This window comes from Humulus lupulus, chromosome 3, assembly GCF_963169125.1.
Source record: "Humulus lupulus chromosome 3, drHumLupu1.1, whole genome shotgun sequence".
In the NCBI taxonomy this organism is placed as follows: Eukaryota; Viridiplantae; Streptophyta; class Magnoliopsida; order Rosales; family Cannabaceae; genus Humulus; species Humulus lupulus.
In genome coordinates, this window is record NC_084795.1 from 85,976,688 (window position 1) to 86,048,776 (window position 72,089).

The 72,089-nt window shown below is 44.5% G+C and overlaps 1 protein-coding gene across 1 annotated transcript; it reads left to right on the forward strand.

The window, feature by feature from the left end:
* Window positions 1-29,220: 29,220 nt before the first annotated feature.
* On the forward strand, window positions 29,221-32,413 carry LOC133822918 (uncharacterized). Its single transcript, XM_062255387.1, has 7 exons — window positions 29,221-29,539; window positions 30,199-30,297; window positions 30,667-30,696; window positions 30,801-30,902; window positions 31,286-31,393; window positions 31,635-31,689; window positions 31,919-32,413. Exons 2-7 carry the CDS (start codon window positions 30,206-30,208, stop codon window positions 31,985-31,987), a joined length of 456 nt encoding a protein of 151 aa, XP_062111371.1. The 5' UTR covers window positions 29,221-29,539; window positions 30,199-30,205; the 3' UTR covers window positions 31,988-32,413.
* Window positions 32,414-72,089: the final 39,676 nt, after the last annotated feature.

Sequence of the window (72,089 nt, forward strand, 5' to 3'; positions counted from 1 at the left end):
AAGTTGTTATCCAGATTTCCGGATAGCGTTTAGATTGATACCCTCGGGGAAGCAGAATTACCAATGTCGTTCACGGTAGGTGACCAGAGCTCGCGGATGGACAGAAAGGCTTCGCCTCTCCCGTTTAGTGTCCGGATTACTCTTCCAAGCAAACGCGACACAGAGGCTCATCAACCCTCACGGACTCCCGAAGGGGTATTCTTCGGGGAAGCTCCTTCCAGGAGAAGCTCTTCAAGTAGTCTTCGCGGAAACAGTTCCGTGCCTCGCGCGGAACAAAACCAAACGGTCAAGTCATGGAGGAGGCATATTTGGAATGATATCCACCTGACACAGGATCCCGCCTGACACACCCGACAGGTCAAAGCCGCACACATCCCAGCACGCCTAAGGGTACCTTTTCGCCTACTGTTCCGCTGACAACTTGGAAAAGACGGCTAACTTTGTGTGTTCCCCATACTTTCACGTAAATATACCCACATAGAGTCTTGTAGCCATGCTACTACAGTAATTGTATCCCCTATTTATGGCTGGTGTAATTAAGACTCATGTACGTAGAGAAAAACCCTAATCCAAAACCCTAGCTATAAAGACCCCTTCATTTTACAAGAAGGGGGACGGCCAACAAATCACATAGCAAGAACTCTACTAAAATCTCTCTAGCTTCATCTTCTTCAAGAGAACCCGAGAGAAACATTGTGAGTGTGTGAAGTTCTTGTACACCAGCCATCTTACTGTAAACTTTTCCAAGTATAATAACATCGACTCGTGGACTAGGGCTCGTTAACGCCTGAACCACGTAAAAACACTGTTTGTTTAGTTACATTTCAGCACTTCTACAGTTCTTATCTTTTTATTATTCTGTTTGTATTCGTTTCCGAAAAACTCGGTAAACATTTTGGTGCTTTCATTGAGAGCTGTAGGAAGTTGTTAGTCAGCTCTTTTTCTGTGTACGTTTTTTGAATTCACTTCGTGCTAAAGAGATGGTGACTACGAGAAAATCTGCGGTTGACAAAAATGCTAGGGTCAACCCCGATACTGTGATGGAAGATGCGGTGCAAACCGAACCCCTGGACTACCAAGGTGAAGACCTGACATCCCGCCAGGATCGGGTCAGTACCGAAGATACGACATACCTAGAAGACGAAGAAGAGTATGTCCAAGACGGTTATTACAAGGACGGCTGCTACTATGAGAAGGACCCAGAACTGGTCCAAGTAGCCGAAGAACTGGAGGTCACCAAAGCCAAGCTTGCTGAGCAGGAGCACCTCTCCGAAAAAATGCAGCGCATGATGGAGCGCCTCCAAAGCAAGTTCGGAGACCTAGGCGACTCGGACGAGGACGCCTCTGTTTTAGGTGGTGCTGATGCCGCTATGCCGGATCCAGCCGCTGCTGGACCATCCAAAGCCGCCCCTAACAAGGGCAAAGAAAAAGTTGGAGAGCCTGTACGCGCTGACGCCCCTGCACCTCCTAAAGGCATGAATCACCAGGCCGACTGCCCCCCCCCCCCCCCGCGCGCAGAAGGTCTCTGGCGCTCCTAAGCCCAGACGTCCTTCAGCCCCAAGGGGGCACTCCGTGCCTAAAGGGCCCGGTGCTAAGGCACCCAGGCCTAGGGGAAGGAACAACCGCCCCAGTGATTCCGTCAACCAGGACGGTCGGGCTGCGAACTCGCACTCCGAAGATAGTTGGTCCACGGTGGACCTAAGAAGAAGGTTGGAGGCCAAGTATGAAAAGGCCAAAGGAGAAAAGGCCCGGCCTCGCGGAGATGACCTCGGAAATCATATTAATGACAAGCTCCGGGGACGTGACCTCCCGGAGAGTGATACGAAGAGGCTCGAGGAACAGATTGCTGCCTTGACCAAGCTGGTCCGGAAGCAAAGTGGGGCCCTGTCAGACTCTGAGGAGGAAGACCCGGAACCATGTATTCGGAGGATCGCGGAAACGTCCCTCCCGGATAACTTCAAAATGCCTCACATAGAATTATATGATGGGAGGACGGACCCGCGTACCCACCTAGCTAAATACAACAAAATGATGCAAGTGGCGCGTGTCAGTGAAGATGCCAAATGCATGTGCTTCTCACTCACCCTTACCAAGTCCGCGGAGGACTGGTGGAAAAGATTAGCTCCCGGATCAATCCACAGTTGGAAGGAGCTACAGTCCGCATTCAGGAGGCAGTTCATTGCTGCCCGCGACCACGACATGGAGGTTGGTTCCTTAACCAACATCAAGCAGCAACCCAATGAGAACCTCAAAGCTTTCATTCAGAGAATGATGGAAGCTGCTGCAAAGACCAAGGTCAGCGATGACATGAAGCTGATCGCCCTTCAATCGGGCCTTACTGTCGGCTCCCTGCTATGGGGGGAAATGCAAAGGAGACGGGCAGAAACGCTGTCCGAATTCATGTCAAAAGCTCAGGGAATCATCAACCTTGAGGATGCCTACCAGCAGGCCTTTGGAGTTCCCCTGGCTCCAACGCCTTCCGTGACTGCGCCGAGCTTTGCTTCGCAAGCTCCCGCACCAGCCCTCACGCTTCCAGGAGCCCAATTCACTCCAAGTGTGTATGGGCCTTCTGCGTCTGCTCAGACGCCGAGTCAAACCCATTTCTCTGGGTACGGAGCTGTACAAACCGGATGTAGTATCGCTCCTGGCATGCCGCAGCCGCAAGCGGAAGGCCCAGAACGAAATTTGAGCCAATCGCGGAGCAAACGAAGCGGAAGAAACTCCAACCGGGGAGACCATTCAAAGAAACCCCGGAAGGACTATGAGCCCAAGTTCACGGAATATACCAGTTTGATAGACTCGCGAGAGAATGTCTATCGGGCGACCTGTAATATGGTCAACTACAGGAAGCCCCCGAAAGTGTCTCACGGGGTGTGAGTTCCACGGAGACGTGGGGCACACCACGAACGAGTGCCTTCAGCTGAAGGATGAGATCAGTCCCTGGCAAGAGCGGGACACCTCGGTCAGTGGGTGAGGATACCCATTATCTATCCCGGACAGGGGGTAGTTCACGGAGCTGCATATTCCCCGGGACAGAGGGGGACCGCTAGCGCTCCTGGAGCCGGTCACCCCCAAGCTCCCGGGTCTCAGTTCCCAGCGCTTCCTGCTCCACCCGCTCCGGCACCCATTGCCTTGTTGGCTCCAGGACCGGGCAACCCATATCCGCCAGGCCTTGCTCCGCCACCCGTTGACGGACACGTAGCCACCATTTCCGGAGGACCGCACCTTGCCGGAAGCACCCGCAAATCCCAGAAGAGGTACTTGAGGGAGTTAGAACACACTGGGGAGATGTGCGCCTTGGTTCAATCACCCGCTCAACGTCCCCGAATGATGGACCTTCCCATCACCTTCACGGAGGACGATGCTCGACATGTGCACTTCCCCCACAACGATCCCCTCGTGGTGGAAGCCCAAATTGCCAATAAGAAGGTCTCACGGATCCTGGTCGACAACGGAAGCTCCGTAAACATCCTCTTCAAAGCGGCCTTCCACGCGATCGAATTAACCGAGACAGACTTGACCCCATGCCCCATCCAGCTTCAAAGGTTCAATGGGGATGCACTCATGCCATTAGGCAAAATTCAACTTCCAGTCACTCTCAGGGGAGAAAGCGACGCTTGTGCCTTCAAGCACAGCACATTCGTGGTGGTCGACTGCCCCACGGCGTATAATGCCATCCTAGGCCGACCGGTCCTAATAGATTGTGGGGCCATAACCTCGATACGCCACTTATGCTTGAAGTTTCCATGCGACGATGGGCGTATCGGCACCCTCCGAGGAGACCAGCGAAGTGCACGAAGCTGTTATAACGTCTCCGTCCGATCCGTCTACACGGTCCAGGAGACGGTTGCTGCCATTCCTTTGGCGGAAGAATTACCAGAAACTGGAGGTGCTCAAGAGGCATACTTTGACGAACTCGACCCAAGAGTGGGAATCGAGAAAGCGATAGAGCCGATGGAGGAAGTCGAAGAAGTGATCCTCAACCCGGGAGATCCCACCAAAGTCATTCAGGTGGGGAAAAACCTGCCGTCGGCCATTCAAGATAAGATCGTGGCCACTGTGAAGAATAATTAGGATATCCTGGCATGGTGCCACGCTGATATGACGGGGATTAATCCTAATTTTGCGTGCCACGCACTCAACATAGACCCATCTGCAACTCCGGTTCGCCAAAAGAGGAGGCCGTTAGACCCAGTGAGGGCCGAAGCCGTCAAAGCTGAAGTGGACAAGTTGATGTCCATAGGCTTTCTCCAGGAGTCACACTATCCCGTGTGGTTGGCCAACCCAGTTCTGGTCCCGAAACCCGATGGGTCCTGGAGAATGTGCATTGACTTCACGGACCTAAACAAAGCCTGCCCGAAAGATTGTTTCCCTCTTCCGCGAATCGATCAGATGGTAGACGCTACTTCCGGGTACGAACTCTTATCCGTCATGGATGCGTACTCCGGATACAACCAGATCAAGATGCATGTCGCGGACCAGGAACACACCAGCTTCCTCACGGACAAGGGTGTCTACTGTTACGTGGTCATGCCTTTCGGTTTGAAGAATGCTGGGGCGACGTACCAGCGTCTGGTAAACAGGATGTTCAAGGACCAACTGGGGAGGAACATGGAGGTGTACGTGGACGACATGTTGGTAAAGTCCAAGACCTCCGGGGACCACAGTGACGACCTTGAGGAAGCTTTCGCCGTGATCCGAAAGTACGGGATGAAACTGAATCCAAAGAAATGTACTTTCGGGGTCTCGTCTGGGAAGTTCCTCGGTTTCATTGTCAGCTCCCGCGGAGTGGAAGCCAACCCTGAGAAAATTAAGGCGTTCATAGATATGTCTTCCCCCCGGAAGCATAAGGATGTCCAGAGCGTTACCGGAAGGATAGCTGCTCTCAGCCGCTTCGTATCCAAGGCCACTGACAAGTGTATCCCCTTCTTCAATGTGTTGCGAGGAAACAAGAAGTTCGAGTGGACCCCCGAATGCGAAGCAGCCTTCCAACACCTAAAGGAACATTTAACCCAAGCTCCCATTCTGTCCAAACCTGTCGAAGGAGAGGCGTTGTTCTTATACTTAGCTGTGACAGAGCACGCAGTGAGTGCCGCTCTCGTCCGGGAAGATGGCCGTATCCAGCTCCTTGTGTATTACGTAAGCAAGAGGTTACTGGACGCCGAGTCTAGATATTCAATGATCGAAAAACTCTCCCTCTGCTTGCTAATTGCTTCGCGGAAGCTAAGGCCATATTTCCAGGCGCACACCATCAAAGTACTCACCAACCACCCTCTCCGACAAGTCTTGCAGAAACCCGAGTCTTCTGGCCGATTGCTTAAGTGGGCCATGGAACTGAGCCAGTTCGACATCCACTACCAACCACGTGTTTCCGTAAAAGGACAAGCTCTCGCGGACTTTATTGTGGAATGCTCGGGAATGAATGACCTCCTGGAAGATCCTGTCCCGGAACTTCCCACATGGAAGGTCTATGTAGACGGAGCCTCAAATGAAAAAGGAGCTGGAGCAGGGGTCATCCTAATATCTCCCCAAGGGCATCAGCTCCAGAGCGCCATCCGTTTTGCGTTCCCAGCATCCAACAACGAGGCAGAACATGAAGCCATGTTGGCTGGATTACGACTGGCCAGAGAAGTCGGAGCCCAAAAAATCGAAGTATACAGCGACTCCCTACTTGTGGTAAACCAAATATCTGGGGAATACCAGACGAAAGGCGAAAAAATGGCTGCCTACGTGTCTCTCTCCCGCGGCCTCCTGCAGCATTTCAAAGGCTACCAAATCCGCCAGGTCCCCCGGGACCAGAACTCACTCGCGGACACGCTGGCCAAGCTCGCAACGGACCCGGAGATTGAACAGTATGGCCTAGTCCCCATCGGGCACTTAGAAGCCCCCAGTACTGAGACACGAAAGATAAACGCCATCATCGACCATTCCCACTCCTGGATAGGACCCATCCTCAGATTTCTCACCACCGGAGAGCTCCCCACTGATAAAGCTGACACAAGGAAGCTCCAGTATCAAGCTCCCCGATACGTGGTTATGGATGGAAAGCTTTACCGCAGGGGGTTGTCCATACCCTTCCTTAGGTGTGTTGCCGGAACCGAAGTCAGCGCCATCATCCACGAGGTTCACGGAGGCTTCTGTGGCGATCATACCTCCGGGCTGAGCCTCTCCAAAAAGATCCTTCGACAAGGATACTTCTGGCCCACCATGAAGAAGGATTGTGTGGATTATGTCAGAAAATGTGAGCAGTGCCAAAGGTACGCCAAGGTTCCGCGAGCGCCGCCTACAGAAATTACCTTAATGACCAGCCCCTGGCCATTCGCCGTTTGGGGCATTGACCTAGTAGGTTCCCTTCCAACTGGGAAGGGTGGAGTGAAGTATGCCATAGTCGCGGTAGACTACTTCACCAAATGGGCTGAAGCTGAACCTATGAACACGGTCACATCTAAAAAAGCACTGGACTTTGTCATCAGGAATATAGTGTGTCGTTTTGGGCTTCCACGAAAAATGGTGTCCGACAACGGGAAGCAATTTGATAGTGAACACTTCACGAACTTCTGTGCTTCGCATGGAATTATCAAAAGCTTTTCCGCAGTCGCCAGACCCCAGGCTAATGGGCAAGTGGAGGCTGTAAACAAAATATTAAAGACCACGTTGAAGAAAAAACTCCAAGCCTGCAAGGCTCACTGGCCGGAAGAACTTCCGCGAGTACTTTGGGCCTATCGCACAACAGAAAGAACTTCAACCGGACACACACCTTATTCCATGACCTTCAGTTGCGAGGCCGTCATCCCAGTAGAAACTGTGATCCCCTCTCACAGGCAGGACACCTACGACCCTACCCGGAACCACGCCCTTCTCCAGGAGTCCCTGGACATGATCGAAGAGCTCCTGGAGCAGTCGCAGGTCCAACTAAAAATGTACCAAGGCAAGATAGCCCGACACTTTAACACAAGAGTCAAGAGCCGTACATTTGAAGTTGGGGATCTTGTCCTACGGAGAGTATTTCCTGCTACGCAGGATCCGGGAGTGGGAGTCCTCGGACCCAACTGGGAAGGCCCCTATGAAGTCCAAGAAAAAGTGGGCCATGGGACGTATCACTTAAAGAGACTCGACGGATCTAAAGTCCCGCGCGCCTGGAACGCGGAGCACCTCCGCCGTTACTACCAGTAGGCCCCGGACCATCTAGTCGGAAGTCCTTGGTGAAATTAGCAAAAGTGAAAAATGTGGAAATAATCCTCCCTGTTGCAAAACACGTGCCTAGCAGGCTAATTTAATGAAACACGGAGAGATTCACTCCACTTTTACTGCACTTTTTATCCCTCTGTTCAAAGCTGCGTTTTAACAAGTGACCACGCGGTCCGGAGACGTCCGGACCCCACGCTCACTTGGGGGGGTATACATGGCTAAGGCATAGCCATACGCCCCTTGAACAAAACATACACAGAACACCACTTATGTGCTAGCATTGTGTTTGAAATTTTTAAATTGTTTGAAATGTTTAAATTGTTAAGCTTAGGTTTATTTGTTGCCATGAACATGCTTGCATTATGTATCATATGTGCATTATGTGCTTATATGAAAATTGCCATTGAACTGCCTGCCAGTATGTATCATGAAAATCATCTCCTGTGTAGCCCAGCGATGGACAGGACTAGGGGTTGAGGCACGTTCATAGAGCTACGCCGAAACACCCCCAACTCCCTGACAAGTCCTTTGCAGAATACTCCGCGATCGCTGTAGAGCTTTGCTTCGCAAGCTCCAGCTCCGGGTCCCGCAAGGCGAAAGATGGCAAGATCCGCGACTGTTGTAAGCCTTGCTTCGCAGGCTCCAGCTCCGGATCTCACAAAATAATGCATGGCGAGCTCCTCGACCATTGCAAGTTTCAGCTCCAGGAGCAGACATGGTCGATCCCCCACTCACAGCAGGCCTTGCTTCGCAAAGCCCCTGCTCCGGGATCACACCTGGTGGGCGTGGCGATTTCCCCGACAGCAACGAGCCTTGCCTCGCAGGGCTCCATGCCAGGTCCCTGAAATCAGCCACCATGATGTTCGCAACAACAGTTAGTTTTGCTTCGCAAAGATCTAACCTTAAGTCTAGCGACGCTCACCAAAAGAACTCACGTTCCAAGCCGTGGAACGGCTCACCTTAAGCAATCCCAGCAAACAGTATAACTACAAGTCCCGGGATTGGCTATTTGCCTTAGGAAAGCTAAAGTACGGTGAAAGGAGCCTGGCCGTTGGAACCAGGAAACCTTCGTAACCTAGAAACTACGTGGGAAAAGACATCAGCCGTTAGAGCTTCAAGTGGGAAGTGCATAGGTTCTGGCCGTTGGAACCAAAACCTCATGCGCCCCTACAACAGTTTCTACCGTATAAAAGTCTACCCTAAACGCAAAGAAAAATAAAGAACTCGGCAGAAAAGAAAGGAGAATGCTATCATTATGGCAAATATGTCTGCGATGAGAAAAAAGTACAAGGAGCTTCGCCCCAAAGAAAAACTCAAATGAAAAGTAATTAAAGGTAAAACCCCTTCAAGCATTGGGGGTGGCTGCAGCTTCCACGACCGCGGCCTCGGGGACATCGGCTTCAACTGAGGCTGGTGGAGTCGGCTCATTGGAAGGCGGAACTTCATCACGAGAAGGTTCAGAGGTCCCCGCCTCTCCGGAATCTCCTGCCTCAGGGGCTCCAGCACGTTCGTCAATGTTGTAAGTTTGGACGTACACTTCTGGGCCTTGATCCCACACCTGTAGCTTCTCCCTCATGGCGTCGGCATCCTCCCCCAGATAGCCTAGTACCTCCGGGTTCACTTTCCAGAGTTGATGCATGAGGACCACATGCGATATATTTATCGTCCTGTTCAGTATCACCTCGGCATCCTCCTTCTCCTTCAAGCGCTCTGCCTCGGAGGCTGCCAGCTGTGCCTCCGCGACAGCTAATTAAGCCCTTAGTTGGTCCATCTCGGCCTTGGAGGCATCCCGCTCTCCCTTAAGAGAATCAATCTCCTTGCGCTGCTCCCTATTTTGGCTCAGCACGGATTGCTTCTCGGTCACATGCCCCCTGGCAGTGAATTGCAAGGCCCCGATCTCCTTATCCTTCTCGGCGAGCCCCAACTCCAGCATAGACACGAGATCCTTGCTCCTCTTATGAAATTGCTCCTCCTCGTGCAGCTTACTCTGAAGAGTGGAATATTCCTCTTGCTGCTTACGGAGGAGATCATTTTTTGATTGCAAGCGGGCTTCCAAGGTGTCCTTCTCCACCCTGGCTTGGGACAGCTCTTCCCGGAGCTTGGAATTTTCGGCCTTCATCTCATCCGACCGCTGTCTGAACTCATTCTCTGCCTTGGCCCGGTACTCTTGATATTTGGCAAGATATTTCTTGTCCGCCTCTCCCTCAGCCGTGCGCCGGACCTAATCAATCTTCTCCGAAGCCTCCAAGGCCTGTTGGGTCAGATTCTGCTTCTCCGCCTCCAAGGCCTGGCGAGCCAGCTGGCTCTCCTCCAGCTGAACCAGAACTGCACCAACCTCCCAGAACGAGCGTTCCGCGATCATAGAGGCCTGCAAGGAAAGACAACAGAATGAGTTAAGCCGGACCAAGAGACAGATGATCCCAAAACACAACAATTGACGGCTTACCCCGGACAATTGCTGCTTCACGGCATGTGTCAGCAACAGCGGATCCTTACTGCTACTGATGGCCCATTTCTCAGAATTGAGCTCGCACAAGCTCAGGGCCATGTCCTCCATCATCTCCGCTCCGAACGGTGCCAATGCACGTCCAAGCCTAGGCACCAGCCTCTTCTCCAAGGCTGGGCCATCCAAAACCGCTCCAGCCGGGTGAAGAGACCTCACCCCCTCGGCCAACTCAGCTCTCTTCACGACAGACAAGTTGTCTGCCCTTCCCTGGGTAATGGCCTTCTCAGCCTCCAACCGTCTCTTCAAAAAATTATCGGCCCGTCTTACACCCTCCAGGAGGGCAGCGGGGAAACGGGTTGGTTTCTGCGGGAAGTGGAACTTCAGGCCAGGCAGAGGAAGGTTTGTTGGCTGAGAAGAAGGAGACCCCGAAAGGGTGGACCCCTTTTGGGCTGGAGGAGGAGGCAGACGGGGCATTAAGGCCCCGGTTTGTTGCTTTTGCTGCTGCGGCAGCGGCAGCGGAAGTAATTGCCCTTGTTGCTGCCGCTGGTTTGGATGTTGTTGTTGCTGCCGCTGTGGCGTTGGTGATCGTCTCTGTTGTTCTTGTTGCTACTGTTGTTGTAGTTGTGGTTGCTGTCGTTGCTGTTGTTGTTGCCTTCGACCAGGAGAAGAGTGTCTAAGGCGTTTCTTGTTAGCACCCTCAGCATCTTCTCCAGGACGCTTGCTCACCCCAGTTGTCTTCACGGGGAACACAAGCCCTTCCCCGTCGCTGCTGCTACTCGAGACCATCATAGTCTCAGAAGGCCCGTCAGCAGGAGATTTCTCTACCTCCGGAGACGCTTGCGCCTCGCCACTTGTCTTCTTGGGGGTGGCAGCTTTACCCCCCCTACCAGCCTTGGTCTTCCGTCCTTTCCCCGTGGACGGGTCTTGGCTGGTGGCAGCCTTCTTAATGAGCAAAGTAACTCTCCCCAACATCTTGGCTTCTGGATACTCTGCAAGAAACACACAAAGCAAGGTTAACGAACCAACAAGCAATGAGAAAAAAGATAAGCGGAAGACAAGACAATCAACAACATAAAAGCACAAGCAAGTCGGCCAGCAGAGAACAAGAAACAAGAAAAAGAAAAGTTTGAAAGGGACGACCATGCACGAGAAACGTGGATGGCCTTCCCCGAGCAAAACAAAACACCGCTTCCTGCTCCAGGAAGCTCTCGTACTCCTTGAAGACCGGGAATGACATGCTGAGGGAAGAAGGGTCAACCATGATGACACCTTCTGGCAGACTACCGTCACTCAGACACCCGAGAAGTTCATCTACCCTATCGCAATATCTGTCGAAGGGTATCCTACGCGGATCTAGCCTAAGGAAACGGGGATCAAACCCCATCTGAGTGGTCCGGGAAACCTCAGACAGGCTGGGGGTGTGGATCAATCGAAAACTAGTCTTACCTCTCCCGGAGGTACTAGCCCCCGGAGCCCCTTCATTAGGGTAAGCCGCGGCGTGGCAAGCCTCGATCTCCTCTTCCTCCGGCTGGGGGTCGGGGAACCTCTCCGCCCAACTAGGAGATAAAGTATTTTCGTCCCGGGCTGCTTGGGTGATCACCTTGGACAGCTCCAGGGCAATCTGCTCCCGGATGTCAGCTGACACCTGACTTTGCCCCCTGCCACTCACTGGCTCGATGTTTTGGAAAGAGGCGAGTAGCCCATACTCCCTCAACAATTCGGAGGTCACAAGTCCCTCCACTTTCAACTCTTCCTCAGAAAGCCCTTCGTAGAACTTGGACCTCCTTATCATCTCCGCGCAACGAGGTGTCCGCGGAACGACCTCTGCAAAATTCAAATACGAGCATTAGAGATCCTCCCAAAAGGCAAATCAAACGCAAAGAAACAAAGTTGAAAAGGAGAGGAAGGAGCACTTACCAGGGATTTTGAAGTCCAAAGATAGGGCTGGCACCCTCTTCAGCGGGAAGCCAGTCGTCAGGAACCAGTACTCCCGGAGGTCTGGAACCCTCGCGGTATGACAGGTGGGGCACATCACGTCCGGGTGCCTTTCCAGCCTGTAAAACCCCACCTTGTCTGAATGACCCCTCATAGGCTGAGACTTCAACCCGTAGAAGTACAGCACCTCCTCCGGGGTAGGAGCTTCCAGTTTCCGGGACTTGCAAAAGATGAACCACCCCGCTAGGAGCTTGTAGCTGGGAGGAATCAACTGGAAGGGGGCAATCCCCGCCTTCACACAGAAATTGGCAAAGTAACTTCTTAGGGGCAAGTGCGCCCCACACACTATGTGTGCCCAGCTCCAGGCACCAAAGCCCTCGTGACTCTGGCTAGCCGACTCGCCCAGCACCGACAGACGGTGCCACATCAGACCTGGGATGTTCTTCAGGCCTGCCTCGGAGGAATACAGCTCCAGCATGCCATAATTCCTGAAAAGGTTCGGCTTCTGGTCCATCTCCCAGATCGAACTATTGGAAGTCGGTGGGCTAGCCACGACCACTTTTGCCTTTCCTTTCCCCTTTGCGCCAGCGACAGGGGAACCCTTCTCCTGGGCAGAATCAGCCTCCACCACAGCGAGGAGTTGTTCCTTTGAGATGTTCGTCACTGAACAGAAGAAACAAAGAAGAAAACACTCTAAGCAGTCAGCACCCTTGTCATACCCTAGTGGTATCAAAGGCGTCGGGGAGACCCTCCCCGAAAACTGCTTGGAGAGGCTCCCACCGAGCTTGCCGAGGGGTTGGCACCATGCCACCCGAAGGGCAGCAAGGAACCAGACTCAGACTCCGAGCCTAAGCCCACCAAAAGAAGTGTTTTTCCAGAGAAAGACACCCTAAAGGCGTTCATGCTTATGCCCTAAAACAGCAAAACAAGGAACGACTTTCCAAACGCAAATCATCAAAGCATGCAAAAGAGGCTACTTATCGACTCACATCAATCACATGCCTACCAAAGCCCTATTCACGCATGCACATAGGCGATAATGGCAGAAACCTCTACTCTAACAACTACCAACAACCTAAGGTTTGGGAGGAAAGAGCAAAGTAGAAATACTTACTGATATTCGGGTAGTTGGAGGTTGAAGGAGTAACTGGATCACTGCACAGCACGATCGCGAAAAGTAAAAGCTGCAAAGACAAACGGCGATTCAAACCAGGAACTTCGGCGAATAAACCCACTGCCAAATCAAAAGAAAAGTTTCCAGATCCTTACCAAAAGAAGTGGCAAGTTCGAAGGAACGGAAGCTGGGAAGCCTCAGAGTTCGAAGGTTTGGAAATCTGAAAATCCGAAAGATAGAGAATTTGAAAGCGTAAAGAGGAAGAAAGGTCATTTCCCTCGTTTTTATAGCAGGGAAGAAGTCGTTTCGAATTCCTCAAACGGACGGTCCCGATCTTCCCATTCCGTGTGCATCGGATCCAACGGCTGGAGATGAAGCGACGATCCTATTTATGACTCCTCGAATGGGAATAAAGTATTTATTTCCCATCATTATACCACCTCGGGCCCGGAGTACCATTAAAAACCGTCAAATCATTACTCGGATGACTGACACACGCATACTCAACCAGTCGCCTCACGCACACGTCTTGGTCGCAGAACCATCCCCAGCATGACGCGTGGTCCTTGCCGCACTTGAGTACTTGAGTTCAAACAGAAGAAATTCCCTTTCTTTTTTATACTAACGTTCAGGCAGGAAAAAGGAACCCTTCCGGGAACACAGAAGGTGGCCCCTCACCTAATCTAAGAAACCGAAGTACCCGGAGGACTGTGCAAGCTCCCGGACCTCTCAAAGCTCTGTGACCTTGGGGGGTAAATTTTATCCAGATTTCCGGATAGCGTTTAGATTGATACCCTCGGGGAAGCAGAATTACCAATGTCGTTCACGGTAGGTGACCAGAGCTCGCGGATGGACAGAAAGGCTTCGCCTCTCCCGTTTAGTGTCCGGATTACTCTTCCAAGCAAACGCGACACAGAGGCTCATCAACCCTCACGGACTCCCGAAGGGGTATTCTTCGGGGAAGCTCCTTCCAGGAGAAGCTCTTCAAGTAGTCTTCGCGGAAACAGTTCCGTGCCTCGCGCGGAACAAAACCAAACGGTCAAGTCATGGAGGAGGCATATTTGGAATGATATCCACCTGACACAGGATCCCGCCTGACACGCCCGACAGGTCAAAGCCGCACACATCCCAGCACGCCTAAGGGTACCTTTTCGCCTACTGTTCCGCTGACAACTTGGAAAAGACGGCTAACTTTGTGTGTTCCCCATACTTTCACGTAAATATACCCACATATTGTCTTGTAGCCATGCTACTACAGTAATTGTATCCCCTATTTATGGCTGGTGTAATTAAGACTCATGTACGTAGAGAAAAACCCTAATCCAAAACCCTAGCTATAAAGACCCCTTCATTTTACAAGAAGGGGGACGGCCAACAAATCACATAGCAAGAACTCTACTAAAATCTCTCTAGCTTCATCTTCTTCAAGAGAACCCGAGAGAAACATTGTGAGTGTGTGAAGTTCTTGTACACCAACCATCTTACTGTAAACTTTTCCAAGTATAATAACATCGACTCGTGGACTAGGGCTCGTTAACGCCTGAACCACGTAAAAACACTGTTTGTTTAGTTACATTTCAGCACTTCTACAGTTCTTATCTTTTTATTATTCTGTTTGTATTCGTTTCCGAAAAACTCGGTAAACACAAGTATTTCTCAACACAAGTGAACTTGGATCATGGTTTGAGAATTACTAGAATAAAGAAGAAGAAATGGAGAGTTTTTGTCTAACAAAAAACTCTAAGAACTATTATGAATTGTCTCTGTATTGTTATGTGTTTCTATTTCTATCTATGTATCTCTTTTCTTTTCTTCTTCTATATCATATATATAGAGAGAATCATATTACATTATTATTCCTAATAGTAATAGTAATATAAATATATCATAATAATGATGATATGGTAAGATTTTAGGTAAATATATAACTTACCAAATTTGAAAAACTATTTTCAAATTTGATACAATATCTGTATAGTGAAACACGCATGGCATAGTCCTTGAACTGTGTTACGCATGTACTGTTATTCCTTTTCAGGGATTTTGTATTTCTTTTTTTATTTAATTATTTAACTAAATCAATCTCCCACAAAATAAGGCATTTATATTTTTAAGGAAAATATGACAACCATATTTCAAATTTTAAATTCTAAATTCAACATTTAAAATTCAAATTGATGATCATCATTATCATCATCTTTTAAAATTAAATAAATCAAAAAACTATTTTTGACTTACCAATTTTATTTTCTCCCACTCAAATAAAATAATTAATTTAAAAAATTTATTTATTTATTTATATATATATATGAAATTCAAAAATTTATATATTTAAATTAATAAATATATTTTCGAAATTAATAATTAACTCTAAATTAATTATTCAACCTCAATTATCATATAATTGCATACTTGACCCAAAAAATAAAATTATTCTCAAATTCTCAAATTACAGTTATACTCTTGTATCAACTCTTACATTGATATGGTGTTGATAGAGCCACCCTGAGAACCTATGGACCTATAATATCAAGCTCCAATAAATATTACATTATTAATCAAAGCTCTTTGATTAAATAATCATATTTATTAATCTCATGATTACTCCACTAAAAATATAAGATTGAATTCTTGATAATTATAGGCATATATTTACTGAGTACTTTATAAAGAATAAAGTGTCCATTGATATAACCATTATATAAAGCGTTAATCCTCTATTAATGGTTCATAATTAAAAGGGGAATAAAATTATCATTTTACCCTTTTAGCTATATCTTGTTCCTAGAGTACCATTGACTTTACTAGTAAAGGTTGTGTCACAACAAGTTTGCAACGTGAGAGCTCATAATCTTTTCAGTTCCAAAAGTCAACCCAATATGGAACCATTATTCAATCTATAAGAAGGTATATATTCCATATCTGTTAAACTATGTCCCTAGCCATATACATCATTGAGTCCCCAAAATAATTGTTCTTAGCCTGATTATTCTAACAAACCTTAACTCATGAATCAAAGGATCAGATGACATATATAGGAGTTCATTGTAACCTCGGGATAAAGACCATCGTGTATATAATCATCGTTTGATGTGTTTGATTAATACTAACAAAAAATGTTTACACAAGTATTAACAAATCACATCTGGTCCAGTTCTACATACTCTCAACATGCAAAGTACATCCACTAAAGTGTATGTACACCCTAATTATCCACGGGCTATTAGCGAGCGGAGAGAGAGCATAATTATATCAGCCACGTGGATTCCATGTACCTGGAGCTGCTGTTACAAGATCCTACCTCTTTAGCTCGAGGTAACCAAAGGATTAATGAGATTACTAAGGAGTCGGGTTAGAAGTATGGACCCCACGGGCTAAGGCTACGTCAAGCTCGGGGTACGAGCTTGAGTTGGCACCTCTGACCTTTTATAAAGTCAACCATGCAATGTAAATGTGCATATATCAGACATCGCGTGTCTGATCCATCCTTGAATTCTCGAACACGCAGCATAAATGTGCGTGTTCAGGCACCCACGACTGGGTTGGGCCGTGCGGTCCATTATCCCCCTTTCCTATTGATTAGACCACACTTCATTGTCAGGTTTTAGGAATTAATCATGAATGTCACAGAACTGACATGATGGGTAAGAAGGTCACAGGATGACCTCCCTTGCCAACCCCCAAGTGCCCTCTCCCTATAAATATGGAGACCCTGGGAGTTACAAGGGGTTGGATTCTAATTTGTAAGGAAATACCCTGTAAACAATATTAGAGAGATATCAATAATATTGGCTGGTGGACTAGAAGGATTTTAACCTTTGAACCACCTAAAAAAAAAAGCATTCGTGTTATCATTTTACTTTGAGATCATTCATCTATTACGGTTCATTATTTAGCACTAATCCCACTCTTTATTCTATTAATTATCTGTTGCCGAAGAACCGCGTCAACAGTTTGGTGCTTTCATTGAGAGGCTGTTAGATTGGTGCTATCGCAAATACCCAACCATGGTAGTCACTCGCTCAAGACATGGTAACGAGGCGGACCAACGTGATGGGCAGGAGGCCCATCATGCCACCATGTCCGATGAACGGAACCTTGAAGTCCAGCAGCGGCCAGGCAAGCAGCCAATAGGCCAAGATGACATTGGAAGTTCGGCTCCCTGACCGCCCAATCCGAACCCAGATTTCTACATGGCGGCAGAAATGGAAAATGCTCAGTAGAGGAATCAGCTGGCGAAAGCTAACCAGCAGATTCAAGAGGTTTTGGCCCGACTACCCCCTCTTACAATCGATGCTAATGTCGGAAAGACGCTAGGCGAGACTCATAAGTCCCGCCGGGGTAATCGGTCCAGGCCTAGTTAGTCGGTCAAACCCCCAACATCAAATTCTACTCCCACATCGCACCACCAGGAAACCACTTTTGAGGAACTTCCTAGGGTCGAGCAGCAGTACAGCCGATCGGTCAGAACCTCAACTCCCAGCTCACTTCCACCCTCAACCGTACCTAGGAGGGCTCGAGGAAGCTCGCGAAGGAGATCCGGGGAGGGCTCACAATGACAGCCCGCCCCAACCAGTCGTCCTACACCCCGCTCAGACCGCCGAGCACAGGACGTGGAGGATGGTAGAGTGGAGCGGCCGCGACCTAACTTGATCCACCCCGATGGGACTAGGATCACATCCCTGATCAGGCATCCTCCTTCACCAATAAGATACTCGTCTCCTCCCCGGCCAGTCAGAGACATTCCAGCTCATGGGAGCAGTAGGAGAAATCCTCCTTCCGTCGGGCCTTCCCATCGTAGTCGGGCGCCTAGAGAGGCCCTGGATCCTCACCCCTTGTGGCGGGCTCCAAGCTTCTCAAATGGGAGCTATTGGATCGGAAGTCGTCGAAGTGACCTCTCCGGCGGAGACCTGCGCCAACACTTGAGCTCTGCGCAAAGTCCTCAGGCCGCCCCAAGGAGCAACCTCCGAGATCGTCTAAACTCTCAAAGGGGAGACCCAGTGGGAAATAGCAGCCGTGCTCGCCAAAGGGAAGACCTGTCTGAAGTACGCGACAGCGGGAACGCCCCATATAACCTATCTCAAGATAGGAGGGACAATAACTCGCCAAACACGTACAATGGATCCGGAGCTGTTGAACAACCCCGGAACAACCAAGGAAGTCAGAACAAAACCCTTGAGTGTCTGGCTCAGATGGAGGAACTGATGAGGAAGCTCTTATCAGAAAAAGAAAAAGATGAGTATGATTCAGGGGACGAACTTGAGCTCTTCACCCCCAGCATAGCAGCAACGGCATATCCACCTGGTTTCCGTATGCCGCACTTGTCCAAATTCAACAGAGAAGGGGATCCGTCAGATCATCTGGGTATGTTCAATACCTTGATGATGGCCCACAACATTGGTCCCAAGCTGAGGTGTTTAATATTTCCATCCACCTTGACTGGGCCGGGCAGGCAATGGTTCAAGCAGAGTAAGAAGCAGTCAATCAGCTCGTGGAAAACTTTCTCTGCTAACTTCAAGAGAGCATTCCGAGCTTCCCAGGCTGCCCACGTCAAGGTCGATACCTTGGCAAACGTAAGGCAGCAACCCGACGAGCCTCTGAAGGCTTACCTAAGCAGATTCGCGAACGTCGCTGCTCGGGCCAGAGACATAGATGACAGCTCCAAACTCATGGCTTTGAGGACCGGGATCCTCGTCGGAGGAGGACTCTGGGAGGAGATACAGAGGAAGGGAGTCAGCACTGTAAATGAATTCCTAAATAGGGCCCAGGGATGGATAAACCTTAAGGAGGCACGGGCATCAGCCGGGCCCCTGAACAGCCAGCTGGAGTGGGAATGGATGTCGTGGCAGCGACCCAAACCGTTACACAGAATAACCAGTTTGGTGGAGGCAAGAGAAATGGGAGTAGCGAGGGCAACCAGCACAGCCCAAAGAAGAACAAGTCCATAGAAAAATTTAAGCCGGTCTACGTGACTTATACCGAGCTCACTCACTCTAGGGAGAACATCTTCCTAGCAAATTCTGCTCGCCTCCCCTGGAAGAAGCCGGAATCGTTGAAGCACCAGAAGGGTAAGCGAGACCCTTCCAAGTTTTGTCGGTTCCACAACGACATTGGCCACAATACCGATGATTGTAGGCACCTGAAGGATGAGATCGAGACTCTCATCAGAGCCAGACCCTTGGCTCAGTATGCACAGAATAGAGTTCCCGCAGGCCATCCAGCTCCGGAAGTCCCGAACAGTCAGCCCGGGTCTCGGGTAGATCAGGACGTCCTTCCTCCCGTGATAGGAGGGGAGATCTCCACGATCTCTGGAGGTCCCCATCTGGCTGGCACGAGCAGAGGTGCCCAAAAGAGATACGTCAACGAACTTAAGGCTCATAATGGAGTGGAGTTTGTCCCTGAGCAGCATCTACCAAAGCAGCTACGATTGGAGAGGTAACCAATCATATTTACTGAAGAAGATGCTAGCTACATCCAGTTCCCTCATAACAACCCTCTGGTCATAGTCGTTCAGATCGCTAATCGAAGGGTTAGGAGAGTGCTGGTCGATAATGGAAGCTCGGTAAACCTACTGTTCTGGTCTACGCTGGAGAAGATGGGTTTGTCTGTCACCGAGCTGAAAGCCACCTCCATGATGCTATACGGATTCTCTGGAGAAGGATCGGCGGCAATAGGAATGATCGAGCTGGTGATCACCTTGGGAGAGGGACCTTAGACAGTCTCGAAACTCCTCGAGTTTATGGTCATCGATTGTCCCGCCACGTACAATGCCATTTTGGGTTGACCTACACTAATAGCGTTTGAAGCCATTACCTCCATCCGCCACCTCGCGTTAAAATTCCCCTCTTCCTCGGGGATATGCACGGTCTGTGGCGATCAACTTGCTGCCAGGGAATGCTACATCATTTCTATGAAGGGAAAATTAAAACCCGGGCAGTTGACGATGACCGTCCAGGGCGGAAATGAGGAATCTCAGGAACTTGTGCCTAATCCTGAGATTGAAAAAACTCAGAATGCCGGAGGGAAAAATATCATCTTGAGTGATGATATCGACCCCAGAATAGGTGAGGATAAATTCGAGCTCCAAGCTATCGAAGAGCTCGAGGAGGTAAATATCGATCCGCAAAATCCCTCGCGAATGGTAAAGCTCGGGAAGAATCTATGTGACGAAAGGAAGGCGGAGCTGATTAAGTTCCTGCAAGAGAACCTGGACGTGTTCGCATGGTCTCACGAAGACATGGTGGGGATCAGTCCGAGCGTCATCATGCACACCCTCCACTTGGATAAGAGTGTGCCTGTGAAATCCCAGAAACAGAGGCGCCTAGGAACAACCCGAGCTGAAGCCCTATAAAAGAAAGTAGCCCGGCTCTTAAAGTGCGGCTTTATCCGCGAAGCTAAGTTCCCGATCTAGGTCGCCAATCCTGTGTTGGTCCCGAAGCCCAACAAGAATTGGCGGACCTGCATCGACTTCTCCGATCTGAACAAAGCGTGCCCCAAATATTGCTTCCCCCTGCCGAGGATCGACCAATTGGTAGACGCCACGGCGGGGCATGAGCTCATGTCCTTTATGGATGCGCATTCGGGCTATAATCAGATCGCTATGAACCTAGCAGATCAGGAACACACTAGCTTCATGACCCCAACTAACATTTATTGTTATAAGGTCATGCCCTTCAGGCTGAAGAATGCCGGAGCTCCATACCAGAGGTTGGTAAATAGGATGTTTGCCAACCAGATCGGGAAAAACATGGAAGTGTACGTTGACAACATGCTGGTCAAGTCAAAAACTGCCGGTAACCATGTTTCCGACCTGGAGGAATGCTTTAAGATACTGAGAGAATACGACATGAGGCTTAACCCGCAGAAGTGCACTTTCAGGGTCGCATCTGGAAAATTCCCGGGTTTCATTGTCAATACCAGAGGAATCGAGGCAAACCCCGATAAGGTCAGGTCGTTGCTCGAGCTGCCCTCACCTCGGTCGCGAAAGGACGTCCAAGGCCTGACAGGAATGGTGGCGGCCCTTAATCGGTTTATTTCTAAATCTACCGACAAGTGTCTGCCATTCTACAACCTGCTCCGGGGGAATAAGAAGTTTGAGTGGACTGAGGAGTGCGAACCTGCCTTCATTGACCTGAAAGCACATTTAGCCGAGCCACCCGTATTGTCCAAACCAACGGCAGGAGAGCCTCTTTTCCTTTACCTAGCTGTCACGAAAGATGCAGCTAGTGCCGTATTAGTCCGAGAAGAAGATTGGTCTCAAAAGCCAGTCTATTACATCAGTAAGAGGCTTCTCAGAGCTGAGTCCCGGTATCTGTTGATGGAAAAGATGGCTTTCTGTCTCATTACGGCCTCCCGAAAGCTCAGACCGTATTTCCAGTCCCACTTAATACACGTCATAATCGATTAGCCTTTAAGGCAGGTTTTGCAAAAACCTGAAGCATCGGGACGTCTGCTGAAGTGGGCTATTGAGCTCAGCCAATTCGAGATTTTGTACACACCGCGAACTGCAATAAAAAGCCAGGCCCTGGCTGATTTTGTGGCACAATGCACAGGATTCCGAGAAGATCTTGTGGAAGATTCATCCTAGACCGCCATAGCCCAGGCCTCCTTAGTCCAGGCCTCATGGAAGGTCTTCTTAGATGGCTCGTCTAACGAGAATAGCTCCAGAGCTGGAATCATTTTGATATCCCCAAAAGGACATCGATTCCACTGGGCGTTGAGATTTGGATTCAAAGCGTCCAACAACGAGGCTGAATACGAAGCTTTACTGGCCGGGCTAAGGGTGGCCCAAGAGCTGAAGGCCAGCTCCATTCAGTGTTACAGCGATTTCCAACTCGTGGTAAACCAAGTACTAGGTGAATACCAAGCACGGGGAACCAAGATGGCTGCTTACCTGGCCAAGGTAAAAAGCGAGCTGTCTGCATTGGAGCGTGGCTCAATCGAGCAGATACCGTGGGAGCAGAATGCCAACGCGGACGCCCTCGCAAAGCTCGCTACCTTTGGGGAGGCGGAGGCCTTGGGGTTAGTGCCGGTAGAGTTCTTGGAGAAACCAAGCATAGAGGGAGTCAGGGCAAAGGTCAAGATGATCGATGCCAGACCGACCTGGATGACCCCCATCCTCAAATATCTCACAACAGGAAAGTTACCCGAAGAGCGAAATGACGCAAGGTGGGTGCTTTACCAAGCTCCAAGATACACAGTGGTAGATGGGATATTATACCGGCGTGGACACTCCTTACCTCTCCTACGATGTGTCCTGCCAAGGGAAGCAAAAACCATTTTGCAGGAAGTACACAAGGGCTTTTGTGGAGATCACACTGGGGGGCAAAGCTTGGCCCTGAAGATCTTAAGGCAAGGATATTACTGGCCCACTCTGTCAAAGGAATCGATCTCCTACGTCAAAAAATGTGACAAGTGCCAGCGATTCGCCACAGTTGCCCGAGCTCCCCCAGTCGAGCTGAAGATGATCCCGTCCTCGTGGCCCTTCGCGGTCTGGGGAATTGACTTGGTTGGCGCCCTCCCTACTGGAAAGGGAGGATTCCGTTATGCGGTGGTGGCTATCAACTACTTCACCAAGTGCGCAGAAGCAGAGCCCTTGGCAACAATCACTTCAAAAAAAGTCCTTGACTTCATGGTCAAGAGCATTATTTGCCAATTCAAGCTGACAAAGAAGATCGTATCAGATAATGGAACGCAGTTCGACAGCGACCTCTTCACCGAATTCTATGAGAGGTACAACATTGTAAAAAGTTTCTCTTCCGTGGCCTATCCCCAGGCAAATAGGCAGGTCGAGGTCGTCAATAAGGCGCTAAAGGCAAGCCTTAAGAAAAGACTAGACGAAGCCAAGGGAGTCTGCCCAGAACAGCTCCCCTATGTTCTGTGGGCATACCGGACCTCACATCGAACGCCGATGGGTCATACTCCTTTCTCCCTGGCTTTCGGGAGTGAAGCAGTCCTTCCTGTCGAAGTAAAGGTAGCCTCGCATAGAGTCCAGGCATTTGACTAGGACCACAATCACGAATTGCTCTACGCATCCCTCGACCCGATTGATGAAAGACGAGAAGAATCACAGCTATAACTCACGCACTATCAACAAAATATCACTCGTTATTTCAACTCAAAAGTCAGAAAACGCACCTTTAGCGTTGGCGACCTGGTCCTCAGAAGAGTCTTCTTAGCCAGTAAGGATCCCAAAGACGAAGTATTGGGAGCGAACTAGGAAGGGCCATACCAAATAACCGAGGTCATAAAGGAAGGAACCTACAAGTTAGCTCGGCTTAATGGAGAATCAGTCCCACGAACTTGGAACACTATCCATTTGAAGAAATATTAACAATGATACCTCTGTAAGGCTTAATCAGAAAGGCCGTCTTTTGTTTATAAAGTAATGAGAATTAAATCTTTTTACATTATTGTGTATGTTTGTGGATGTAAAGTTAAGTAACCACGAAAGACCCTTCCCTAGTTACTTGGGGGGCATATGCCCTAGATATAACCAGGTCGTCCAAAAAAAAACTTAGAAGTTAATTCAAATTGATTGATCGATGTTTTTCTTAAAAAGCACGATATATTAATAAAGGATTAACGCGAACTAAGTTGTATCCTGGATATAACCAGATCCTAAAACTTAGAAGTTAATTCAAATTGATTGATCGATGTTTTTCTTAAAAAGCACGAGATATTAATAAAGGATTAACGCGAACTAAGTTGTATCCTGGATATAACCAGGTCCTAAAACTTAGATGTTTTTCAAATTGATTGATCGATGTTAATTCAAATTGATTGATCGTCCGTTCCCACTCCAGCTGGCTGTTCAGGGGCCTGGCTGTTCATGAATGTCGCAGAAGTGACATGATGGGTAAGAAGGTCACGGGATGACCTCCCTTGCCAACCCCCAAGTGCCCTCTCCTTATAAATATGGAGACCCTGGGAGTTGCAAGGGGTTGGATTCTAATTTGTAAGGAAATACCCTGTAAAGAATATCAGAGAGATATCAATAATATTGGCTAGTGGACTAGAAGGATTTTAACCTTTGAACCACCTAAAAAAAAGCATTCGTGTTATCATTTTACTTTGAGATCCTTCATCTATTACGATTCATTATTTAACACTAATCCCACTCTTTATTCTATTAATTATCTGTTGCCGAAGAACCGCGTCAACAGTGTCCTACTACACTAGTAACCCGGATCTAGGTCACATGTATTCATAATACTAGTGGACCGTACTAGCAGTAATTAATCTAAAGATTTTATAACTTTATTTTACTGCGAACTATTTAAGTTTATTATCTTAATCTCGATCCTCCTATACCAATATGAGATAAAGACCACAAAGATAAACTTTGGAATTTTTTTATATTCACTTAATATTATCATATAATATCAGACATAGTCTATATATATAATAATTCAATTCAGTTATTTATTTCATTTAAAACATTTTTCAACTACAATTGCTCTGAGGGCACTATTCCCAACAATCTCCCACTTTCCCTAAAGCAAATTGAGGCATCTCTTTTAATATGTCAATCATATTCTCCTGACCGATTTTGTCTAACAAAGTTATTGTAACAATTTTGTAAGAAACTATTTTGAAGTTATCTTCAAGATTATTACATCAGTTACGTAAAATTTTCTTGTATTTGATGATACTTCATTTCATGTGCTTTACCCTCTCATGATTTCTAGTTCTTCTAGAATAGTTGTATCTCCATTGCTTTTGCAATGAGATGCTAGCTGTTTATTCTAGTATGAAAACATTTCCAGAATGTCAAAGACCTTAACTAAATCAAATAGCATTTTTAACTACTCGTAGGTGTTTTATATCGACTTTTGTGGTGAAATATATAAATCTGAAATGTCTAACACATTTCTAGATTAATGTGTTTCCTCCACAGTTATGGAATTTGATTTAGATATCAATCTTAAAGATTTAATATTAGATCATCCATTGGGATTTTAGGTCTCTGCCTAAATGCACGTACATATAATCTCTATTATATTTAAGATACTCAAAAACTAAGTCCTTATAATTATTCAATGACTCAATCCATAATGGATTGATAACTACTGACCATTCCCACCATTTAACAAATGTCAATTCAAAAATATAACATTCAATACATTAAACAGTATACCATTGAGTTGTAGGAATGCTGTCTCATGTCCTCTTTTCTAGTAAAAGAATAAATGGACATTTATTATTTAGATAATACATCCTCCTTACCGAGAAGGCAAAAAACCATTATTGGATTCTGTAAACTAAAGTATTTAAGCTTCTTATCTATACAAGTTGCTTGAGACAACGCCTAAGGATTGTTCTTTCAATCTCTATAGAATTGAATGTACAGAACATTCTTGGCTTTTCTAAATCCAATATTTAGAAATGTTTAGCAAACCATTTCTTTTCTATTGATGATTTCTCTACATCGTTTCTAATGATTAGAATGTTGTTAATATCAAGAATAAGAATCACAACAGAATTTTTCTGGTCGAGATCTTCAAATGATTTTGTCATGTCATCCATTCCAGTGAAGATTTAATATATGGAAAACAGCAAATTGAACACATTTTTTTTAAAAGAAGAACATCAAAGATCGAATAAGTTAGTGTGTTCGATTAATTGCTTCAATTGATTGTATTCGCTTTCTTGTAGGACAAGGTCTTGTATTTCATGGTCATGATGAGTCCCAAGAGTCTAATAATCAAGGTAACTTTATCGAACTTCTAACTTTTCTTGCTGATCATAACGAGGAAGTTCGAGTTGTTGCTTTAAAAAATGCTCATGAGAATCTTAAATTGACTTCACCAAAGATTCAGAAAGACATTGTAAACGCTTGTGCTATGGAAAAAATTAATGTTATTATTAGAGATATGGGAGATGTTTTTTCTATTTTAGTCGATGAATCTCGTGATGTAACCATAAAGGAACAAATGGTTGTAATGTTTCGTTAAGTGGATAAGAGAGGGTGTGTGATTGAATGATTCATCAGTATTGAACATATTCCTAATACCACTATGATCTCACTTAAGATATCAATTGATAAGTTGTTTTCAAAGCATGGGTTGAGCATATCCAAATTACGAGGCCAAGGGTATGATGGAGCTAGTAACATGAGTGGAGAGTTTAATAGTTTGAGAACTATTATCATGAAGGAGAATGAATGTACTTTTTTTGTCCATTGTTTTTCTCATCAACTACAATTAGCACTCCTGGGTGTGGCAAATAAACATGATTTAATATGTATTTTCCTTGTTATTCATGTTCTACTAATACTTGTTTCATAAGCAATATTATATATATAATGATTTTATATTTTTATGAAAAAATAGGTATTTTTCTTATCGTAATGTCTAATGTGGTGAATTGATAAATGATTTTTAGTCTCTTTTTAGTGTGTCTTTTTAGGAAGTTTTTGTAGTCAATTAGGTTTATTTTGTTCCACTTTATGCATGTTTTTGTTTGTTTTTATGTTTTGAAGGACTCAAGATGCTTTGGAACGAAAAAGAGGTCAAAATCAATAAAAAGACAAAAATCTGGCAAAAATGGTGATTGGAAGCAGGTAGCGCGGCCGCGCTACATAGTGCCACAGCCGCGCTAGGTGATTGGAAATCGAGGATTTCTGCAGATTTATTTAATGAGGGGAAATTTGGTCATTTCACTTGGGGAAATCGTAGGGCTTTGTATTTTAATGCGATTTTCAGCAATAAACCCTAATTATGCAGAATTGGAACTATGAGAAGATGACTGGAGCCAATTGGAGAAACTTAGGATCAATTAGAGTTTTTCTTTTCCTTGCCTTTTCTTTATTTTCTTTTCATCTTTAGTTTATGTTGATTGTTAATTTCATGGATTTAAATAGTATGAATATGAACTAAATCTAGTTTTAGGGTTTTAAATTGAGTCTCTTGAAACTCTTCTATGAATTAATGCGAAGTTATGTTTTTGTTCTTCTCATTTGAGATCTTTTCAATTAATCCTTAATGCTTGTGATTTATTGGCCATTTATTACATGATATATATGAATTTGTTTCAAAATCTGAAAGGTGAGATTCAAACATGCTATAATTGATTAAACATAGAATTCGATATTGAACGAAAGTATCAATATGGTTTATGTAGTTTATAAGTTCGTTTGCTTAAGGCTTCCTATATGTTGAGTTTATCATAGAAATATAGAAAATTCACACATAAGTTGAATTTTATATATCTTAACACTAACATAAAGTACTTTTGCAACTTGCTATCTCATTTAGAAGAAATTTTTATGAGAATATTGCATTAATGAAATAGAGAGTGGAAAGATGACGAGATTAAATTCCCTAATTTTCATAAATTAATTAATTATCTTCATTTTTATTTGTTTAGAGTTTATGGTTTTTAATTATTTTTTATTTCATGATTTTTATGTTTATGTTTTAGTTTTCTCTTGTCATGAAATTTTTGTTAGCCAAATAGAGATTAAGAATTAAATATTGGTACTTAGTAATTCAGTCTTCGTGAGACGATACTCGTACTTGTGCACTATATTCCTTGACACGATTGTGTATACTTGCACATTATATTTTCGCTATCATGAATGTTGTTGGAGCCTCATCTAAGCGTCGTGACATTCTTCTGGAAAAATAAGCTATCAAAGTCATAGAAGCCTTAAAAGGTGGAGAATTTTTTAGTGGAAGAGGTCAAAATCAAGAAAGTGGAATTAAACGTCCATGTGATACACGTTGGGGATCACACTTTGGTAAGCTTTACTAACATGTGTTTCATCAATTATTGATGTGCAAATGATAGATTGAATAGGGAGCAAAAATATGAAGCATCTATTATGTTATAAATGGTGCAAACATATAATTTTGTCTTTAACTTGCATTTGGTGAAGAATATTCTTGGGATCACAAATGAGTTGTCACAAGTCTTACAAAAATGTGATCAAGATATTTGTGAATGCAATGGATTTAGTTAAAATATGCAAGAAACAACAACAAATGATGAGAGACAATAGATGGGATTCTTTAGTGGAAGAAGTTTCTAATTTTTGTATGGAGTTCAATATTGATGTTCTTGAAATGAATCATATGTATTGTCCTCAATGGAAATCACGGCGCAAGGCTCCAAAGCTTACAAATTTTCATTACTTCTGTGTTGATTTTTTCAATACAGTGATAGATTTGCAGCTACAAGAGCTAAATAGTCATTTTAAGATCATCTCCAATGGGAGATGTAAATAGTACGCTATATTTGACACAGAAAGTCAATATATTATATATTTAGCACAATTTTCGGCATTATACTCCAATGCACAATTGTAGAAATTGTTGTAAAATTTAATATTTCATTAATGCTAATTTGATATTTATTGAAAATATACAAAAATTAATCATTTTTCTTTATATTTTATTGTTGATAGTATAAGATAATAATAAAATAATAAGGTAAAAAATATAGCATTTAATGCAAATAGATTAAAATAATACTAAAATAATAAAAATGACATAAAAGTAAATAAAAAAGTATAGCATTTATGGTGATGCAAAATATGCACCATGCTATATTGTGTGCCAAATTTGGCCCAACTTTTAGCATGTGCCAAATTTGGCACAACTTTTGGCACATCATTGGAGCAAGTTTTTTGTAAAATGAGCTATATTTTAGCAATGCATCACCAATTTGACACTCCGTTGGAAATGCTCTAATGAGGCTAATACTGAGTTGCTACTTTGTTTTGCATGCTTATACCCGCTAATTCATTTTCTGCTTTTGACAAGGGAAATTTAATTCGTCTTGCTCAGCTTTATCCATGTGATTTTTCTACAATGGATTTAATGGTACTAGAATATTGACTTCAAACCTATGTTGATGATATGCGTTCTTATGTCAAGTTTTCAGATTTGAAAAGGATGGTTGATCTTTCAAATAAACTAGTTGAGACAAAAAATGATAAGGTATATTCATTGGTTGATTTGCTTATTAAATTGGCATCAATACTTCCAGTTGCAATAGCTTCAGTAGAAAGAGCATTCTCTGCAATGAACGTTATGAAAAATCAAATGTGCAACAAAATTGAGATCAATGGTTAAATGATAGCCTCACTCTGTATCTTGAGAATGATGTATTCAATATTATTAATAATGAGTCTATCATCCATTGTTTTAAAACACATGAAATATCGTCGAAAAAATTGATTTATTATGCTAAAATTTTATGATATTGTGTAATATTTTTAAGTAATAATTGAAATTTCTTGATAGTTGTTAAAATGTAATCTCCATATTTATAATTAATTTTTTGCATATTATATATTTTTTTGAAAAAAAAAAATTTGCTTCCCTCCTTTAACAAATTTTATCGGTTTGCCACGTATAAATTCAGTTAAAATTCGTGCATCTAAAAAATATGTATAATATTTTATATTATGAGGGTTGTTATTTGTTAGATTAAGTTAAGGTGCTTAATACTACGCTAATACTCAATAATTACCTATAATATTTATTAAATTTAAATAAGCTGAACACATATTAAATTGCACCATCCAACAAAAGAATGTCGTGTTGTTGGGCATAACCTTAAAACTCAACAATGATCTAAAAAAACATTTTTTAGAAACTCGGTTCCTTCCACTTTCAGCGGCCACGGCTCAGGGAGGGACGGCAGCCATCCCTTCACCTGCGCCGGCCTCAGCAACCGCAGCAAACCACTCCCCGCGACTAGGACGGAAGTCATTCTCTATCGTCTCTCAATCTCACGGCAGCCGCAGCAACCCTCTCTCTCGGCCTCTCTCCGTGTCTCACTCACGGCCACAGCTATTCTCTCGAGTCTCGGCCTCTCTCTTGTAACGCTGACCTCTTTTATTCTTGGTATATATCTAATTGCGCGTGTGTATATATCTATGTATGTATACATAATACAGCTGCCATGAGTTGTTGGTATTCATGAAATTAAATCAGAGGTGCCACTGCTTAATATTTTAAATATTGCATTGACTATTGATGACATCTTTGTTAAAATATATATGTTTCTTTGACTGTGATGCCCAATTAGCTGTGGTGTTTCATTTGTGTCGTGTGGAAGTGTTCGTAGGATATTTATTTTATCTATATAGTTAATGTAGTTAAGGTGTTTGGGTAAATGATTGAATGAAAAAAAAAACTAATATTATTGTTTTGGCAACTGTTCTGTATATATGGGGAAACTGAATATGAATGTGTATTTTTGATTTGGTTCATGAACTATATGTAATATTACTTATTAATTTTTGCAACGCCTTAATGAAAGAAATATATGTAGAAAGGTGCGCTGCAATATCACACTGAGAATCATTTAAATCTCTAGGACTGTTTTTCTTTTTAGTTTTACGATATATCTGGGTTGTATCTATTTTTCCACGATCACGTTATTTTGGTTAAAGATGAAGTTCGATACTAAGTGTTTGATTAATTGCCCGAAAGAATCCCTTCTCTCTACATTTATCTCGGTATCGTGGAAGACCCTAATTGGAGTCAATCTGTTATTTTAGGATTGAAATGGACAACTATCGCCCAGAAAAAGTACTGAAATACGAGGAATTTGTCGACCACCGCTTGAAACCAGACCTCGTTCGTGCTATAGCTGAACGGTAAGTATTATGGCATTTTTAGACTTTTATCCCCCTTGTAAGCTTTGCTTGTTCACTTTATGAGCAGTAAAACCAATCATTATTCATAAATCCCTTTTTTTCTTTTTTTAATTTCTTTTTGTATGTTCTTAGAAGGGGTTCTTTTTTGCGTCATTATAGAAGATTGATAAGCTGTAAACGCATTAACATGAATTTTTATGCTGGGTTTATGTGATATTATGCTTAGAGTTAGAGCTGTATCAATTCTCATTTTATGAGGAAGTTCTATGGTTGATCCAGCGATATGAAGCGTTTCTTTGCTTGTGGGAACTAAAACGAAAGCTCTATCTCTGACACTCTTTCACTGCCTATAATCTTCTTCTTTTGCAGGGATAAGGTGTTTGAGCAACAAAAAGTTTTGTATCCTTTTCGATTTTCTTTCTTTTGAAAACTACTAAAATAAATGGCTTAATGCATGAACTGCCAGTTTAATACATGAACTACTTGACTTGCGTGAATCTAAGCTCAGATTTACGGAAGAATATAGAAACATTGGAGAAAAATAGCGTAACCAGTCTTAGGACACAGGTTAATCTTGGCTCTGAAGTATACATGCAAGCTGATGTGTAAGTCTTGTGTATTTGTTCTTTTTTTGGTGCTTCCTGTGGACCCGCGCTTCAATATATGAAAACGATTCATAGTTGCATCTTGAATGTTTGTTTAGTGGATTGATGGTGTTTTATTTGTTTATTTTCCATGGATATGTGGCCTAAATTTAACTGCTACCATAAAGTATTTACTTTTGCTTAATAGCGATATGCCATTCAGAACCCGAAGAAAATCATATAGCATCACATTAGATTCATTGGTCAACATGTACAGTTTGAAAAATAATGAAAGCTCTCGGCTTTTAAATTTTCCCTTTTCACCTGGTATCAATGGTGTTTTACTCTCTGTTTTTACTGACAATTTTGGGGTCCTGGGGAATACATTTTCTGCTTGCTTACAGGCCAGACACTACACGCATATTTGTAGATGTTGGACTAGGATTTCATGCAGAGTTCACGTGGTCCGAAGCTTTAAATTATATAACTTTAAGGGAGGAAAGATTATCTAGGTGAGTATTTTCTCTCTGATTATTAGCTTTAAATTACACATCTAACTTGGCTGTTGGGTTTTTTTATTGCATTATAAATCTATAATGGTGGATGCAGCTTGTATGGGATGCTTTTCTCAAACATTGGCCGTTATGCAGATTTTAGTTTCTAGTCTGTGTCTGTTGTATATTCACACCAAGCTTCTCTTTCCTTCTTTTGGGTAAGTTCGTGTTAACTTAATGCCTTATTACACATTTGCAGGCAAATTGAAGAGTACACTCACCATATTGCATCAATTAAAGCCCAGATAAAATTGGTACGTTGATATATATAATGATGAATTGTCAGCTCTTTTCCTTGAATATATGCTCAAGAATCTGAGTACTGCTTAAAACTTTCCATTCATATGTAGCTGCTGCCTGTTTCTTACCTTTATTTTTTCAATTACGGACCTAAAACATTATCCATAGTTTGTACAATTGAGAATGCTCTTTAGATTATTTATTTAGTTCAGTTAAATGTGTATTAATATTTTTCTGCTTCAGGTATGCGAAGGGATAAGGGAGTTGCTCCAACTTCCAGCAGTGAAACCTTTATCGCAGCGTATCTTCTAACGTGTTTTGGTTTTGTACACAAAATTTGTCTCTTTTAAAACTGTCGTTTTAAATCTCAATCAAGTATGAGAGGATATGAATCATTGTTTGATAAGAGATTTTAGATGAATTCCGGACCAATTACAATATCACACTTATAAAGCTCTGGAGAAAGCCTGAAGTCCACTTAGTCCGGTATTGAAAATAATAGAGTGCAATGTAGTACCTTACTGATTGATTAAAACTAATTAATCCGGACATGTGTGCAATAGTGTGATTTATGAAAGAGTTGTCTCTATAGCAAAATGATGGTGTATAAAATAAAAATATCTATATATTCTGTAAGTGAACCAGAGAGAGAGAGAGGGACTTGCACCAAATTGCAGTTTCCTCTGGACAATGGTTCTATGATTCAACATCCTCAATATGTAGTAGATGTTTTATGTCGATTTGATTCTCAAAGGGTATCAATGTGTATTAAATTCTCTTTTAAGTATTTATATTTAATCACGAGTTTTCAACTTCTGTAATAGGTACTTTCTCACCCATTGTTCACTAAAATTTCTGCTAGGGTACGTTATTTAACCAACAAAGTCAGTTATATCATTGTCATTGTTTACTAACATAATTTTTGTAGGAATGTGAAATAAAATATGTAGATTCCTCACAAATTCGGGATTGAGGAATGAGATTGGTAATCTTATGAGGTTTGGACTTGCCATAACCATTCTTATTTCCTCAAATTATAAGTTCACTTTTATTCTCGTATAATTTTTTTAAAAATATTAAAATTAAAAATATATATACATATGATTTTTTTTAACAAAGGACGTCATTGAAAAAAAAATACATAATATTTTTTGAATATTTTTTATACAATATTTTAAGATAATATAATTTTTTGTATATATAATAACATATATAATCTAATAAATCAATATCTTAAATACGTGATATTTGTTTTTTTATCAATTTTCTTTCTCATGTAATTTGAAATTAGTATTGTTTTTTATTTATAATATTTTTTTTTGTTGATGTGGAAAACAATTAACATAAAAAAATTTATACTTTTTAATTTTAACAAATTGTATATATTTGTGAATATATAATTAAGATTTAAATATTTTTATTATTTTCTAAATATATTTTATTTAGTTGATATAAAATAAAAATATATCCTAAATTAAAATTTTATTTATTATAATATTATCTAAAAAGTTGTTGACACCGTTTTTAATCAACTTAATTATGTAGAGTAATTAAACAATTAAACAAGAAAAAAAAAGATTTATAACGTAGTTCAAGAGTTAAATTCTGCCTACGTCCACAAGTCACTTTTTGAAGGTTTGCATTAAAGTTTCAAGAAAGAGCAATTTCACATAGCGTTCCTCAATACCCAATTGTGCGTGGGTACAAATGACCATATCAAGGCTACTTATAGACCTAGTTACAAGAATATCCTCCCACAAGTTTAGGTAAGTTATAACATATATTCAAATTTAAATTCAAATGAATATTTGAATAATAATACAATTAAAATCATTATTTAAATAAAGATCTCAACAAATAGGGATTCCATACACGGTTTCAACTAATCCCAAAGAAATAGAGATTTCTTAACACCTTCTCAGTGTATATATTTACGCGCCTTCAAGCTTAAACACTGCTTCAACGCGTTTTCGAGATCACTCGTAGCCTCGAGCTCACCATTCAAGTTGTCGCCACCTCATTGCTTGATCAGTCTGTTGAACTCATCTCTTGGAAGGGACTGATGCCTTTGAGCCTGCAACTCATGCTCGAGCGCTGATGACGTAGCTCTGGAACTTTGAGAAAATTTGTACAAGTATAATGCTAACACTTGTTAATCCCGAGCTTACACTTTACGAGCCTACATTTTGAGGCTACTTATTTATTCTCGAAAATTTGGTGTAACATTTTGCCCCCTCAAAAGTGTTGGTTTGAATCTTATGAGAAGAAAAATTTTGAACTTCATTTTCGGGAAACGTGCCCACCTACCACACTCGAGTGTGGACTCGTGTCATTGTGGGATTGCATATCGAGAGTACTCAAGTACTCTCTTTCTACATACGTCTTTTCCCATTCTACTTTTTGCTGCCAATCATCAAGATTATATGCGGTCCATCGAATCTCCTTTTAATTCAATTTAAAGGTCCAGATTCACCCCCAAAGGCCACCCTTTTTGCCTATTTAAACCCTTTTTTCTCATCTTTTCCACTTTCAATTTTTAGAAGAGAAAACACGAACCAGAGCTCTCAAGCCTTCGCATGTTCTCCAAGCCAAAAAAGTAAAGCAACCTTGGTTCGTTTGGTTCCATTGCATCATTCCTACTTCCAATCTTCCAATCCACGATCAATTCATTCCCAAGATCGACTTTGTGTAAGTTCTTCGAACCTTGCCTCTTTTTTTTTTATACGGTTCTTTCCATTTCCATGCACGAAGTAAAACTTTCCTGGTTCTTACTAAATTCTTGAAATTTTTATTGTATATAGAAATTTTTTATTCATAGGGGTGCATAATCTTGATGGGTAGAGATCTAGTTAGGAAAAAAATTGGTAAAAATGGCTTCTTTTCTAAGTTATCGGGTAATAGGATATGTTATCCCAAAAATCAGAAGTGAATGACATGGCAGGAATTAATTGCACGTGGCTGACACCTGGCAAAACCTGTGTTCGACTATCGACCAGGAAGATGTTCGGCGTTATGCGATCGGTCTCCTCATACGACCAGTCTGGTCGTGTGCACGTAACACGCGGAGGAAATCTTAGGCAGTTATGATGGAATCCGAAATTCTCTCCCATGATTTCCTGAGTATCCGATTATTTAGGAAATAATATCTGTAACAAATCAATGTAAATCTTCCCTGAGCTTATAAATAGAAGAAGAAGGCTCAGGGAAGGGGATTCGATCTTTTTTCTTTTTTTTTTTCTGACTTCTAAATCACTGGACTTTAGAGTGATCATATCAATCATATTGTATTTTTCCTCAGAGGTTAGTGAAACTCATTGAACCCTAGTTCCTTGATCACTCCTTTGAATCCCACATCAATAGCAATCTAAGTGGACGTAGGTTATTACCAGATCCTGGGGCTGAACCACTATAAAATATCGTGTTTTTATTATTTTTGCTATTATGTTCTTTTCAACGCATTCATCCACGTCAAGCGTATTTTGACTCCGTGTCAGTTGCCCAAAATCAGGGTCAACAGGATATATGTTTCGTGTAGTGTAAGGAATAGGGTTTTGAATTAGGTTTTAATGCACATAACCCGATGATATCATCTTTTTGGGTAACTGCCCACTTTTCCTTGAAAATCGAGATTAGAATTAACTTCCCACTTCGCGTGTGGAGACACTCTTGATGCCTCGAACTTGTATTACCTTAGTTAGGTCATCCGAGTTGCCTTGCTTATTTCGAGCCTCCAGTCTTGAATTCTTGAGATTTTCTAATTTTTATTCACCTTCTTCAATCCCTTTGTCTCGAGCTTTCGAGCTCCAGTCTTCAAAAAAATTTATCTCCATTCTTTCTAAGTGATGGGCCCTCACCTTTTTATTTTTTGTTAGATGTCGAAGTCTTCAGAGAATCGATGGGGGCCCGAGCATTCAGTTCATTACCACCCACCATCTCCTCGAGTTGAATCTCTGTTCACTCGAAATCAGCGGTTGATTCAAGAGCACGAGGAACGCCTCAAACATGAAGACATTCGAGCACACTTCCGACGTCAAGTTACTGAAGTTGAAGAAAGAAAGCGAAGGAGACTATGGTTTGTCGTATATCCATATCCATATCCCGATCTCGAGATCTGTCCAATTCCCTTAGGCCCGTAGTATAAGGTTGCAATAGCTTATCCCCCAGGGCAGCTCTTCTTTGGACTTATGGAAAGCTCTTCGAGCTAGAACCCTTCATCTTCCCCTCCTATTTCCTCAATTCCTACCCCCAGGGTGAATTTTTTGAGGCGGACCTGTACAAGAGTACCATTAGCAATACAAGATAGATTTCAGACATCCTGTCTTGTCACGGTCTTAGGTTGACCGGGGAGCTCATTTGCCAAGCTCCTACATCTGAAGAGAGAACTTGCTATGCTCCGGGCGAGGACATCTCAGAGAGAAAGGTTAAGATCATGGTCTGGAGTCGCGAGCACATGCGAGATGGGACACTTTTGCCTCTAAATGATTATTTAGGAAATTTACTGACTATGTCGGTATAACCCCTTTCTAGCTCCAAACCAACTCTTATAGAGTTTTGGCAGCATTGAAGTCGTTTTACCATAAAGTGAAGTGGGAAGGTCCATCTCCTTACGAGATCTTGTACTTTTTTGCTTGAAGAGAAACCCCACAAGAGCCAAAGGTGGAGACAGGTTCTACTATCTCTCTAATTGGCCTCGAGAGACGAGGTTGTTCGAGGATATTCTCAACCATCCACCCAACTTCAAGACACAATTATTTTAGATGAATGACCTCAAATCATCCAAATTCTTTCATTCCAACGCCCTCGTAAGTTATCTTAAGCTTTTTCAAAAACTTAGTTTTTCTAACGATCTTTTTTGGAGCTCAAATAGCCATGCCTTTTTGTTCTTTTACAGCCAACTATGACCGCCCAAAACCAACTCCAGACATGGAGGACCATAGGGGAAAATGTTGAAGCTCCCATATGGGCAGCGATCCCTTCGTTACCTCATGCACGAGGATAAAGGGCGCCTTTGCAAGCTCCTTAACAAAGGCGATTCCACAAATGACTCTTCGACTCACAAGTATGCTCAATGGGAAGATGTCCCCCTTCCTCGCCCTTCAAATCCTTTAAAGAAAAAGAAAAGGAAGGACCCGAGCATAGAGCTAGTGGAGCCTTCAGAGTCGGGTAGCAAGGCTCAAGATAAAGCATCTCTGGGCTTGCAGGAGGTAATGTAGTGTTGGATATGTCCATGTGGTCTCCAACTCTTAAATATGAGCCCAACGTCTTTGTTCCCTTTTACAATCCCATAACACCTTTTTCACTTTGTTAGGGGTAGATTTTAAGGCCCATAGAAATGATAGCTGGTTAGGTGGATTTCAAAATATGTATAGTTTAAACGAGGTTTGGGAATGGATAGCTGTTCAATATGGAACCAATGACTATAGAAACTTATAAATGTTATCCCCCACCTATCAAGAAGGCACTCCCATAAAATCCTAAGAAGATAGAGGGATTTCTTGGTCCCCAAGCTCAATCTCGAAGGAATCTTCCAATTAGGTTTCCTTACTAACTAATTCTGATCTCTCTAGGATAACCAGTTGCTAACATGCTTTTTCTTTTATTTTTCAGGTGATATGGATTTAGAGCTTGACAACATACTTAGGATGTCGCCTAAGGCCCGAGGTAGCAAGTGAGGCCGCGTGTCCTCGAAGAAGGATGTACCTGTTAGGATTAATGCCCTAAAAGCATGTAAAGACATTTTATTGAATTAAATAAAAAAGAACAATTTTATTATATTTGAATATTATAATTATTGTTTGAATTAATTATATGATAATATCAAGAAAATTCCTTATTCATTCATGAGAATACGATTGTGTATTAGTACGAGAGAATTAAGATCATGTATAATGAATAAAATAGTTAGTAACATATTAAAGTAAGAAATCTTTAATGAATGGTTACTAGTGTGGTTTACTAAGCATACGGGATGCAAGTGATCTAAATTCAGATTACTGATGTGGATAGAAATCTTAGTAAAGGTGTTGTATATAATAGAGATTATATATGATAGGACCGATAAGAATTACTTATCTTTATAAACTTGTCGTTTGACATAAAGATTTGATTCTTATCATAATAGATGATCATTTATAGATCAGTCTAAATCATGAGTATTCATGAACTCCTGTTTGTGTTTATTAGTTCTTTTGATTCACTCATTAAGGTTTCTTAGTATAATGAAGCTAATGACTTTTGTTTTGGAGATTCAATATCATGAATGGGTGGGAACATGAATTACAATAATAGAATCCATACTTTCCTAACAAATTGAATATTGGTTCCCTTAAGGGTTAATTATCGAACTGAATAGTTATTGAGCTCAAATCTATAATTTGATTATAGATTAATTATTCGCTAGTGAATTAATGGTACGTAAGGATCAAGAGTTAATTCGAATGGTAAAACGGTAATCTTAACCAGCTCTAATTAAAGAACAAATAAATGAAGGACAGAACTACATTTATTGATTATGTCAATGGACTACAAGAGAAAACTTTGTAAATATAATTCTATAAATACTTAAAGTGCAATTCCATATTTATAGTGGAGTAATCATGGAATTAATAAATATGATTGTTGGATTAAAGAGTTTAATTAATAATCTGGTTTATTGGAGCTTCGTATTATAGGTCCTTGGTCCCCAGATCACCTCCGTCCTACATTGTCATGGGTAAGGATGTTAAAAGAAAGATTTGTAGAGATAATGACTTAATTGCAAAAGAATTAATTTTCCAAGGCGATGAAATAATTATGTGATAGTTATGGGCAATTGATTAATTATGAATTAATTAATTATTTAACTATACAATTTTTATTTTGAAAAACTATAGGTTAAAATAAATATTAATCTTGTTTGGATTAATATATAAAGAGAGATTAATAATTATCTTAATTAGAATAAGATAATTATTTATTTAAAACTTATATTTTAAGATAAAGTTAATTTTGAAATAACTGACATTTATTATGGGATAAATATATTGTCTTAAATATTAATTAAATAAACAAATGGGAAAATTTGGATAACCCTAATGGTGTGGTCAACACACTCACTGTACAGTGAGTGTGGTGTCATACACAGGGATTTTCTATCCTTGAGATTTGAATTTTTAATTTCACATAATGTGTTTTATTTAATTATTTATATTAAATTTTTCTTTTTTAAATATGATTAAAATTAAATAATTAAATAAGGTTATAACTGATCAGTTTTATTTTAATAAAATAAAGATTAATTAAACTAGCTAATTATCTTTATAAACGTGAAAAGAAGCAATACTTTTCAAGTTATTATTTTTCATAGACTGTCAGACTCTCTCTGAAACAGAAGCGATAGTTTTCCTAAACCTAAAAAGTATTCAATTCATCTTCTCTCTATCAAACTGCTCTAGATGTCATGTATTGAGTACATCTATAGAGTCATAAATCAACCTTTTGAATCCTATGTGCCCACACATGTCCTTGTGTGTTTTGAGGATTGGTCTAGAAGATCAAGGTGTGAGATTTCAAAACTTGGATAGGAAGATCATTGATTTTATACGAAAAGATTGGAGGACACTTGTTAGGCTACAAGAGGTAATCTCTAATTTGATTGTATGTGATTAAACATATATGATCTTGGCTAGTATTAATAATTATTAAAAAGGGCACATTCCCCGCTGCATATCTTTGATTTGGTTTTTTAATACCAACATCACCTCCTTCCAAAGTCACGAAGGTTGTTGAGGACCCTTCTTTGGCGACCTAGAAGGCTACCTCTGGCGAGGCAAAAATCAAAACTCCTCCCCCGAAGAGAAAATCTCCTCCTCCTCCTCTTCCAGCAAAGTCCCTGTTGGGGATAAAGGTAAAAATAATGCTAACCTCGAAGTTTCGAGGCTAACTAGTGCTCCAATTCCAACTTTTGTCCACAAATTCTTTGCCACGCCGCATATGCTAGAGTATCCCTTATCAAACAAGGCTGGTGCCTTTGAAGCCGACCTGTACTCTGACTTGATGTCTCGAACTGGCCAATCATGCAACAACCTTGACACTAACGTGTGGAGATTTCTTAAGGGAGACAACACCACCACCCTCTTCGACAGACCATGGAGCTCAGGGTTTCTGTAAGTCTCCCCACCCCTTTAACTCTTTATTTTCTCACTTTGTTATTCTCTAACCATCATTGTTTTCCCTTTAGACTGTCCTCGGGTTTATGCGTCAATGCTCCATCCTATCCTCGAAGATTGTGACCAATGAGAAGCTAGCCAACGATGCCCATCAAGCCCGAATTTGAGCTGAGGATGACCTGAAAGAGGCCAAGAGAGCTCAGACCAAGGTGGAGGATGCCCTTAAAATGGTCCAAGAAAATCTTGCCTCCTCCGAGGCTGAGGTCAGCTGTATGTAGCCAAAGCTCGATACGAAGATGGCAGACTTCGATGCTGCAAAAGTTGAGCTCGCTAACAATGCTTTGGAGATTGAGCGTCTTAAGGATGATAAGAACGTGACCTATGAAATCCTCGAGGACAAGAAGAAGCACATGCTCAAGGAGTTCATTGCCAAAAATGAGTGGGCCATCGGCATAGCCTTGTACCGAATGTGGTCACTGAACCCAGATGTCGACACCTCATTCCTGATGGACAAGGAAGATGAGTTTATGACTAAGTGGAAGGCTTGGTTTGCTGAAGAGGAGGCAACCACGGGAGCCACTGTCGAGGCTGGCGACAAGGAGGAGAAAGGAGAGGAAGTCGAGTCCACTCCAGCTGCTAAGAAGTAGTTTTCTTTTTATTTTTAACAAGGGTTGAATCCCTTCGTTTTTTGTATCTTATTCTATTAAGGCCCCTGGGGCTGAGACAATCATATTATAGCTCGGGTTCGAGCTACTCTATTATCTCTTGTGAATATTTGTCTATTTTTAACAGTAGTTTTATGCTCAAATATCTATATCGAAATTTTTATTCACATTATCTACTTATAGTTTTTACCATAATATTATGCACCATATTTCATGATTGAAATATTTTGACCATGTTACTAACAACTCACTTTTATGCTTGTTTATTTGCACAAGTACACATTTCAAGTTTAAGTTCGAATTTCTATATAATCATACATAGTTCATTCAATTACTCAATTTCAACCTCGTTATATTCAAGGTCGAATACTACTTATACCATGCATTTTGCATTTAAAAATACTTCTTGGCGTGTAGCTCCGTTAGCCTAGTTATTTCTTGCTTAGAGATACTAACTTTTCCTCATCCTCAAGTATGGTCTCACGATTGCGAGGTTGAAACTATTTTGCAAAAAAATCCAGCTCTGTCTTGATTTATAAATATTATTGGTTAATCTAGAATTCCAACTTTATTATTGTATTGGTTTGTTTATGCTAGTTATTCCAGACTCGTTGATATGTTAGGCTCATGCCTGGTTTTTGTCCAGGCACTTATTTTAAAATTTGTGCTTGGTTAGTAGTGATCCAGACACTTTGATTATTTTTTATTTTTATTTATGATATATTTTTTCAAGCTTATGCTATGATTGTATACCACTTATGCCCTCTTAAATTCCTACAATTGTGAAATCATAAGTTATTGAATTTTGAGAGCGCCCAAAAAAATATAACAATAAAAATAAGTATTGAACAATAAAAAGTTCTTTATTAATAATATTGAAATCTAAAAATAAATACAAGCTTGGTTACAGCTAAATAAACATCAATTCCTAAATTATTGATAATAAGGTCGTAGATGTTCACCGTTCCAAGCTCGTGGAACCAAATCTCCATTTAATCTCGCTAGTTTGTATACTCTAGGTCAAATGATGGATTCAATTTGATAAGGTCCCTCCTAATTAGGCCCGAGCACACCTGCAGAAGGGTCTCGTGTGGCAAAAAATACGTGCCTACGCACCAAATCTCCCAATCGAAAGTGTTTGTCTCGAACCCTTTTATTGAAGTATCTTCTGGCTCTTTGCTATTAGGTAGCGTTTTTAAGTTGGGATTCATCTCGCATTTCTTCAATTAGATCTAGGGATTCTTTGAGCTGGGATTGGTTCAAGTCCTGGTTATATGCTTCACACCTGATAGTAGGAACTTCGACCTCAATTGGCAACATCGCTTCACAGTCATAGGCTTGGGAGAAGGGTGTATGTTCTGTTAAGGTTCGAGCTATTATTCTATAAGCCCATAGGACTTGTGGTAATTCCTCTGGCCATCTGCCTTTAGCCACTTCAAGATTTTTGTTAATGGAGCTCTTTAGAGTCTTAATTATCCCTTTTTTCTCACAGAACTGTGTGAACAGCTCGCTGTCTCACTAGGTTCCATTGTTCGAGAGAATCTTCCTTGGTATCCCATATATGTAAATCATGCTCTTTACCACAAAATCCAAGACTTTTTGCAAGGTGATTGTGGCCAGAGGTTCAGCCTCGGTCCATTTGGTGAAGTAGCCTACAACAACTACCACATATTTGACTCCACCTTTCCCATTGGTAAGGATCCTACGATGTCGATTCCCCATACTGTGAATGGCCATGGGGATCTCATCATGGTGATTTCAATTGTTGGAGCTCAAGAAGTTGAGGTGAATCGTTGATACTCATCGCAGCGTTTGACGTATTCGAATGAGTCTTCATTTAAAGTAGGCCAGAAATATCCCTGCCTAATTACCTTATTAGAAAGATTGTGCCCACCAGTGTGATCTCCACAAAATCCTTCATGAATTTCTGGCATGACATATCCTCTTCTGTACAATCTCCCTTCCATAGTATATCTTGGTATTTTGTACATCAGTTTTTGAGCCTCGTTCCGGTCTACTGAGAGGTTCCCAGTTTTGAGGTATTCGATTATGGATGTTGTGAATATGAGAATCCTACCCTTGTGAATTCCATTCAAGTGAACCCCTACACTACGAGGCACCTTAAAGATTATGAGACACATGCTAGTGGGACGAAGAGGCATGGGCCTTACTTGGCATCGAAGGCGTTAGGCTAGGAAAATCACCCTCGCTATGCGAGGGTCATTGGCAAGCCACCCATGAACACGCCACCCTCGCTATGCGAAGGTCCTCGGATGGCTTTGCATATGTGCGCGTACCGTGTCCATGCAAGGCGTCATGCCTCACCCCCGTATGATCACGCAAGGCTGCCTCACCTCGTCACTCCACCAAAGCAGCCTTGCTATGCGAGGCTCCCTCGCTATGCGAGGATGCAACCTTGCCTCGCCCCGTCACACCTCCAAAGCAGCCTCGCTATGTTCTTCGTGTCCCGCATACGTAGACCATTGCATCCAAACAAGGGTCTCCAAGGGTTGACTCGCTATGTCAGACACTCAAAGGATCCCTAGCATCTCATTATGCGAGGCCTTCACTAGGCCTCCCACATGCACCTTGTCTCACCTCAAACACCCCGTGCCTCGCTGATGCAGCCTTAGTTCCATTCTAGGAGTAGGTGCCACCAACGAGGCACCCCCAAGCCTTGTCTTCTCATGACATGTAAAGTGTGGAGCCTCCTCAATGTGCGTACGAGGAACACTTGGAAATACTAAGTAGGAGTACCAAGTGATCATAGGGTGCTAACACATGAATTGATGGGGACAACTGGGTACCGGATACGCATACTGATATGGGATGTATGACCATGAAGAGGATAAGGGTGTGGCCCTGCCATCCGCGTCTGATGAGTAGTGGTAGTACAAATTTGTACGGAGAGTGGAGGCACTACCTGGGCACCCCCGACCATATGTCAGTGTTGATAGTACGATGTCTTGAACCACTACTCTGGCAATGTCAGGGTAGACACCACTATGTCCTAAGCCACTACCCTTGCCATGCACCTACGTACGACCTGATTCCCTTGGACCTACTTGTATCAGGGGGCCAATAGAGTCCACCTATAAATAGGATCCGACTCCTAAGGCTAAGGGGTTGGAAAATTCTTTGTAAAAATGATTAAGAAATATATGGTCTTGGCTCCTTTGTTGTTTTGTATTTTCTTTCAAGTTCTTTCCATGTTACTTTCAGCTATTTTTCACAATATAATTTGAGTTTTCTAACCTTGTATCGTTGATGAGTTCTTACCTTCAACAGTTTGGCGCTGTCTGTGGGAAGGATAAGTTTCAAGCCACTTTTCTTCCATTTGTTCCGGTAGGAAGAAATGCCAAGACGTTCTAAACGACTGAGAGAGCCACGAGAGGTGGAGGTCCATCTTGATGGAGATCAGCTGAAGGCCTCCATGAAGAACCTTCCTCGGCCCAGAGATGTGGAGGCCCCAAAGGAACCCAAGGTTCACGAAGTTTAGAGGGAGGCCTCATCCCCAGCCGTCCCTCTAGATGAGAATCATCCGAGGTCAATAGCTGCCCCTACAAGAGATGCCGGTGAGTTCTCGCCCCCAAGGCTGCCGCAGGTGCCAAACTCCAGCCGGGAGGATATGGGCCCATCAATGCACAGACTTGACAAGCATCCCCGGGTCCATTCTGTGAGCTCGAGTTCTAGGTCTCAATTTTATGAAGAGAAGATACGTGAACTGCACTGCAAGAACCAAAGGCTTGAAACCACCTTAGAGAACATGCAAGAGGTGTTAAGTGGCATGTTACAAGGGAAGTCAAACATATCTTTCCCTAAGCGAAAAGAGAGAGGTCAAGAGGGGGCAGAAACCATCGTCCTAGTAGATGATGGGAGGACTCGACTCTCCACCAGTAATACCCCCCAAGCGAAGAAACACGAACGTCCCGGAACACTGAAGAAGCCTCCGAGGCTAGAGCAGAAGAATAATGCTGGCCCTCATAACGACGTCGAAGTCACCTCAAGGAGAACACCCTCAGATCTATGAGAGGAACTCAACAAGAAAAGGGCAGATAAAAGGACTACACCTCCTATAGCGCCTCGGGAAGGAAAAGGAAAGGGAGATGCTAACCCATCCATGTTGAGAGACTCCTTGAAAAATAGGAGACAAGACCTAGACACAGAGATGAGGAGCCTACCGAGCAAGATTGTCACCGCATCTGGAGGACAAGCCATTGAGGACAAGTTTGACCATGAATCGCCCTTCGTTAAGGATATCCAAGCCATTCGGCTCCCAGCCAACTTCAAGGAGCCTCATATGACCCCATATGAAGGAAACACATATCCTAAATACCATCTGGACACGTTTAATGACCTTATGAAGTTGTAAATGTGGAAATTTCTCCTTGAGAATTCTATTCACGGATGAAGCTCTATACTACGAGACACCTTCACTAGGCGAGGGCCCTCGGCCACTTACCCATCCGAACTTCACCCTCGCTATGCGAGGGTCCCTAACTGGTCGTCCGCATGCGCCCCGTTCCATCAGGCATCAAGCCTCGCCCACACTCGGAGGAAGAATGTCAGCCTCTCCATGCGAGGAACCCTCGCTATGCGAGGGTGAGGGATGTGTTGAGGTGTCCGTGCTCCTAGCCTCGCGACGCTACACCTAGAAGGAGGAGAGGCAGCCTCGCTATGCGAGGGTGAGGGCTATGTTGAGGTATCCGTGCTCCTAGCCTCGCGACGCTGCACCTGGAAGGAGGAGAGGCAGCCTCGCTATGCGAGGGACCCTCGCTATGCGAGGGTGAGGGCTGTGTTGAGGTACCCGTGCTCCTAGCCTCGTGTCTATGCGATCCGCATAGGCTGGCCCTGACCTTTGGCACCTCGACTTCTCAGGACATGCATAGGTTGAAGCCTCCTTGGCACAGGCATGAGATCACTTAGGGGAATCTTGTTGATATGCCAAACGAACATGGAGCATTGAACGGGAATTGATGAGGACCACCGAGTACAGAACACGTGCGCTGACACGGGGTGCACGGTTATGGAGAGAACAGAGGCACGACCCTATGATCTGCGTCTGAGGAGTAGTGGCGGTACGGACCTGTACGAAGAGTGGTGGTACCACTTGGACACCCCCGACCATATGCCAGAGCCGACAGTACTATGTCCAAGGCCACGACTCTGACACCATCAGGGTAGACACCACTACGCCCTGAGCCACTACTTTATCAGAGTACCTATGTACGTCCCTGTGGTCCGGGACTTGTTTGTATCCAGGGCCAATAGAGCCCCCCTTATAAATAGGCTCCAACCCCTCAGGCTAAGGGGTTGGAAAACTGAATGTAAAAACGAGACTTAAGAAATATATGTTTCTGGTATTCATGGTTGCCTAAGTTTTCTCCTGTTGTTTAGAGTTCTTTCTATCTGACTCATAGCTTCCTATAGTATAGAGATCGAAGTTTTCTAACCATCAATCGTTGACGAGTTCTTACCGTCAACAGTTTGGCGCCGTCTGTGGGAACGTAAGCACCAAGCTACTGTTCTGCCATTACTTCCGGCAAGGAGAAATGACAAGACGTTCGAAGCGACTTAGGGAGCCTCAAGAGGTGGAGGTCCACCTTACCGGAGTCCAGCTGAAGGCCTCCATGAAGGATCCACCTCCACCCCGGGACGTAGAGCCCCCAAGGGACCCTGAGGTTCACGAGAATGACAAGGAGGCCTCGTCACCGGCCATCCCACACGGTGAAAGTCCTCCAAGGACAACTGCTGCACCACCCGGGAATGCCAACGAGTTCCCTCCTCCCAAACCACCACAAGTACCGAACTCCGGCCGGCAAGACCCGGGCCCCTCGACGCGTAGACACGATAAGCAACCCTGGGTCCATTCCGTGAGCTCGAGTTCCAAATCTTGTTTCTATGAAGAGGAGATTCGTGAACTGCACCGTAAAAACCAAAGACTAGAGACTACCCTAGAGAACATGCAGGAGGTGCTGAATGGCCTGTTGCAAGGTAAGTCGAACATGACCCTGCCCAGGAGGAAAGAGAAGGGTCGGGAAACCACTGTCCCAGTAGACGACGGGAGGACCAGATACTCCATCAGCAACACCCCCAGGGAGAAGCCGCAGGAGCATCCCGGACCGTCGAGGCTACCCCAGGGGCCAATGCAAGGGAACAATGGTGGCTCTCGCAACGATATCGAGGTCACCTCAAAGAGGACGCCCGCGGATCTACGAGAGGAGCTCAACAAGAAGAGGGCGGATAAGAGGACTACCCCTCCTACTGTCCCTCGGGACGGCGAAGGAAAGGAAGGTGTCGACCCGTCCATGTTGAGAGACTCCCTGAGGAAGAAGAGGCAAGACCTCGATATAGAGATGAAGAGCCTGCGGAGTAAGATTGTTACCGCGTCTGGAGGGCAAAGCCTTGAGGAGGAGTTCGACTATGAATCACCCTTCACCAAAGAGATCCAAGCCATCCGACTCCCAGCCAACTTCAAGGAGCCTCATATGACCCCGTATGAAGGAAGCACCGACCCCAAGTACCACCTAGACGCATTCAATGACTTGATGAAATTAAGAGGGATAAGTAGCGGGGCTAGATGCCACTGTTTCGCAGTCACGCTGAAAGGACCCGCATACAAATGGTTTAAGAGACTTCGGCTGGGATCCTTCAGGTCTTGGCAACAATTTTCAGATGAGTTTCTCCAACAACATCATGCCGTGCATGATTATACTATGCCGGGCACCAGCCTCGCCAATGTAAAACAGGGCGAAAATGAGAGTCTAAAAAGCTACATTCACAGGTTCAACATGGAAGCAGCCAAAGTAGGGAGCTTGACCCGCAGAGAGTTAAAAATGGCTATCACTGTCGGGGTGCTTCCGGGAAGCAAATTGTGGGATAATATGCTCAAAAGAGAAGTCACAAACCTAGATGACTTCTACGAGAGAGCGCAGAAGTATATTCGTGTAGAGGATGGCCACGCGAACTTAAAGGCGGGAAAGTGTGAGTCCACCGCAAAGCCCCCGACTAACGAAGGGTCGAATGGTGCAAAGAAGAAGAGGGCGTACGAAGGGCCGAGGGATGATCAACATAGAAAGCCCAAGCGGGGAAGCGACCCTAGGCAAACGGCTTATACCTTCTATACAGACCTGACGGATACAAGGGAGCATATCTACCTCACCAACGAGAGGCGGGTTCCCTTCAAGAAGCCCCCACCAATGAGGAAGGATCGGTCCCAGAGGGATCCAAATAGATACTGTCAATACCACAAGGATATTGGTCACACCACAGCAGAGTGTATTCATTTGAAAGAAGAAATTGAAGAGCTCATCCGCAGGGGGCACCTAGGCCGATATGTTAGGAAAGAAAGGCCGAAGTCGGAAGATGAACCAGTAATATCTAAGACGCAAAGAGAAGCTCCAGAGATCCAGGGAGAAGTAAGAACTATTTTTGGAGGTCCGGGGCTTGGGGGAAACTCCCGAAAAGGACGAGATAGGTATGCTAGAGAAGCCAGGCGAAGTCCACCACCTTGTGTCGTGAGTCTGGAACAGCGCCCCCCGAAAAGCTTTAAAGGAGAAAATGACTCGATCACCTTTATAGAGGAGGATGCACGAGGGGTGCACTTCCCCCATAATGATCCTCTGGTGTTGACAATCCAGTTGGCCAACCTGCGGGTGCATCGGGTCCTCGTAGACAATGGAAGTTCCGTAGATATCTTATATCGCCCCGCCTTGGAGAAGATGGGCTTGGGCATCAGGCACCTGAAGCCTTGTCAATCCACCTTATACGGGTTCGCAGGGAACTCGATGCAACCCTTAGGGGGTGATCGAATTAGCACTCACCATGGGAGAACAACCCCGACAGACCACGATCATGGCAAACTTCGTCGTAGTAGACTGTGCTTCGGCTTTCAATGCGGTATTGGGGAGGCCATCCCTAAGAGAATTGAAAGCAATCACTTCAATATATCACCTCACCGTCAAGTTCCCAACTCCTGGTGGGGTAGCAAGCATGAAGGGAGAACAAAGAGAGGCTAGAGAGTGTTATAAAACCACCCTTCACACTTCTGCGAAACTGCGAGAACCGATGACGATGGTGGTGCATGGGGGCACAGACCCACAGGAACTAGATCCCAGAATCATGAAGGACCCAACCGGGTAGCAGTAAGGCTCCCACGCCTGATGCAGGTAGTAGCTATGTTTAATTTGTTGCAGGGTATGCTATTTTAGTAGACGAGAATCAAAGAGGTTACCTAGATAACCTCCCAAGTAGATGTAAGCCTTTTATCTATTTATATATCGTTGTAATCTGACTACTATGAATGAAACTGTTTTCCGCTTCATATGTTACTTACTTCTTTGTGCAAGCATCAACTAAAGTCCCCGCCAAGATAAATCTCACCAGGTACTTGGGGGGTAGGACGACAAAAGTAAAAAAAAAAAAAAAAATCTCTTATATTCAAAAGGATTAGCTACCCTTATGAATATCAAGGGAGCAGTTAAAAAAGAATAACCTCCAACGAAAGGCCGACACCCCAAGAGGTGAGGCTGTAAGGAGGGAATCCCCCGATAAGTCTAGATCGGCCATTAAGCCGGCTAGCCCAAAAAGGGTCTTACAAGGGACCCTTGGAAAAAAATAGTACTATGTATAAGGACGAGAAGGACGCTTCTCGCAAAAAAGTAATAAGCGCGCGCAAAGAACATAAAAGGACCACAACAGCCCAATGGGTTAACGTGTCCTTACAAGTATAATCAAGGTGCACCAGAAAGATTATCTTCATCAAATCAAAGAAAAACATACAGCCCACGAACAACAGTAGTAAGAGGGACCTGCCAGAGCCCCTTAAGTTTGATAAAAACAAAAAACAAAAAGAGAAGAAGTGGTGCAAGGGATTACACGCCCAAGGCATACATAGACTGAGTACAAGGGGACCTACAAATCTCCACCTCGACCCTGCCACTCAAAAATCCTCTCGACGGCATAGTCCCCAAAAGAAGATAAGTCAACAGTGGGATTAGTCCTCCAGATAGCATGCAACGTTTTATCGATTATGCGATCCTCAACGGTCATAAGCTCAGCTTCAAGCACAGCGATCCTCCCGTTCAGAGTTTGGATGGTAGCCTCCAGCTGAATGTTGGCATGAGAGGTTGATGCAGCCCGGGCCAAGGCGGTATCCCTCTGGCATACCGCCTCGGCCAATTGACTTGACAAGGTATCCTTGGCAGTCTCAGCCACCGATAGGTTCCCCAGTGCCTCCTCAAGCTCGTGTTGCAACCGTTGGGTTGATGAAGAGTGGGAGGCAAGCAGTCGATGGTTCAAAATGGAAGCCTGTGTGAGGACGAGAATATAAAGCAAAGCCTCAAGGGTTAGACGACATGCCAGAAATAATATAAAAAGTATATATATGGCCAGCACAAATGAATAAACCAAGTATTGCAAGAATTACCTGCAGAGAGGCTCGCATGTAGGCGCTCTCTAGCTGAGCCTCAGGGACATCGTGTAGCGTCCCCCATTCACCTTTGGGAAAGTTTCCTAAGTGATGGCTCATGGCTTCCCCATATTGGCTCGCCAGAGGATGATCTCCAGGAATAGAAACATGAGCTGGGCCGGGAGAGGCGTGAGTACCTGCCGAGGCCCGCTTTGGCAAGGAGGGGGACCGGGAAGGTCCCGACCCATCTGCAGTAGTGCGGGGGGCAGAAGAGTGTGGAGTCACTTCCTGGGGTAATGAGACGCCTGTGGAAGCCCACCTAGGAGGCCCCCTCGGGGGTGAAGGAACCCCATCAAAAGAAGGAATGACAAAATTCCTTCTAGGCACAGAGGGGCAAGGGGCAGGGGCATCGAAGGCAAACTCACCGCCAGGCATTAAAGGCGACATCCGAGAGGTAGCACCGCCAATGTGACCGTCATCGGCTATACCCTTAGCCCTGCCAGCAACAGAGTACAAGTAGGAGTAGTTCTCAGACACCACAGTCTCCTCAACGTCCATATGGTCACCCGGGGAGTAGACATAGTCCCTATCGGCCGCTTCATCATAATTCCTTTCATCATGACCATATACCCACGGACTCTCAAGTACGGGCGCCGCTGGGGGTAAATCAACAGGGTCGGGTGATGCGGGGCGCGGATCCTCAGATTCAGGGGAGATGGAGCATAAGGTAACTTTCTGGTCCGGGGTCAGTAGCCCGCACAAGTGGAGATTGCTCTCTGTGAAAAGGGCGCTGGCTTGTTTGCATGCCTTCGGCATAGCCAGAATTTGTATTACCCGGTCATGAGCCGCCCGTTTCAAGTTGGGACCAACGACCCCCAAGAGACCTGCCATCAAATGAAAGAAAATAACCACAGTTACAAGGACTATAAAAAAGAAAAGAAAAAAAGAGGTCGAATAATAAGAGAAGTTCCTGGTATATGGGGGCAAGGTGAGGATAGCCTTACGTGGGGTGTTGAAGCTAGAATATCGGGTCTGCCCACTGTAAGTATAGAAGTAGTCTGACTTCCACGCCCCCCTATTGGAAATAGATCCCTCCAAGAGGGAACTCCCTTTAAGGGCCGCGACTTTCTGGAGTTGGTAGAACCCGGGGGCTGATGTATTCTCCCTCAGGGTGAAGAAGTAATGAACCTCACTTGTGGAAGGCCCCCTAGAGTACACCTGATGGTACAACACATACAAACAGCTGAGCATCACCCAGGAGTTGGGGGACAATTGTAGTGGCGCCAATTCAAAGTAGTCCATCACTTTGATGAAGAAAGAGTGGAGTGGTAGAGCTCCACCAGATCGGATTATGGCATCACTGAATGCCACGAACCCCTTTTGCGGTGCAGACGCGCGTTCCTTGCGCTCTGGTATAACAAACTTGAGATTCAAGGGTAACTTATGGGCTTTCAGCATGTTGCCCAATTTCTTCAGGGTAACGGTAGACCTTCCAACTTCATCAGAAGTGTCCAAGACTCTCTTCGGCATCTCGGGTACCTGGACAAAGTAAGGCAGTTTATGAGCAACAGACTTTCTTAGGGTCCTAGAAGATCCCCCACATGTCCTATGTCTACCAGCTCTTTGCTTGACCCTAGGGCGCAAGACAGGGGATAGGAGAGGGAACACGGGCGACACCATGGAAAGGAACTCCGGCTCAACCAATTCATGTCTACCGCCTTCAAAGGAGGAATCCACGTAATCGGGAGACTCGTCACGACAAAAGGAAAAAGGCTCAGGGGGCAAGTTTTCTTCTAGGCAAGCAATTTCGGAAAGGCAATCCTGGAGGGTGGATTGTAGCTGGGAAATGTATGTCGCTTGCCGGGGGAAGAGATCAGAACCCGCGTCCCCGGGATGGGATTCTAGCTCCCTCTCTAGACAGTACGCCTTATGTCTAAGGTAAGATAGTCTCCTGAGGTAGAGCGCCCGCACACCTCCGCGGTTAGAGGGTTTACATGCGTCGACCTCCGAGTCGGAGGAGGACAACTCAATAAATTCAACATTAGACGGACCTTCGGGACATCGCCTAGACGCCATGGACAAGCTAAGACTCGAGGGCGTGTACGCATAAGGGCGACTCAATATCTACAACACGAGTGTGAGGGTATAAGAAAAGGGCCGGTGTATGGGTACTGGAAAGGCTATGCGAAGAAAATGCTAAACTCTGAAAGTTGAGTGCCATGCAACCATCAATTCTACCCTCGTATACTCAATGCAAAACAAAAGGGAGAAGAGATGAAGGAGACATACCTGCGGGAATACGAAGCTGAGGGGACGCAAGGACAGACTTACGAAGGAGCAGGGGCAAGACCGTAGGAGCGAGGTAATGCCCAGCGTCACCACGAAGCTAAAAAAAAAAAAAAAATTTATTAAAACAAAACAAAAAAAAAAGAAAAAAGAAAGGAGAATGGAAATAAAAGAAGGGGTACCTCAAAAAAATGCTTCTATTGAGAATAGAACCTTGGAGCTCTTGGAAGAGGCTTAGAGGGAATACCACTAGGCTAAGCAAGTCTTTGTGTAGAGAAGTGGTTTCAAGCCTTAGAGTATTTATAGGGAAAGTCAGTGCTCCCTAGCCCTTGGATCTATTTCCCTATAAATGGTGAAGATCAAGAGTATGGGTAACCTTGGGATCCGCGATGGAAGATGATTGGTACTTATGCAATCTTAGGATCTTTCATGGATCCCCCAAGTGTTGGGTGACTTTTGTGTTTCTTTGGACACTAAAAAGAAACACAACCCCAAGCCTCACCTCATGCTTCCTCAAAAGGCGTTGGAAAAATTGCCGAGGCAAAATCCCCCAAGATTGGCCGTGCACGTCAAGCAAGAGAAGTGGAGAGAGTCTACAAACACACTTAAAAGTGTACTTATAGACTCGGGGGGAAGTGTAAATGTGGAAATTTCTCCTTGAGAATTCTATTCACGGATGAAGCTCTATACTACGAGACACCTTCACTAGGCGAGGGCCCTCGGCCACTTACCCATCCGAACTTCACCCTCGCTATGCGAGGGTCCCCAACTGGTCGTCCGCATGAGCCCCGTTCCATCAGGCATCGAGCCTTGCCAACACTCGGAGGAAGAATGTCAGCCTCGCCATGCGAGGAACCCTCGCTATGCGAGGATGAGGGCTGTGTTGAGGTGTCCGTGCTCCTAGCCTCGCGACGCTACACCTGGAAGGAGGAGAGGCAGCCTCGCTATGCGAGGGACCCTCGCTATGCGAGGGTGAGGGCTGTGTTGAGGTATCCGTGCTCCTAGCCTCGCGACGCTGCACCTGGAAGGAGGAGAGGCAGCCTCGCTATGCGAGGGTGAGGGCTGTGTTGAGGTACCCGTGCTCCTAGCCTCGTGTCTATGCGATCCGCATAGGCCGGCCTTGACCCTTGGCACCTCGACTTCTCAGGACATGCATAGGTTGAAGCCTCCTTGGCACAGGCATGAGATCACTTAGGGGAATCTTGTTGATATGCCAAACGAACATGGAGCATTGAACGGGAATTGATGAGGACCACCGAGTACGGAACACGTGCGCTGACACGGGGTGTACGGTTATGGAGAGAACAGAGGCACGGCCCTATGATCTGCGTCTAAGGAGTAGTGGCGGTACGGACCTGTACGAAGAGTGGTGGTACCACTTGGACACCCCCGACCATACGCCAGAGCCGACAGTACTATGTCCAAGGCCACGACTCTGACACCATCAGGGTAGACACCACTACGCCCTGAGCCACTACTTTATCAGAGTACCTATGTACGTCCCTGTGGTCCAGGACTTGTTTGTATCCAGGGCCAATAGAGCCCCCCTTATAAATAGGCTCCAACCCCTCAGGCTAAGGGGTTGGAAAACTGAATAAAAAACGAGACTTAAGAAATATATGTTTCTGGTATTCATGGTTGCCTAAGTTTTCTCCTGTTGTTTAGAGTTCTTTCTATCTGACTCATAGCTTCCTATAGTATAGAGATCGAAGTTTTCTAACCATCAATCGTTGACGAGTTCTTACCGTCAACAGAAGTTAAGGGGGATTAGTAGCAGAGCCAGGTGCAATTGCTTTACTGTCACATTGAAAGGACTTGCGTACAAATGGTGTAAGAGACTTCGACCAAGGTTCATCAGGTCTTGGCAGCAGTTTTCTGATGAGTTTCTCCAACAGCATCACGCTGTGCGTGATTACACAATGCTGGGCACCAGCCTCACCAACGTGAAGCAGGGAGAAAACGAGTGTCTAAAGGGATACATCCACATGTTTAACATGGAGGCAGCGAAAGTAGGGAGCTTGACCCGTAGGGAGTTGAAAATGGCCATCACAGCCGTAGTGCATTCGGGAAGCAAGTTGTGGGATAATATGCTCAAAAGGGAATTCACTGACCTAGCTGACTTCTACGATAGGGCACAAAAGTACATTCATGTGGAGGATGGCCATGCGAACTTAAAGGCTGGAAAAAGTGAGTCCCATGTAAAGCCCCCAGTCAATGAAGGGTCGAATGGAGCGAAGAAGAAGAGGGCGTATGAAGGGTCGAGAGATGATCAACAGAGATGGTCCAAACACGGAAGCGACCACAGGCAAACAGATTACACCTTCTATACGAGCCTGGCAGACACAAGAGAGCATATCTACCTCACAAATGAGGACCGGGTTCCCTTGAAAAGTCCCCCACCAATGAGAAAAGACTAGTCCAAGAGGGACCCTAGCAAATACTTTCAATACCACAAGGATATCGGCCATACCACGACAGAATGTACCCATTTGAAGGAAGAAATTGAATAGCTCATCTGAAGGGGGCACTTGGGTCGATATGTCAGAAGGGAAAAGTAGAAATCGGAGGATACCTCGGGCACAAGGAGGAGCCCTAGAGATATAAGGAGAAGTGAGAATGATCTTCCGAGGTTCGGGGTTTGGGGGAGAGTCCAGGAAGGGTTGAGACAGGTACGCTAGAGAAGCCAGACGGAGTCCACCACCGTGTGTCATGAGTTCGAAGCAGCGACCCCCGAAAAGCTTTATGGGAGAAAATGACTCAATCACTTTCACAAAGAAGGATGCACGAGGGTGCACTTTCCCCATAATGATCCTTTGGTGTTGACAGTTCAGTTGGCCAACATACGGGTGCATCGGGTCCTCGTAGACAATGGAAATTCCGTAGATATCTTATATCGCCCCGCCTCAGAGAAGATGGGTTTGGGTGTCAGACACTTGAAACCCTGTCAATCCTCCTTATACGGATTCACAGGTGTTGACCGCATTTTTGGCCAACGACGAGTAGACGTCAAAACTACAAAAACCTTCAAGAGAAATAAACGACACAGACGATTTTTATAGTGGTTCAGCCCCAATGTGTTGGTAATAGCCTAATCCACTTAGAGTTGTGATTATAGATCTACACTCAAGATCAGATGAACCTGAGTCAATTGAGTTTCTTCAGTGCAGATTACAAGAATACAAGAATTCTCTCAAATACAAGTACTCTCTCTCTCTAGAAAATTCGGATCAAAAGTTTAAAAGCCCAAAAGTCCCTTTTATGATGCCATGAGCCTTGTATTTATACGCTTAGGATCGTACAGATGATATCCCTCATAATCGGGATATTTTATTATTCTTATTATATTTAAATTACATTAATATTCAAAATGTAACAATACACTAAATTTTTGGGATAAATTGAGAGATTCCCGTGTATGCCAAGACCGATTCTTATTGAAGCCGTTTCTGGGAATCTTGACGTAGTCCTCCTCTATCTGGTCGACCCATATCTTGTTCAAGCTGGTCGAACATATCTTCACTGGGCAGTCACGCACTTGACTGGGCAGTCGTGCACTTGACTGGGTAGTCATGCACTTGGCTGGGTAGACATGCACTTGGCTGGTCGGGCATGGTCATGACTGGTCGGACATGGTCATGACTGGGCAGACAAGGTCTTTCCTGGGCAGAAAAGGTCATGCCTGGGCAGACAAGGTCATTCCTGGGCAGACAAGGTCATTCTTGGACAGACAAGATCATTCCTGGGCAAACAAACACATGACTGGTCGGACAAGGTCATGCCTGGTCGGTCATGACACTTCTCAAGCCAATCAAAATTCTTCATTGGTCTACTTGGTCACTCCTAAGCCAGATCACTTTATCACAACTCTGAGGAGCCAATATATTTATTCACTATTAATGTGTCGTTTACAGACCATGCACTGCCACTTGTCACCTCTATCGTCACGTCATCGATCTCCAATTTTTGGGGATAACATTTGCCCCCCAAGTTTATTATACAATTTTCTCGTATGATAAACTTTTCTTCTAGAAAAATGCTCTTGAGGTCATTCAAAAGCTCATATCTGGTCAGTAACCTTCACTTTTGTGGTAAACCCACGACTTAACTTTTCTTTCCGTAAAAACAGTAGTTATCAGTTTCTTATTTCCATTGCTTTTTCGAGCTTACGGGTATAGGATAATCATTGATGCTATCTTGAAGTTTGTTGAACCCTTGAAATTCAACCTTTTGATCTTGTTTGCATAGTTCAAAATCGAGAACATAGGTTCCCTTGCTCCTTGGATGCCCAGCTATTGGGACACTTAGCCCTTCGGGTGCATACATGCTGGCTGCTCGGACACGGCTCACATTCGATCGGACCCAAGCCTTTGGATGCTCGGACGCACCCTCGGATGCAGCTTCTTGGATCAGCACCCCAACTGCTAGGTCGCACACAGCTGCTCGGAAACCTGCAGCCTTAACGCTCGGACACGCCGCACAGCCGCTCGAGAACGTGGCTGTCCGCTCGGATGCAGCCTAGCTGCTCGGACGCGCATGCGCACCTGCATTTGCTCCTCGGCGTGCCTGCCTCCTCGGATGCACTCCCGCAGCCAGCCAATCGGACATGCCCAATCTGCTCGGCCATCACCCTCCAAACACCATCAAAATACCTTGTTCGAATCTCTCAAAAGTATTTTGAGAGATTGATTTCTCTCAATCAATCTTGGGGAAAAATTGACTTCTCTTCTCCAAGATATATTTTCACTGTGTGGTAAGTATTTTTACTCTGCATTAATTTACTTGTGTTTGTTTGATTCACTCTAGGGACTCATCGATGTTAATCATTCTCAACAATAGAGTTTCCTACTTGACCAGTGATACATGCTCAGCTGACCAAGGAAGTTGTATCTGCTCTCCTGAGCAGGAAAAATTTGCACCTGATCAGCTAAACTTGTACCTGGCTAGTTGTTTACTCTTTTTTGTTGTGAAGACAATTGTTGCTTAGCAGCTTTGATATTTTTCTCGTACAACCGAGCTGTTGGCATTTATACTTTACTTTTCTTTGTTAACTTAAAACATTCTAAGTCTTTTTAGACTTAAAAAGTTAAGTTTTTTTTTGTGAATAGTAAAGTCACTCTGATGTATGCCTTATATTTTCGCATGAGTACTTAGTTTTCTAACTTAGAAATTCTAGACATTTCATAAGTCCATACTAAGTATAATTTCTCACACTCTTATTGCTCTAACATTTTACGAGCATAATGTGTATTGTCACACGAATATCTGCTCCTAACTTGAAATTTTTAAAAAATTCTAAGTTACTTAAGCTTTGTCAAACAAGTTAGCTTAATTGCCTTTTTAGACTTCGAAAATTTACAAGTCAGCCTAAAAGTAGATATATTAACTCGTGCTCTTATTGCCTGTGTTAAATTATATACCAGTATACCCCATGTGCCCCCTAGGTGATCGAGGGTTGAAAGATCCTTAGTCACTTGCTACTTGACCAAATCTGTTCGAGCAGTTAATTACTCGTGAAACACATAGAATATATGTAAAATATTCGAGCAGTTGAACACTGCTTGAACGTAGCGACCAGTTGTACAATGCTCGGATAACTAACACACATGCATATTTGTAGCAAGAATCGACCACGCTGCGCGTAGTCTCTTTTATTACTCGTAAATTAAAAAGAACAAAACATGTCTAATAACGAGTCTTAAACAACCAAAATTGTTCAAAAATAAAATGACTGGTTAGCAAATAACCAGTTCATAAACCAAACTTAAATAACAAGTCTAACAACTCGAAATCAAGCTACCACTCTGAAAGCGGTATTTAGAAATAATATATCCTTCAGTGCTCGCCACTCCAGTGGTTTCTGATCCTAGCACTTCCGCTCAGCATACTTCTCCTTTGCTTCGTTGCTTTCCTCATCCAAGTATGGACCTCCACATATAGTGTCTAAGGTAAAGTCCACAGGTCCGGGCTGCAAGGGTGGAGATCTTTGTCGCTTGAAACCAGAGTTACTGCTACCTCCTTCTCCTTGGGGTGTCTCTGCCCGGTACTTCCTCAACTTGCCCGACCGGAGAAGAAATTCTATCTCATCCTTGAGGTGATTGCATTCATTCGTGTCATGACCATAATCTTCATGGAAACGACAAAATTTATTCATATCTCTATTCCTCATCTCTTTCCTGATGGGTGGAGGTTTCTTGTAGGGAACCTCTTCATGACTAGCAAGATATATCTCTGCTCGACTGGCCGAGAGAGTGGTGCAGTTAGTGAATTGAGGCTCATACTTGGTTGGCTTTTCACTTGAATTCAACTTTGCTTTCTTTTCCTCATGGTGGTCAGACCCGTTATTTCCACGTTTCCTTCCACCAGAGTCAATTGATCCGCCCGGATTGTTTATGCCATTCTCCTATTTCTCTATTGCATCATCCAATTTCATATACTTGTCCGCCCGTTCAAGAAATTGTTGAAGTGTTGAAATTGGATTTCTATGTATACTGTCCCACAAAGGGCTCCGATAAGTTATCCCAGCAGATATGGCAACCATCTTCCCCTCGTTTCCTACAGCAGTTGCTCTATTGTCTTCTCTCATGAACCTTTGTATATAGTTCTTTAGAAACTCATCTTTTCCTTGTTTGATATCTGCCAAGTGGTTGGCATAAACTGGTGGAGTCTGGGCAGTGTTGAATTGTCTACAAAACTCCTTCCTGAATGCTTCCCAAGAGGTAATGGAGTTTGGCTTAAACTTCCAATACCATTCCTGGGCAGTATCCGACAATGTAGTCGGGAAAACACTACACCGATAATCGTCACTTACTCCGAGCCATTCCATCTGGTCCTCGAACTTCCCAATATGTCTGATGGGATCTGCCTTTTCTGTATATACTGGCAGTACCGGTGCTTTATATTTTTCCGGTGGCTAGGCTACTCTAATCCGGACACAAAATGGGCTGCCACTCTGGTGGTCTATTGCATCTATCCCAGAAGGTCATTTTGACAAACCTTGCACTACAGCTGCTAGTACATCCAGCTGGGCTTGGATGGCTGGTGCAACTGATGGAGTTCCAAGATCTTGACCGCCTAGTTGGGCATTACCATATGGCGCACCGTCATCAAGTATTTCTACTTGACTGGCAGGGCGGTCCAGATTTTTCCCTTCCACCGGGACGGTCCTCCTCTTGTTGGTGATAACATCCCTTAGATCCTTCTGGGAAGCATGCTCTCCTACCTCATCGAACACCGTACTCTTCGATTTCCCAGAGGGCTTACTACGCGGGACTTGCTCTCTCCTACTACGCTGCTGGTCGGGGTGCAGTGGAGGCCTTGCGGTACATCCTGGGCAGTCTTTCCTTCCTTGTTGGTCATTGCCCTCCTTTTCCTTTAACTGGTTGGTGTGATGACTATCAACCTCATCACGACCATGCCCATCTTTGAATTGTGAAGTCCTCTTCCCTCGAGGAGTCTTGGTCTGATCTTGCCTAGGTGGGGTCTTCTTACTGCCCGATCGGTGACTTCCTAACCTCGAAGTTTATGATCGGTGGCTCCTGGAGGGGGTTCTAGAGTGCTCCCTTTGCGTCGAGGTAGTTCTGGATTGGTCCCCATCATCTTCCCGACCAGGGGGGTTACTCCTGCTTCTGCCCGGTCCTCGAGAATCGGCTCTGTCAGTGGTCCTCCGACCAGCGTTATTATTTCTTGCTCCCTGGGTGGCTGCTTGTGCTGCGGCTTGAGCATTGGCTTGGGCCAATTGGGTAGCTGCTTCTAGAGCAAGTGCTGCTTCACGATGTCTCCGGTTGACCTCCTCCTGTTGTTGTCTGAGCTCTTCGCTCCTGGCCACCATTTCGCGCCTTTGCTGCTCTAATGCGGCTTTTTGCCTGGCCATCTCTTCAGCGAACGCCTCCTGTCTGGCATGGAATTGTGTCATCTCCTCTTGGAAGGCGCTCATGGCTTCCTGGAGTTCTTCGACTCCTGGGGTCACGTCCTCGAGCATGACCCTAGGCTCATTCTCATGGTCTTGTGGGCTAGGACCTTCTGATCTAGCAGGCTCTTTAGAGGAGACTGTCTTCTTGGAGGCTGCATTGGTGCTCTTGGGTGCCATATTACTTCAGGGACCGTCTGTCTTTCTCTTCAGGCTCTCAATGAAAGCACCAAAATGTTGACCGCATTTTTGGCCAACGACGAGTAGACGTCAAAACTACAAAAACCTTCAAGAGAAATAAACGACACAGACGATTTTTATAATGGTTCAGCCCCAATGTGTTGGTAATAGCCTAATCCACTTAGAGTTGTGATTATAGATCTACACTCAAGATCAGATGAACCTGAGTCAATTGAGTTTCTTCAGTGCAGATTACAAGAATACAAGAATTCTCTCAAATACAAGTACTCTCTCTCTCTAGAAAATTCGGATCAAAAGTTTAAAAGCCCAAAAGTCCCTTTTATGATGCCATAAGCCTTGCATTTATAGGCTTAGGATCGTACAGATGATATCCCTCATAATCGGGATATTTTATTATTCTTATTATATTTAAATTACATTAATATTCAAAATGTAACAATACACTAAATTTGTGGGACAAATTGAGAGATTCCCGTGTATGCCAAGACCGATTCTTGTTGAAGCCATTTCTGGGAATCTTGACGTAGTCCTCCTCTATCTGGTCGATCCATATCTCGTTCAAGCTGGTCGAACATACCTTCACTGGGCAGTCATGCACTTGACTGGGCAGTCGTGCACTTGACTGGGCAGTCATGCACTTAGCTGGGTAGACATGCACTTGGCTGGTCGGGCATGGTCATGACTGGTCGGACATGGTCATGACTGGTCGGACATGGTCATGACTGGGCAGACAAGGTCTTGCCTGGGCAGACAAGGTCATGCCTGGGCAAAAGGTCATGCCCGGACAGACAAGGTCATGCCTGGGCAGACAAGGTCATTCCTGGGCAGACAAGGTCATCCTGGGCAGACAAGATCATTCTTGGGCAGACAAACACATGACTGGTCGGACAAGGTCATGCCTGGTCGGTCATGACACTTCTCAAGCCAGTCAAAATTCTTCATTGGTCTACTGGGTCACTCCTAAGCCAGATCACTTTATCACAACTCTGAGGAGCCAATATATTTATTGACTATTAATGTGTCGTTTACAGACCATGCACTGCCACTTGTCACCTCTATCGCCACGTCATCGATCTCCAATTTTTGGGGATAACAACAGGGGACTCGATACAACCCTTAGGGGCCTTAAAGGAGGAGGTAGACAAGTTAAAGGCCAATGGGTTCATCCGCGAATCATTCTATCCTATATGGGTGTCGAACCCAGTGCTAGTCCCGAAACTGAATGGCAAATGGAGGACTTGCATTGACTTCTCAAACCTCAATAAGGCTTGTCCTAAGGATAGTTTTTCGCTTCCAAGGATAGATCAGCTGGTGGATGCAACGGCCAGGCACGAGTTACCTAGCTTTATGGATGCCTACTATGGATACAAATAGATACCTATGAACCCAGCTGACGAAGAGCATATGTCATTTATAATGGATAAAGGACTCTACTGTTATAAGGTGATGCCTTTCGGATTAAAGAACATGGGTGCCCCCTATCAGAGATTGGTGAACAAAATGTTCGCTAACCAGATAAGGAGAAACATGGAGGTATACGTTGATGATATGCTGGTAAAGACCAAAAATGCCGCAGAACTCAACAAAGACCTAAGAGAGATGTTTGACACACACAGGAAGTACCGAATGAAGTTGAATCCACTCAAGTGCACTTTCGGTGTATCCTCGGGAAAGTTCTTAGGTTTCATGGTCAACTACAGAGGCATCGAAGCTAATCCTGATAAGATAAAGGCCCTAATAGAAATTAGCCCACCCAAGAACAAGAAGGAGGTGCAATGTCTAACGGGACGAGTGGCAGCCCTTAATAGATTCATCTCGAGGTCTACGGACAAGTGCCTCCCCTTCTTCAACATCCTAAAAGGGAGCAAAAAGTTCGCTTGGGATGAAGAATGTGAGGATGCTTTTATCAAGATGAAGGAACACTTAGGGAAGCCACCCTTGTTGGAAAAACCTGAAAGGGGCGAAAGGCTATACTTATACTTGGCAGTATTCGAGCATGCCATAAGTGCTGCCCTGGTTAAAGGAGAGAAGAAGCACCAGCAACCTGTGTACTACGTCACTAAACGATTAGTAGATGCAGAGAACCGATACCCGGTGATAGAGAAGTTGGCATATGCGTTAGTTGTGGCTTCAAGGAAGTTGAGGCCCTATTTCCATGCCCATGCAATCGAAGTACTCACCAATAGCCCTTTAAGACAAGTCTTGCATAAACAAGAAACCTCAGGGAGACTGATGAAGTGGTCGATCGAGTTGAGTCAATTCGACATCACTTATACCCCAAGGACCTCCATCAATGGACAAGTGCTCGCAGAATTCATAGTGGAGTTCACCTATCGACCAAATGGAGGAGGAGATGAAGAAGAGGGACAGTTAGTCGTAGAAGGAGAGCCAAGGAGTTCTGAAGAATGGAGCCTGCATGTGGATTGAGCATCCAACGAAGGAGTATATGGAGCAGGTATCATGATGACTGGACCCGAAGGACACAGGATGTACTGCACGATACGGTTTGGGTTCGAATCCTCAAACAATGAGGCAGAATACGAAGCGCTTCTAGCAGGGTTGCGGTTGGCCCAGGGGCTAAAGGTAACGCATCTACACATTTTTAGTGACTCACAGTTGGTGGTATTCCAGGTGAAGGGTGAGTATCAAGCGAGGGATCCCAAGATGGCTGCATACTTGGAAAGGGTAAGAGGCTATTTGGGGCAGTTGGTGGAGTATAGCATAAAGCAAATCTCGAGAGAGAGGAATACCCATGATGATGCCCTCGCGAAGCTGGCTTCTACGAAAGATGGGGATATCCTTGAATCAGTACCTATGGAATACTTACCAAGGCCAAGCATCATTAATTCAGGCATTCACATGGTCACCATCCCAAAGGAGTCATGGGCTGACCCGATTATAAGCTACCTGAAGGTTGGAGTTGTGCCAACAGACAAGAGGGAGGCTCAGAGGCTAGTGTATAAGGCAGCCCAATACACCTTGGTAGATGGGATCTTATACAAGAGGGGGTTTTCTGTGCCACTCTTGCGATGTGTTGATGAGGAAGAGGCTATGAAGGTACTGCATGAAATACATGAGGGTGAGTGCGGCAACCATGCGAGTGGACCATCCACGGCTCGGAAAGCCATGAGGCAAGGGTACTACTAGCCCTCCATGGAGAAAGATGCAAATGACTTCGCAAGGAAATGTGACAAATGCCAAAGGCACGCAAACTATTCCCGAAAACCCCCGAATGAGTTAACTAGCATGACTAGCCCTTGGCCTTTTGCTATCTGGGGGATAGACTTGATTGGCGCCCTTCCCCCAGGTAGAGGTGGAGCAAAGTACGCGGTAGTAGCCGTAGATTACTTCACCAAGTGGGTTTAAGCGGAACCTCTAGGAAAAATAACGGCCAAGCATATCACTGCCTTTGTCAACAAATTCATTGTCTGCAGATATGGAGTGCCCTACAAAATTATTTCTAACAATGGCACCCAGTTTGAAGGGGAAACGTTCGAGGAGTACTATAGGGAAAGAGGGATAAGGAGAAGCTTCTCGGCTGTTGTGTATCCACAGGCCAATGGGCAGGTGGAGGCCATTAACAAAGTCCTTAAGAAGAACTTAAAAACAAAGCTAGAGAAGATGAAAGGGGCTTGGATTGAGGAGCTACCTAATGTGCTTTGGGCCTACAGGACCACACCGCGCATAACCACTAGAGAGACCCCTTTCTCCTTAGCATATGGACGTGAGGCTGTCCTCCTGATTGAGATGAAGGTTAACTCCTTCAGGATACAGGCATACGAGGACCAGGTCAACCATGCGGCATTGGCCGAAATCTTAGACATGCTAGAAGAAAGAAGGGAAAATGCGCAAATGAGAGTGGCGATATACCAGCAGCGGGCAGCAAGGTACTACAACTCGAGGGTGCGAGAGAGAATGTTCAGAGTAGGAGAGCTGGTATTAAGAAAAGTACTCCCCAACACGCGAGACCCGGGGGCGGGGGTACTTGGGGCGAACTGGGAAGGACCCTACCAAGTCGTTCAATACATACCACCAAACACCTATAAGCTGGCGCGCATGGATGGCACCGTCATACCTCGAGCATGGAATGCGGAACACCTCAAGGAGTACTACCAGTAAGACTTCCACATCCGATGCAAAGAATATCTATGTTTAGTTTGTTGCATGTTATGTTAACTTCAACCAAAGTGCCTGCTGAAATAAATTTCACCAAGCACTCGGGGGGTAGGACAGGAGGGCACGAGGATAAGCAGAAAAAAAATTCTCTTATATTCAAAAGGACTAGCTACCCTTATGAATAACAAGGGAATAGTTTAAAATGATGACCACCAACCAAAGGCTGACACCCCAGGGGGTGAGGCCATAAAGAAGGAATCTCCCAATAAGTCTAGAATGGCCATTAAGCCGGCTAGCCAAAAAGGGTCCTACAAGAGACCCTTGAAGAAATAGTACTATATATAATGACGAGAAGGACGCTTCTCGCAAAAAGTAAAAAGCGCGCGCAAAGAATATAAAAGGACCCTAAGAACCCAATGGGTTAACGTGTCCTTACAAGTATAATCAAGGTGCACCAGAAAGATTATTATCATCAGATCAAGGAAGAGATATGTAATCCACAAATAATAATAATAAGAGGGACTTACCAAAGTCCCTTAAGTTTGATGAACACAAAGGGAAATAATATGAGGGATTACATAGCAACGACATACATAGGCCGAATGCAAAGGAACCTACAAGTTTCCATCCTGACCCTTTAACTCAGAAATCTTCTCAACTACATAGTCTCCAAAGGGAGACATGTCAACAGTGGGGTTGGTCCTCCATACGGCGTGCAGCATGCGCTCAAATATGCCATTCTCAACATTCACAAGCTTAGCCTCAAGCGCAATAATCCTCTCGTTTAAATTATGGATGGTAGCTTCCAGCTGGGTGTTGGTGTGAGAGGTTGATGCAGCCTAGGTTAAAGCGGCATCCCTCTAGCAAACTGCCTTGGTTAGTTAACTTGACAAGACATCCTTTGCCGCTTCGGCCACCGAGAGATTCCTCAATGCTTCCTCGAGCTTGCGTTGTAGCCTTTGGGTCGATGAAGAGTTTGAGGTGATCAGTCGATGACTCAGGATAAAAGCCTAAGTATGGGCAAGGACATATAATAAATCCTCAAGGGTCAAGCAATGCTAGCACAAAATGCAAAAAAAAAAAAAAAAAAAATCATAAATGAATAAACTGAGTGTCTCGACAAATACCTGCAAGGAGGCTCGCATATAGGCATCTTCTAGCTCAGCGTTAGGGACATTGTGCAAGGTTCCCCACTCGCCTTTGGTAAAGTTTCCCAGATGATGGCTCATGGCTTCCCCATACTGGCTTGCCAGAGGATGATCTTCGGAAGCAGAAACATAAGCTTGACCGGGGGAGATGCGTGTGCCCGCTGAGGCACGTTGTGGCAGGGAACGAGACCGAGAAGGTCTTGATCCATCCACTGAGGTGTGGGGGGCAGAAGATCGCAAAGTCACCTCCTTAGGTAAAGAGGCGCCTGAAGGCGCCTGCCTAGAACGCCTCCCTGAGGGTAGAGGAGCCCCAGCAAAAGAAGGAATGAAGAAATTCATTTTAGGCATAGAGGGGCGGGGGACAGAGGTATCGAAGGTAAACTTGTCACTAGGCATCGATGGTGGCATCCGAGAGGTAAGACCACCAGTATGTCCGTCATCGGCCACGCCCTTAGCCCTGCCGGCTAAAGAGTGTAGGCACGAGTAGTTCTCAGATAGCACTGTCTCCTCAACGTCCATATAATTTCCCGAAGGGTAGACATAGTCCCTATCGACTACCTCGTCATAATTACCTTCATCGTGGCCGTATAGCCACAGACCTGCGGATTCAGATGAGGCGGGGCATGGACCCGCAGATTTAGATGAGGTGGGGCATGGGCCCGCAGATTCATAGGAAACGACGCATAGAGAGACGATTTGGTCCAGGGTCAACAACCTGTACAAGTGAAGGTTGCTCTCTGTAAAAAGGGCGCAGGCTTGTTTGCATTCACCCGCCATGACCAGGATTTTCATCACTCGGTCGGGAGCCGACAGTTTCAAGGTGGAGCCAACAACCCCTAAGTGACCTGCCATCAAGAGAAAATAAATAACTATAGTTAGAGAAACCATAGAAGAAAAGCAGAGTAAAAAGATAAACCTCTCATGTATGAAATCGAGGTGAGAATTGTCTTACTTGGACTGTTGAAGCTAGTGTGTTGGGTGAACTCGCTATAAGTGAAGAAGTAATCTGTCTTCCATGAGCCCCTATTCGAAATGGAGCCCTCCACGAGGGAATGCCCTTTATGGGCCATGACTTTCTGGAGCTGGTAGACCCGGGAGCAGATGTATTCTCCCTAAGGGTGTAGAAGTAATGAACCTCGCTCATGGAGGGCCCTCTGAAATGCACCTGATGGTACAACACATATAGGCTGCTAAGCACCACCCAAGAGTTGGGGGACAATTGTAGAGGCGCCAGTTCAAAGTAGTTAAGCACTTTGACGAAAAAAGGGTGAAGAGGAAAAGCCCCACCAGATATGATTATGGAATCGCTGAAGGCCACGAACCCTTCTGGCAGCTCAGATGCACGTTCATTATGCTCTGGGATGACGAACTTGAGATTTGATGCTAAGTGATGAGCCTTTAGCATGTTGGCTAGTTTAATGCTGGTAAGGCTAGACCTACCCGTGTCTTCGGAAGTGTAAGAGGTTCTCTTCGGCATCTCGGGTACCTGGACAGAGATAGGCAGTTTATGAGCTATAGAATTTCTAAGGATCCTGGAAGACCCCCCACGCGTCTTATATCTACTAACACTTTTCTTGACCCTAGGGCATAAGACCGGGGGCAGGGGAGGAATCGTGGGTGGGATCATAGAAAGAAACTCTGGTTCAACTGATTCACGTCTATCGCCTTCGAAGAAGGGACCCCTATGACCGGGAGACTCGTCACCACAAAAGGAAAAAGGCTCAGGGGGCAAGTTTTCTTCTAGGCAAGCGATTTCAGAAAGGCAATCCTGAAGGGCTGATTGTAGTTGGGAAATGTATGTCGCATGTTGGGGGGAGAAACCTAAACCCTCGTTCCTGGTATTGGATTCTAGCTCCTTCTCCAGTTTGCACACTTTCTGTTTGAGGCAGGACAGTCTCCGGAGGTAGAGCATTTGCACACCCCCATGGTTAGAGGGTCTGGGAAAGTCGACCTCCGAGTCAGAGGATGACAAATCAATGAATTTAACATTAGATGGACCTTCAGGACATCGCCTAGACGCCATGGACCAGCTAAGACTCGAGGGCGTATATGCGTAAGAGTAACCCTATATCTACAACATGAGTATGAGGGGTATAAGAAAAAGGCATATGCATATTACTTGAAAGGCCATATGAAAAGAGAATGACAAACTCTGAAGAATGAGTGCCGTACAACCAGTAATTCTACCCTCGCGTAATAGATATATATAAAAAAGGGGCATGTGTATCATTGGAGGAAGGAGGCATACCTGGAGGTATATGTCTGAAGCCGAAGGTGTACAAGGATAGACTTGTGGATGCATAAGGTTGGTTGAGAGATAAGCGATGGCAAGACCGTAGGAGTAGGAGAATGCCTAGCGTTACCGCAATGCTAGCCCGATATAAAAAAAAAACAAAAGAATCAGGAAAAATAATAATAAAAAAAAGGGGGGAAAGAAGGAGGATGAATAAATTAAATGGAAATAAAATTACCTCAAGAATGATTCTGTGGTGGATGGAACCTTTGAGCTCTTGAAAGTTGTTTGGAGGGGATACCACTAGGCTAGGCAAGTTTTGGTGTGGAGAAATGACTTCAAGCCTTGGGGTATTTATAAGGAAAGTCAAGGCCCCCTAGCCATTGGATTCAAGTCCATATGAATGGTGGAGATCAAGAGTATGGGCAACCTTGGGATCCGCGATTGAGAATGATTGGCCCCGATACAATCTTAGGGACATTCATGGATCCCCCAAAGGTTAGATGGTTTTTGTGTTTCTTTGGACACTATAAAGAAACGCAACTTCAAAACTCACTTTGGGTTTCTTCAAGCAGCATTGGATAGCGCTCCAAGGTTGAGTCCACCAAAACTGGCCATCCATATCAAACCAGAGAAAAAGAAAAAGTCTACAAACACACTTAAAAGTGTACTTATAGACTCGGGGGCAAGTGTGAATACGAGAATCCTTCCCTTTTGAATTCCATTCAAGTGAACCTCTACATTACGAGGCACCTTAAAGATTATGAGACACATGCTAGTGGGATGAAGAGGCATGGGCCTTACTTGGCATCAGAGGCGTTAGGCTAGGAAAATCACCCTCGCTATGCGAGGGTCATTGGCAAGCAACCCATTTGCATGCCACCCTCGCTATGCGAGGGTCCTTGGATGGCTTCCCATACGTGCGCGCGTTGTGTCCACGCAAGGCATCGTGCCTCACCCCCGTATGATCACACAAGACAGCCTCGCCCCATCACTCCACCAAAGCAGCCTCGCTATGCGAGGACCCTCGCTATGAAAGGGTGCAACCTTGCCTCGCCCCGTCACGCCTCCAAAGCAGCCTCACTATGTTCTTCGTGTCCCGCATACGTAGACCATTGCATCCAAACAAGGGTCTCCAAGTGTCGACTCGCTATGTCAGACCCTCAAAGGATCCCTAGCATCTCATTATGTGAGGCCTTCACTAGGCCTCCCACATGCACCTTGTCTCGCCTCAAACACCCCGTGCCTCGCTGAAGCGGCCCTAGTTCCATTCTAGGAGTAGGTGCCACCAGCGAGGCACCCCCAAGCCTTGTCTTCTCATGACATGTAAAGTGTGGAGCCTCCTCAATGTGCATACGAGGAACACTTAGAAATAATAAGTAGGAGTACCATGTGATCATAGGGTGCCAAACATGAATTGATCGGGACAATTGGGTACCAGATACGTGTACTGATATGGGATGTATGACCATGACGAGGATAGGGGCGTGGCCCTGCCATCTGCGCCTGATGAGTAGTGGCAGTACAAATTTGTACAGAGAGTGGAGGCACTACCTGGGCACCCCCGGCCATATGTCAATGTTGACAGTACAATTTCCTGCACCATTACTCTGGCAATGTCATGGTAGACACCACTATGTCCGAAGCCACTACCCTGGCCATGCACCTGCGTATGACCTGATTCCCTGGGACCTACTTGTATTAGGGGGCCAATAAAGCCCACCTATAAATAGGATCCGACCCCTCAGACTAAGGGGTTGGAAAATTCTTTGTATGAAAAACGATTAAGAAATATATGGTCTTGGCTCCATTGTTGTTCTGTATTTTCTTTTAAGTTCTTTCCATGTTATTTTCAGCTATCTTTCACAATATAATTTGAGTTTTCTAACCTTGTATCGTTGACGAGTTCTTACTGTCAATAGGTGTCATCCAAGTAGGCTGTGAGTCTATCACATCAACCTCAACTTCGTTAGGCTCGGTACCACAATAAGTGAATCAACTACTCTGGTTGTTGCGAGTCGAGCTAGAGCATCTGCATTCAAGTTCTGTTCTTGCAAAACTTGCTCGATTGCATAGAACGCGAATTGTTCGAATGCCTCTTTGATTTTTTCCAAGTATGCTGCCATTTTAGTGCTCTGAGCCTGGTATTCTCCTAGGACTTGGTTGGCGACCAATTAAGAATCACTATAGATGTGAATGGCCTTAGCTCTTTGCTCAAAAGCTATTCGGAGCCCTGCTAATAGTGCCTCGTATTCAGCCTCATTATTGGAGGCCTCAGAGCGAAACCTTAAGGTTGAGTGTAACATCCCGAAATTCCTAATAAGGCTTAGTGTCATGATTAGGAGGGCAATAATGGAATATTATGTGAATTAATTGGATATTGATGTGGTTATGTGAATTGCATGGGTTATATTATTATAAAGCTAATTATGCATGTTTAGGTGTATTAAATGTGTGAAACAGGCTTGTTTTTATGTAAAGGGACATATTTGTAATTTTGACCTATTGAGGGTCTAATTGTAATTATACGATATTATGCAATTGAGACTAAATTATTATGTGGACATGCTTGAGATATTTGGCAGGATTCAGTCCTTTCAAGTAGGATAGCGATTTAGTCACAACAGGGAATTTATACACAGCTCGGGGAGAGTGAAGGGGTATTTCATTATTCAGCGAGTTAACGTGACTTACGAGAGTATGAGTCATATTTTGGGAGAGTTAGTAATATTCTAGGTTTAGCAGAATTAACTGGGAACTTCAAGTATTATGTGAGATGGTAATGTATTGACATTTTTGACCTCAAGGGGCTTTGAGAGGAGAGAGTTTCCCTGAGGGCATTTTTGTCTTTTGGACCCTTTGTCTAGTGTACAGCTGAAGTTATTACCTCAGGAAGCAGTGGAAAACAGAGCAACATATCACTCTCTTCTCTCTCTCTCTCTCTCTCTCTCTCTCTCTCTCTCTCTCTTCTTCTCTCTATCTCGCCAAGTGAGTTTCTTTGTGAACTCTTGAGTTTTAAGAGGATTAAGGGCAAGTTGGAAGTTGTGGAAGGTTAGGAATCAGCTAGGGAAACACATTTAACAAAGGTAATTCGAGTTCTTGAGTTTGAGTTTCTGTTTTTTTAAGTGTTTTTAGAGCTTGATTAAATTTTGGGTTTAATGAGGTTTGGATTGTGTCTTAAGATCGGTTTTGATGATTCTGAGCTGTTGGGACCATTATTATGGTTGAAACAGGAGAAAACCATGTTTTGGGATGGATTTTGGAGGAATGGAGATTCTTAAAATCACTGGTTTTCTGAGTTTGCTATGTCGCGCCACGACTCTGTTATTGGGCACCGCTGCCCTTAGAAACACAGAGGGACAAGTAGGTGCCTCAAACCGCCTTGGCGCCGTGGCACATGGCCTGTAGCTTTGGGTTTTTGACTTGTTGCGCTGTGACAATAACTGAGGGAATGTAAGGTCCCAGAGGCTAGGACTTGGTTCGGAGGCCTTTACTAGTTCAAAACTGATAGTTATTCCTTGTTATGGTTGTGACTAGGGTAAACCGTTAGGCTCTGGATGAAATGACCATACTTGGGGGACATCAAACACTATTTAATCAAGACATGAGGTAAGAAAACTGCACCTGGTCTATGTTTAGGGCTTGGCCCGGTTATAGTACATTATTTTTACTATGCTGAGAATGTTTTATTAAACATGTTAATTGTCCTGTGCATACCTATGTTAAACAATAGCTACTTATCTGATTGGGAAGCTCGACTTATAAGTCGAGGAGCTATAAAAGACTCGACTTATCAGTCGAAGGTTAAAAGACTCAACTTATCAGTTAAAGGTTAAAGGACTCCACTTATCAGTTGAAGGTTAAAAGACTCGACTTATCAGTCGAAGATTAAAAGACTCGACTTATCAATCGAAGGTTAAATGACTTGACTCATTAGTCTAAGGTTAAAAGACTCGACTTATCAGTTGAAGATTAGAAGACTCGACTTATCAGTCGAAGATTAGAATACTCACCGTATCATTCGAGAGCGGCGATAGCAAGCCAAGCACTGGCCGATGTGGTTGACTTAACCAGGAGGCGAGCTTTACGCTTGAATGGCCCTAAGGTCGTCTGCAATGTTAAGCATCATACCTACTTGGCTAGATCTAAGGGTTCTTATATTGGGAATTTGGGCAATAGGCCCTATTGTGACTCTATAGTCACTTACCTGGATTGATTGCATTCATGAGTAGGGTTATTACTGCTAGGCATGCTAATTATGAATCTACAATCTGATAATGTACTGCTTATAAGCATGATTATG

Coding starts and splice junctions, on each gene's coding strand:
- LOC133822918 (XM_062255387.1), top strand. CDS start 30,206: ATGGACAACTATCGCCCAGAAAAAGTACTGAAATACGAGGAATTTGTC. Junction 30,697..30,800: donor TTTGAGCAACAAAAAGTTTT/GTATCCTTTTCG, acceptor CGTGAATCTAAG/CTCAGATTTACGGAAGAATA. Junction 30,903..31,285: donor GTATACATGCAAGCTGATGT/GTAAGTCTTGTG, acceptor GCTTGCTTACAG/GCCAGACACTACACGCATAT.